The sequence below is a fragment of the Hakea prostrata genome, chromosome 3, assembly GCF_041222555.1.
Source record: "Hakea prostrata isolate BN-2017 chromosome 3, UWA_Hpros_2, whole genome shotgun sequence".
NCBI classification, from domain to species: Eukaryota; Viridiplantae; Streptophyta; class Magnoliopsida; order Proteales; family Proteaceae; genus Hakea; species Hakea prostrata.
Window position 1 is genome coordinate 27,835,094 of NC_142602.1, and position 72,089 is coordinate 27,907,182.

The 72,089-nt window shown below is 38.1% G+C and overlaps 2 protein-coding genes and 1 non-coding gene across 3 annotated transcripts; 2 read left to right on the plus strand and 1 right to left on the minus strand.

Moving 5' to 3' along the window:
- The first annotated feature begins 13,340 nt into the window (after positions 1 to 13,340).
- Positions 13,341 to 40,610, plus strand: BGAL10 (beta-galactosidase 10). Its single transcript, XM_089150169.1, has 19 exons — positions 13,341 to 13,807; positions 13,893 to 13,988; positions 14,086 to 14,198; positions 14,340 to 14,406; positions 14,562 to 14,654; positions 15,854 to 15,997; positions 22,255 to 22,343; positions 25,515 to 25,620; positions 25,701 to 25,788; positions 25,949 to 26,067; positions 32,239 to 32,403; positions 33,213 to 33,391; positions 33,926 to 34,035; positions 35,627 to 35,736; positions 36,615 to 36,722; positions 37,235 to 37,345; positions 37,667 to 37,878; positions 39,264 to 39,600; positions 39,969 to 40,610. Exons 1-19 carry the CDS (start codon positions 13,640 to 13,642, stop codon positions 40,077 to 40,079), a joined length of 2,526 nt encoding a protein of 841 aa, XP_089006295.1. The 5' UTR covers positions 13,341 to 13,639; the 3' UTR covers positions 40,080 to 40,610.
- A 3,353-nt stretch (positions 40,611 to 43,963) lies between these two features.
- OGG1 (8-oxoguanine-DNA glycosylase 1) lies at positions 43,964 to 49,215 on the minus strand. Its single transcript, XM_089150171.1, has 5 exons — positions 48,403 to 49,215; positions 45,358 to 45,568; positions 44,727 to 44,949; positions 44,463 to 44,604; positions 43,964 to 44,374 (listed from the first exon to the last, which is right to left on the minus strand). The coding sequence occupies exons 1-4, from the start codon at positions 49,146 to 49,148 to the stop codon at positions 44,591 to 44,593; spliced, it is 1,194 nt and encodes a 397-aa protein (XP_089006297.1). The 5' UTR covers positions 49,149 to 49,215; the 3' UTR covers positions 43,964 to 44,374; positions 44,463 to 44,590.
- Positions 49,216 to 61,565: 12,350 nt separating this feature from the next.
- LOC149021962 (small nucleolar RNA Z279/snoR105/snoR108) lies at positions 61,566 to 61,669 on the plus strand. Its single transcript, XR_016172670.1, has one exon. It is a non-coding gene; the product is annotated as a small nucleolar RNA Z279/snoR105/snoR108 (small nucleolar RNA).
- Positions 61,670 to 72,089: the final 10,420 nt, after the last annotated feature.

A 72,089-nucleotide genomic window follows, 5' to 3' on the forward strand; every position in this document is an offset into this window, starting at 1 on the left:
ACCGGCACGGTTTTCTTGGGGATAGAACTCATTACACTTCCTGGACGGGTTCTCTCCCAACAAAGATATATTTGTACTTTACTTGATCGGGCTGGTATGGCGGGGGGGAACCCCAAATCACCCCCTTTTTTCCCCCCTTCAACTTTATCAAAGGAGGGTGGTCAAATACTCCCCGATCCCACTCTTTATCGAAGTATTGTTGGAGCTTTACAATATGTGACCTTGACTCGTCCCGATATAGCATTCTCCGTCAACAAATTGTGTCGTTTTTGGCTTCTCCGACGATTTACATTGGGCAGCTCGAAGAGGTTGTTAAGATATCTCAAGGGAACTATACTCTATGGGTTACATCTCACTCCCTCTTCCACTCGTGGTCTCATGGCTTACACGATGCGATTGGGCCGGTTGCCCGATGATCGTAAGTCTCGGGAGGGTTCTTGATATTTTTGGGTGACAATCTCATCTCTTGGCAGTCTCGCAAACAAACCACCGTTGCTCGCTCAAGTACGAAAGTGAATATCGGGCTCTTGCGTTGGCAACTACTAAGTTAACATGGGTGCAATCGCTTCTTCCTGAACTAGGTCTTGCATCCTCTTCTACACCCACTCTTTGGTGCGATAATATCGGTGCTACCTATCTCTCTGCTAACCCGATGTTTCATGCTCATACCAAGCACATTGAAATAGATTTTCACTTTGTTCGTGACAAAGTTGCCAATGGGGGTCTTCATGTTCGCTACTTGTCTACACATGAGCAGCTTGCCGACATTCTTACAAAGGGATTGTCCGTGTCTCGCTTTCAGCAACTTCGTTCCAAACTCAGGCTCCTTTCAGGACCCTTGACTTTGCGGGAGGGTATTAGATAAAATGTCTATTTTACCCATGTCTTTTATGTAATGTTCTTAATTGTAATCACTCATATGATATAAAACAACTCTCTCTCATCAACAATAGATAGAGAAAGATATTTCGTTAAACCTATTCTATTAAGCAAATATTAGATTAACAAAACCCCGAAGTAGAATGCTAGTGGGAATTTTTAATTATCCCCAAGAGAAATTATGGAATTACTTTAATGAGGTGGTTACAATATATGAGGATATATTTTGATAACCGCCATCCCACTCTCTCATAAGTGAGATACGGATTTGTTGAAGACTCTCTAGAAACGCAAAAACTAAAGGGAGAAACTTTGGAACTCCTTTTCTTGATCTTGCTTGATCTCATACTCTTGACCATCCCTCAACAAAGGCATTTGGGTTGTGGATCTATTCTCTTTTCATGAGATTTAGGATTTACCGATGACAGATTGTATGGAGAAACGATTATGTGGATCCTTTTTATTCTTCCACTATATTTTTCTATTTTGGGATTAGTGCATCTATGTAAGATTTTATCATCTTCTTTTGTAGAATAATAAATTTGGAATGTCATGCTATCTCCCATGTTGAACAGAAGAACCAACAAATTCAACACAATTCACCTAACCCCATGAGCAACACAATTCTCACTTCTCAGCTCTACCAAATTGCATAATCCTGGCAGCCTTGTCTTTAAGCAGACCCAACTTTCGGAGCCGAGGCCACCAACAGTAACCAACAAGGAAATATATGATGAATGATAATCCGTCCCTTATTTCTCACCCTAAGCCTAAGCAGGCCCATTTAGCCCTAAGCTTGTGTCAAATACGCATTTGTACAAGGGCCAATGAGAGTCACGGTGGCGTCATCAACATGCGTGTATTTTGTTTTCTATGTAGATTTCCCATGAGATGTATGGGGTGCAAAGCCAGAGCCAACAAGATTTAACATTGAGAGTGACCAAGTACTAATATCTCACACAACCAAATGTGGTTAAAAGCAAGGAATGGAAAGGTAACTAGACTAGATCAAGCCCAAAACTCACAAGTCAAGCTTTCTAACATTTGGTGTAACATGTAAGAACTGATTGATCTGATTCAGAACCGAAGAACAAATAGTGGCCAATTATTCATGTCCCCTTTTTGGCAAATTTAGCTTCTTGTATTGAAAATATAGAAATGAGTAGTTTTAAAAACCCCACACTCCAGCTATAAGTCATTGTAAAAGTGGCATATCATGCTATATTTCAAGAAAAGGATTCGATACACAACATGGTTGTTTATCCATCTCAGCTCTAGCTTGAACCCTCATTCCAAAGAAGATTTGGAGGTTCATTTTTGGAAAAGCTCAGTTGCACCTACATTGCTTTTTTTCTTATGGCAAACATTAGCATCAGGTTTGGCTACGGAAGAAGCAATGTACAAACGCCATTTTAACATTGACCCAGCTTGCATCCGTTGTGGTGTGAATATGCGAGGGTGGCTTGGTTCTCTAGTCTGATGGGTCTACGAACGCCACAAACAGGTCTTTTGACTGCATGGCTGAAGCAACTAACGAGCATGACGATGTAGTGTAGGGATATATTGGAGGTCCATATAGTAGTGTGTTTATATATGTGCTAGTTCTTATGGAAAGCTCACAACGATGAAATATTCCGAAAGAAAGGTTGGAAGCCAGTTGAAGTGGGCAGATTAGCATGGCTTTATGACGAGGGAGCATTAAAGGATGGATTTTAATTTGCGGCAGCAACAGCGGCCTCTGCGATTGCGCCACATGCGCAAACAGGAATCCGACGGCTGTGATTAAAAATATGGGGATGTACGTGTAAATATTAGATTTTTATTTTACAAAATTTAAACTCAATTTTTGAAATTTGCAAATAGAACTCCTATGTTCACCGTCAGAGATGAACTCATCGATTACGTTCACTCAAGCATCTGCAAATCCAGTTTTAAAGGCTCTAAAAATCCAATTTTAAAGGCTTTACGGGGGCGCCGGCCGGCTCCCACCGGGGGGGGGGGCCAGGCGCCCCCCCGCTTTTGCGGGGCGCGCTTTATAGGCCCTAAGAACAAACCCGGGGAGCTAGGCGGCCCGCGGTATTTCGTTAAGGCTTTCATCATATAGATATCAGAAAAATTTAATCCGCTTTTTCATCTCTCTCTTGTTGGTCTTTCTGTTCCAAAAATATATGTACTCTTCTCCTGGTGTTTTGGGTCATTGCTAGTGGTTTCCGTCGTGCACAAGATAGGACAAATGCTAGGAGTCCCTTCGGCATGATATATGTAGTGTGACGGTACATCCTCGTCGGTTTCTCAATGGAGAAAAAAATGGATAATTACTATTGTCCTTAGTACTTTGATTTTATTACTACTTTATCTCTTGTACTTTTCAAAATTATTAATCAAACTTTTAATTTTGTCCATAATTACTAATGCCCCTCTACCGTTAAGTTCGGTTAGTTTATTGATGATGTGACATCAAAAATCCCAAAATAACCTTTCCCAAACAATACAATGAATTTTCTACCCATTATCTTCACAATTAAAAATTTTTTTCTAACTCGAGGGTCCAAGTACTAATACTTCACACAAGAAAAAAGGGTAAGAGGAGAAATTTCAAAATTTCCTAAAGAAAATGGAGGCATGGCCCCCACAGCCCCAATGTAGATCCGCTAATGAGGTGGTACTTTGCATGTTTGCGCCCTTGTTGTAGGTTATGTGCAACTAATTAACGCATTCCTAAAATTTTAAGCGAGAAATCAATACTACTTAGTTGCATGTCCTTTGTATCAGTGTGAAATCACCAGACGTGCAGGATTTGAAAGCACTTTGTATTAGTGTGGAATCAAAAGACGTGCAGGATTTGAAAGCATGAACAGAGTATCAATATACTCGAGATTTTTCATTTCTCTTCCAAGTCTCTGTTACTTCTGAAAATAGATAGATGTTCTTCAACTTCCATTGTTGTGGTTCATCAATCTAAAACGTAAAATAGACGAATACCAAAAAAGAGAGATACAGTGAATCAAAGAGTAAGTGATCTTGAGTACATCCTTAATCATCAAGGCCCCCAGTCCAGTCCACTCCAGTCCACCAGGAGGACCAATTTTGGAGGCAGCACTTCCTTAATCATAAAGGCTCAATAACACTTGCACTTTTCCTTCTAAGAAAAAAGAAAAGAAAAATAACCTTTCTTTTTTTTTCTTTTGCAGGGAGCCAGGGACTATATATTTTATATTTGAATTTTAGATAAGATTTGCGTCAGCTTGTTTGACTCATGTCTGTCTGTTTTATTTTCCAGGGAGCAGAATCCACATGGAAAAGTGGGAAACCACGTGCACCGACGGGAGATTAATTAGTTGGTCCCACCAGCCCACATTAGGTAAGATTTCTTACCTAGGACAGGACTAGGAGATCTCACAAAGAAATCCTCTAAACAATGTTGGTCCATTAAACATTAATGTTATCTTCTCAATGTCTTACAACTTCTACCCTCTTTCTTCCTTTTTTTGGTTTAGTATGAAACTGAAAAGCTTAATTCATAGACTTAAAAAGGAAAATACATACCCAACAAAAAAATGAAAGAAATACAAAAGATAAATACATGAAAACATAAAGTTCGATTCGAATCAGGGAATGAAAAATGATCAAATGTCATACATGCAATAGACAATGTCATCCAGACTAAGGAATGGATCGAGCCAAATCTCTTAGAAAAGTGGTTGTAACAACCACAACAACAATTAAGCACAATGAATACGACGTACGTATCCTCCATAAAAACACCCAAATTGCGACACGCCACAAAGGCGGACATAGACACGCCACAAGGGTAGAAATACAAGCCACAATGGTGGAGAGATAACACGCCTCAAGGGCGGAGAGATAACACGCCTCAATAGCGGACACAACAGCCACAGCGAAGACACACCGACGGCGACCAGCAACACGAGACTCTCGCAGTAGCAAAGCTTCCAAATTCACAGGAGATACTTCCAGCTCCGGCGTAAAACTTTCAAACCTGCGGAATGCACTACCGAATCTCGCATCAACCTGAACTTTTTCTTTTTTTTGTCCTTTCTCTAAACCGTTCACGGGAGAGAGGTAGAGAGGGAGAGAGGGAGGTGAGGGAGTAGAAACTTGCTATTATTCAGACTTAAATACTAGTTTGATACAAATTGATATTCTTAGATCTATCTATTGATGTAATACAACTATCCCTTTGTCAAAACTTAGTATGTATTCGAATCAATGTCAAATCGTTTAATTATCACAAATGATATCCTAATGGGAAGGAGTTATATCTTAACAAGCTCATCATGCCATAGTGATATTGCATTGAAAAAAATTACCATATTTGATATAATGCACCATGGTGGCGTGACACAGTTTAACAAGCTTATCGTGCCATAGTCATATCACATTAGGAAAATTATTATTATCAAGTGTAGTGCACCACCCCAAAGTAACATGGGACAAGCTCAGCTTGTTGTGCCATACTCATATCACATTAGGAAAATTATTGTTGCCAAATGTAGTGCACCACTCAATGAATCAAAGTGGTCTGATGCAGCTCAACAAACTAATCGTGCCATAGTCACACCACATTGGAAAGATTATTATGTCTATTAATGCACTACTTTAATGCACTACATAGTAGATATTAGGATCTGAGGTGTTCGAGCCAGTTAATTTGTGTGCTCAATTAATGTTGAGGTTTTAAATTTGATCTTTATCCTTTACTTTATGGAGACAAGTCGTCAACATTTTAGTTGTTTGGTGCTTCCTATCTTTTTGACCAGTAAATAAACGCCATGTGATTAAGTAAAGTCACACATTGAATTTCGCATATGCATAAAATCACAACTTAAAATCCGTCAATATGAATTTAAAGAGTTTAAATTATGGTTTTATGCATGTACAACATCAGATGATGTGAATTTAAACAATCCTTGTGATCTCCATCCAATAGTCGGAAGAACATAATGGATAAGAAGGCTAGACATAGAGTATCTTGTTGGAGTAACTTTGAGTTTTTCTCAAAACCTTAATCGAATTCTATATAAGGTTATACTATAATATAATACAGTGTTTAAACAAATTGTGCATATCTTACATCAGATTAAACCAAATCTTGAATGCCAAAACCCAGAGTGATGGAGCCTTCTCCTCGTCTTTCTTACTATACCTTTTTCTTGTGGAGATAGAAGAGAACAAAAAAAAACTTAAGTGATTAGAGGGACTCTATTATAGCTATTTATAATAGCAATCCCAAACCCTAATTCACTTCCACAATTGACCGGTTTGCTCCATTTCAAACCTAATGGTAGTGCATTGGCCCGATGTGTTGAGACCTCCATCAATATTAACCCCAATAATTAATTCAAGCCTACATATTATATTAAGATAATCCTAACATATCTATATCCCTATTTTCACAGGGTTTAATGTATCACATGGATGCAGTCTCTCATAGTGCACTAACATGCTTGAATGTGAATCCATACCTATTCTATGAGTGCACCCCAAAGACTTTATTTACTGTCATGCAGGTATTTTTCGCATAGTTCTTAGAAGGCGACAATTGATATTGTTAATGTCTAATGGCAGTGATCTCCTTGTCCTTATAGCTCTCGAAAGACTAACACATGACATTTTAGAGATCCAATGTAACTTCAATCCATTAGATTTTCAAAAATGCCACATGTCACCTATGGAGAACCTTGCCAGACATACCTGGATATAATCAACAAGCAATACTAAAAATGTGGTCTTTCTCAAAATGTTGTTTCTAACACGAATCGTAGAGACAGATTTTCCACATCCAGTCCATTTCCTTGTTAATGAATGATATGTGTGTCCCAACATCACATCAAATGGTTGAAATCCATTTATAAATCACATTAAAAAATTATTATAAAATTTAAAAATAAAAATGATTGATTTACAAATGGATCTTAATCTTTTGAAGTGATGTTGTGACACATTTCACACATCTACAAGGAAATGAGTGGTCCATACTTAGTGTTGGGGTAATCTGGTAATCTTGTATTATTAGTGTTGAACCGAACCGGTTTCTTTTGGTTCATATGGTTCAAGCCTTATTATATTAGGGCTGGGGTTTGGTTCGCACGAGTTATGCAACTCGTTTTTCTGATTTTTGGTTTGCTCTCTGCTACGGGTTCTTGAAGCTTCTTGAGGTTTCGTTCATGGCGTTCGTCTTCGATCTTCTGTACCTATGGTTCTAGTTGGTTGTTGATGATGGAAAGATAGGGCTTCTGATCGTATGAGCAAGGCGATCCTTCGATGGTCTTATGAGAACCGGAGCGGTTGTATTACAGGTTATATGTTCCTTGCTGTTCTTCTTCTTTAGTTTGTAATCACCCAAACCTATAGTGGATTGGATTCACACTCGAGTCCCGGAGAGTAGGCTCGGCCGAACTCCGTCATCATGCGATTGTCTTCTCTGTTTTGATTCGTTTTTACCCTTGTATGATCGGTCCAAAGCGATTAGGGCATGAGGAATTTTGATTTTGCGATCACGTTGGCATCGAGCCATCTCGGTCATGGTCCACGCCGTTTAGGTTTTGTGAAAACAATTAAATCTAAATTGTGAAGATTGTCTATACGGTTAAGGTTGTCTCAGGTTATTCCAAATTTTCTTTAATTTCTTTCGCTGCTGACATTTCTGTTATATGAATGATGATGTTGTTTGTATAATTTCCATTCAAGTTCTGTCATAAGTATTAACGTATGAAATTGATTCTCATCTCATATGATTGGTATGTGATATGACTCTGATTCGGGTTCTATAAATCTCTGTTATATTTTGTCATATAACTGTTTGTTTGCTCTGTTAAGCTGTTTATAACCTGTTGGGTGACAATCTGAGTATAGGTATATGATTCTGATATGATTTTGGCTTTAATTAATCTCATTTAATCTTGAATTTCTCATTATACTATATCTTTGTCTAATTTTTCGTGTTAGTATTGATCTAATACTTGGTATGTATTGATCTGTGGTGTTAACATCTGATTATTAGGCTGCTGTTTTTATAATTTGTATAACCTGAGATTATTCTTTTTTGTGATTAATTAATATTGATTATTTAACACTTTGTTAGAATAATCTTCATTTTTTCAGAAATTGATTAATCGGTATTGTGAATTGGATTCTTATATCGATTAGTGTTTTGGACCGGGTTCAAAGTGGAGCCCGGAAGGGTTTAAGTCTACCGGGGAGGATACACCTCCCGGTGTGGTTAGTGTTATAACCACGGCTCTAGTGAGCTGTGGACTAGGGAGGGACCCTAGTTACCTAAGTTTGGATACTCCTATGGGGAGTTCCGGGGTAGACATTGAGAAGTTCGATGGCCTGGGGACTTTGGGATTTGGAAGAGGAAGGTTCGAGCCTTAATGGCTCAACGAACTCCTAAGATCAATTGATGACCCGGATGCTTTCTTTGAAAGTATTGATCCGGTCTTGAGGACTGAAGTGATGGAGAATGCAATTGGATGCATGCTCGGAACATCACAGATGGGGTCATCGGTGTCTTGATGATGAAGACAACACCCCTATAAAAGTCCGGAACAAGCTTGAGCAGATATACCGAAGAAGAATCTAGGTAACAAAATTTATTTGAAGGAGAGGTTGTATGGGTTTAAGATGGACCCTACAACTACCCTTGACAAGAACCTAGATATATTTAAGAAGCTTATTCAAGACTTAGCCAATACAGTGAAAAGACTAAATTGGAAAATCGGGACTTGTCTATTATCCTATTGAATTCATTACATAATGATTACCTTGTTGTGAAGAACTCAATCAAATATGCATGTCAAAACATTTCCCTAGAACAATTGATTGATGCCTTAAAGAATAGGAGTCCGAACTATTGGCTTCGGTAGACTAAGGGCGTGGGGAAACCTTGTTTGTAGGGCAAGGGCTCTTACAAACAAGGAGACCAAAAGGAAAAGGGAAAGTAATTGAAAGCCATGAGTCTAACAATAAGAATAATAATGGGAACAACAAGTCCGATACAAACCTCAAGAGATGCTTCTTTTGCAAGAAAGTAGGACATTTTAAGAAAAACTGTTTTGCTTATAAGAGAAAAATGAAGGAATTGGAGAATACCCATTCCGATATGCCTGGACCCAAGAATGGTCAAGCCAATGTCTATGAAGACATCAGTGAGGTGCTTACCATTTCGAGGTTAGTAGGCAAGAAGGATGGATTTTAGATTCAGGTTGTACATATCACATGTGTCCACACTTACACCGGTTTACACACTTGTCCGAGTTGAATAATGCCAAAGTTATGATGGGTAATGATGATTTATGTGATGTAGTTGGTATTGGTTCTGTTGAATTTTTAAATCACAATAAATCTGTTTTTACATTACATGATGTTAGATACATACCGACTTAAAGAGAAACTTGATTTCAATTAGTAGCCTTGGCAGTCTTTGGGTTTGTAACTTGTATCTCTGGGGGTAGTCTTTCGTATCTAAGGGATCTCATGTATGTTTAAAGGGCATTTCTCGATCTGGTTTGTATGTTTTTGATGGTAGTACATTCCTTAATAATATCTCCAATACTTGTTGTCCGTCAAGTGAATCAAATATCACTAGTGTGTGGCATGCTAGGCTAGGACACATAAGCAATAAAGGAATGCAAGCTCTAAGTAAACAAGGCCTGTTTGGCAAGGATGTCATTGATAACTTAGAGTTTTGTGAGTCATGTGTCTTAGGTAAGCAAGCACCGGTTAAGCTTTGGAGCTGGGTCTCACTTATCCTGGGATATATCGGAGTATGTACATGCTGATTTGTGGGGACTGCTTGGTCTTGTCTTATGGTAGAAATTCTTATTTCTTATCCCTTGTTGATGACTACTCAAGGAAAGTGTGGATCTTCTTATTGAAGACCAAGGATGAAACTTTGAAAAGTTCAAGTATTGGGTTGCTTTGGTAGAAAACTTGAGTGATAGGAAAGTCAAAACATTAAGGACTGACAATGGATTAGAACTTGTTAATGAAATGTTTAATGGATTTTGTAATGATAAAGGGATTCAAAGGCATAGGACTGTTAAATACACCCCTCAGCAAAATGGTATTGCTTGAAAGAATGAATAGGACAATTTTAAACAAGACTAGATGTATGCTCATCGGTTCGGGGTACCTAAGGGTTTGGGGTGAAGTCACACACATGCTGTTCACCTAATCAATAGGAGTCCCTCCGTTACCTTAGGGTTTAAAACCCCTGAGGAAATGTGGTGGGGTAAACCTCCCGGTCTTAGTTACCTCGGGGTATTTGGGTGTGAATCCTTTGCTCATCGAGTATTGGAAAATTAGAACCCGGGAGTAAAAAGAGCATCTTTCTAGGTTATCCCGAGGGGGTGAAAGGATACAAGCTATGGGATAGGACTGTGCCTGGTGTTAAGACCTTTATTAGTAGGGATGTTCTCTTTAGGGAGAGTGTGTTCCCTTGTCTTTCCATTGACAATACCAACTTGAATCCACTTGATCAAAGAATGACAGACTTCACTCAATTTGATTTAGGGCGGCTGATGTTTTCTTAAGTCCTGCTCGGACTCTTGATTCTAGTATACCAAAAGTACCCTTGACTTCCCCTCAACCTAGCTCTCGTAATAAAGAGTCCGGGTTGTAGTTTCGGAGTGAGAGTGGGCCATTGCCCTCTCCCGATTCTTCTCTGGTGAGGTGGAAGAAGTTCCCGATCCGAGTAGTTACCAATTGGCCGGGGATAGAGTTAGGAGAATGATTAGGCCACCTAGAAGGTTTGTGCCGACTTTGCACATGGACTGATATTTTGTCTCGATATTGGGTTAGAAGAACCTAGTTCCTATGAAGAAGCTTTGGGTTCCAAAGATAAAGATTTATGGGTTCAAGCCATTAATGATGAATTAGATTCATTAAATAAGAACCAGGTTTGGGAATTAGTTCGAAGCCCAAGGATCAAAGGTTATTACCTTGTAAGTGGATATTTAAAATCAAAGATGATGGAATTGATAATTCCAAAAGATATAAGGCCAGACTTGTTGCAAAAGGTTTTGTTCAAAGAGAAGGGGTGGATTATGATGAAATTTTCTCTCCGGTTGCCAAGTATAAGACTATAAGGTTGTTGTTGTCCCTTGTTGCTCGAGAACAAAATGACAATAGAGCAATTGGACGTGAAGCGCCTTTCTTCATGGCAATTTAGAAGAAAGGATATATATGCAACTACCTTTAGGCATCTCGGCAGCTGGAGATGAATCACAAGCTTGCTTGTTGAAGAAATCTCTCTATGGACTTAAACAGGCTCCTAGGCAATGGAATAAACGTTTTGATTCATTTGTGTTGAGTGTAGGGTTTAAGAAAAGTGTTTATGACAGTTGCCTATATTTTCTCATTTCGGATTCTGTTGTGTTATATCTTATACTTTATGTTGATGATATATTGATTGCTTGTGTTGATTCTAGTCTTATTCAAGATGTTAAGAACAAGCTGAAATCGAATTTGAGATGAAGGAACTTGGGACACAGCCAAGAAAATTTTAGGGATTGAGATTCATAGGGATAAGGGGGGGAGGATACTATGTTCATTGGTCAGAGGTTATATTTATTGAAAGTGCTTGAGAAGTTTAACATGCTTGATTGTAAACATGTAAATGTTCCTTTAGCTTCACATTTTAAACTCTCAAATGATCATTGTCCTAAGAATAATTTTGAAAAAGATGAAATGTCAAAGATCCCTTATTCTAGTCTTTTAGGTTCTCTTATGTATCTTATGATATGTACTAGACCTGATATTGCTCATGCTGTTAGTGTATTGAGTAGGTTTATGTCTAACCCCGGTAAAGAACATTGGCTTGCTCTAAGTGGCTTTTAGGTATTTGAAAGGTACTGTTCATAAAGGTCTAGTGTTCAAGTCCACACTGGTGATCTTATTCTTGAAGGATATCTGACTCGATTATGCTAGTAATATAGATAACGAAATCATTATCTTCTTATTTCTTTCGTTATCCGGTAATTGCATCGGTTGGAAGGTGCAACAACAGCCTATAGTTGCTCTGTCCACTCGGAGGGCTTGCTTGTTCTGCATCCGTGTGTTAAAGAAAGTATATGGTTGAATGGTTTGTTATGTGAACTTGGTATTTTGAAGATTAAACTGTTGTCTTTGTTGATAACCGAGTGCTATCTTCTTATGTAAGAATCCTGTTTATCATGATAGAACCAAACATATAGATATTAAATACTTCTTTCTCGGGGATAAAATAACGATGGTTCACTTTTAGTTGAAAAGGTAAGTCGAGCATAATCCTGCAGCCGTGGTACTAAGTCATTGCCTCTTTCTAAATTTTTACATTGTCTTGATTTGTTGGGAATTGGTAATGTTGTCTTTTAGTACATATGTTCCGTAAGTTTTTGAGTTGTATATTACTTGTTTAGATTGTGGTGTGTGTCTTGTGGTTATTTGTTTGTTTATCGGGTTTGCATTTGTTGCGCTTTAGGGGAGATGCTGCCCAAATTTTTATAACTCTTATTCTGTTTATCTCGGTTTGGGATATATGCCTGGTGTGTGCATGTTTGCTCTTCATTGTTGTATGAGTGAGTTATGAGTTATGAGTTATGTTTAGGGTTTTCTCTACCGTGCGGTCTGTTGCATGGTATATCCGCATGGAGTCATTAGTGTTGCATGGTTAGTGTGTCTAGGTATTTTGCATATTCTTTATTTGTTTTGTACTATGTTTTTCTTTTGTCTTGTGTGTGCGGTATACGTGGCGTGCGGTCGCATCCAATTCACTATAGTTAGTTCTTTGGGGATCGATTAAGGGGAGAATGTTGGGGTAATCGTAATCTTGTATTATTAGTGTTGAACCGAACCGGTTTCTTTTGGTTCATATGGTTCAAGCCTTATTATATTAGGGCTGGGGTTTGGTTCGCCGGTTTGCACTCGTTTTTCGATTTTTGGTTTGCTCTCCACGGGTTCTTGAAGCTTCTTGAGGTTTCGTTCATGGCGTTCGCTTCGATCTTCGTACCTATGGTTCTAGTTGGTTGTTGATGATGGAAAGATAGGGCTTCTGATCGTATGAGCAAGGCGATCCTTCGATGGTCTTATGAGAACCAAAGATAGTGTATTACGGGTTATATGTTCCTTGCGTTCTTCTTCTTTAGTTTGTAATCACCCAAACCTATAGTGGATTGGATTCACCTCGAGTCCCGGGGTAGGCTCGCCGAACTCCGTCATCATGCGTTGTCTTCTCTGTTTTGTTCGTTTTACCCTTGTATGTCGGTCCAAACGTTAGGGCATGAGGATTTTGATTTTGCCAACCGGGGGTGTCGGTTCTTTTCACCCCCTTTTTTTTTTTTTTTATTTAAAGAGGAAAAAAAAAATTTTACCAAAAAAAGAAAAAAAAAGAAAAAAAGAAGAGGGAGGGAAGAGGAGAAAAAAGAGAAAAGGCCGCGGGAAAAAAAAAAAGCCCAACCGTGCACTCCACCGTCAAGGTTGCAGAGCATATGGGACCATTTTTCCGCCCAAAGAAGTGTTTTTTACTCCACAGTTCCCTTCATGCTCCGAAACCAAACAAAAAGGTGAAGAGTGAAAGACAGTAGAGAAGCGAGTGGCAAATCTCTGTGTGTCTCTCTCACTGTCTGTGTGCGCTGACATCAACGCGCAAACCTCATTTAATGAGAGTAGATGAGATAAGGTTTCTTGTGAGCTTTTAAATCCAGATTTTTCTGCTTTTTGATGCCACTAAGTTAAGCTTTCTACTCTGAGCTTAACAATGGCGGAAGGGAAATGGAGCTTCTTAGTCTTCTTCTTCTTCAGCTGCTGCTTCTTTGTATCCTGTTTTGGAGCCAATGTTACGTACGACCATCGTTCTCTCATCATTGACGGCGAGCGAAAACTTCTCATTTCTGCTTCCATACATTATCCTCGCAGTGTTCCTGGGGTTAGTTAAATCAGTCCTATTGAATGCTCATTTGGGTTTCTGGTGTTTTTTGTTTTTGGGTAGTAACAAGTGTTGAATGAAATAGATGTGGCCGGGACTCATTCAAACTGCCAAGGAAGGAGGGATTGATGTGATCGAAACTTACGTTTTTTGGAATGGGCACGAGCTTTCTCCTGGCAATGTGAGTTGATTAGCCGATTCCTTGGTTAGGTAGAGAAAATTAATTGAATTGGTAGAGTTGGTTGGGAATTAACTGGTTTTAATTTTGAATCCTGTAGTATTATTTCGGAGGACGCTTCAATCTGGTTGAATTTATAAAGATTGTTCAGAGAGCTGGGATGTATCTGATCTTGCGCATTGGCCCATTTGTTGCTGCAGAGTGGAACTTCGGGTCCGCTTCTCTTGTAGTTTTTGTTTTGATTTTGATACTGAATTGGTTTGGATTCATATTTGGGTTCACTCTTTGTCTCAACTTGTTTCCAATTCCTTGTCTGTGAGTGAAAATTGAACTGTTCGCAATGGTGCATTACAGTGGCGTTCCTGTTTGGTTGCATTATGTGCCCGGTACAGTCTTCCGAACTGACAATGAATCCTTTAAGGTATTGGAAACTTGTCAATTTTCACCCTTGTGTGCTTAACTTTAAATGTGTGTTCTGTCCTATTAAGCTATCTAGAATTAACTTTAAAGCAATGGTTTTGCTTAAGTGACTACATTTCGTTCTTCCTAATTCACTTATCCTTTTATTGTATCCAGAATCACATGCAGAACTTTACAACCTTCATAGTAAATATGATGAAGCAGGAGAAGTTTTTTGCATCACAGGGAGGCCCTATCATCTTGGCGCAGGCAAACATGAATCCTTAAAACTAATTCTGGTTGATGGAATTTTTTGAGTTTTTCTGTTGTTATTTTTTGTTTTTCTGTGTGACCACTGAGCTTGTGGCACCAAACCTGAATTGCCCTCCTGTACACAATAAGGGGTCTTTTCGTCTTATAACATGCAGAAATGGTATCATATGCCCAATTAAAAATGCCATACGATCAATATCTTGTCTTATTTGATCCACTTAGTAATTGTGACCTTGCAGGGTTATACTTAGAAGATCCCTTTTATGCACAACTCTCTCAATTTTGGGGAATATTTCAACAGACACTAGATGATCATAACTTTGAAAGAAAAACAATGATAATACTGTTAAGTGAAATCTGGAAATTCAGATAATACTTTCGTAAACATTGTTTAGTAATTGAGTAGAATGCAAATGGTGAGGGTGAAAGCAGTTGGATTGTGGCTGATCTATCTTCAAGTTTTACTTGAGAAGAATGATTAATTTCAATTCAACACTGAAAGAATAGATGCTCCTTTTGTTCCTGTCTGAAATACCTTTTCTATACTGCTTTTACTTTAGGAATTTTCCACCATACTTTTCCATTGACCCAAATAGAGCATGAGAGCAGGCGTCGGTACTACAGTAAGGTTGTTTTATCGTGACCAAGTAGTCAAGAGTTCAAGTCTGGTACAGCATCATTGTAAAAGCAGGATCAAGGTCTCTGTAGATTAAGACCCCACCCAGACGCCACGGTGGTGGGACCCTTGTTCACTGGGCATGCCCCTTTGGAAACGGATGGAGCGTAAACTGAAATTTATTCCTCCTAGAGAAACTATTCATCTGAGCGAGATTTTTTTACCATATGGAAGTCTCTTACTTTGGATCTTTGAAATTTACATTTAGATATTCTTCAGAAACTCATGTCTCAAATATTTCCTTGCATGTTAATGCATTCTATCCAAATTTTTGTATTTTTAATTTTTTATGAGCTTTTCATGATGTCATGGTCATAAGAAGCAACAGTTCAGGGGAGGCCAGATATCATGGCAAGAATTTTTCCCACTTGTCCTGTGAAATGTTTGTCATAAGTTTATCACTATTTTCGCCTCTTCAACTACTATGCTTGTGATGTTTGGGTAATCTTTGGCTAATCCTAGTATTGTTTGACAGGCTAATGGGTTGAAGTTGCATTAATAATCCTTGCATTTAATGCAGATAGAAAATGAATATGGTGACATTGAAAGGGTTTATGGGGATGGGGCAAAGCCTTATGCAATGTGGGCTGCAAGAATGGCTCTTTCTCAGAATACTGGTGTGCCTTGGATAATGTGCCAGCAATATGATGCTCCTGATCCTGTGGTGAGTCTTTATTTATTTATTCATCTTTTTAAGCTTACACTGAATAAGCTGCACAAGACCATATTTTAATACTAGAAACTAATTCTTTAATGGTGCCTGAGCTTCTTTTTGTATGATATGAATCAAAGTAGTTAAAACATTGCTATATATAGACCAGTATATAGAGGAAAATTGAAAGTAAAGGATCCAACTTGACAAATCTATGCTAAAATTGAAGGGTAAAAGCTGTTCACGCTGCCAGGTTGCACAGATTGTGTCTTCCACTCTCCCTCAAAAAAAAAAAAAAAAAAAAAAAAAAAAAAAAAAAGAGAGAAGAAAGAATCCTAATATAGCCACTAACCTAACTCTCTCTCTCTCTCCTCTCTCTCTCAGTAGTTAAACGTAGCTATAAATAGACCAGTATTTAGAGGAAAGGTGAAAGTAGAGATTCCAGCTTCATAAATCTGTGCTATATAATAGAAGAGTTAAAGCTGGTCAAGTCACCAGGTTGCCCAACCTAGGTCTCTCTCTCCCCCCTTGTCCGGTGAAAAGACCTTTTTAATCCCCTCCTTGAGGTAACCCAATGCACGCATTACCCCCCCCCTCTCTCTCTCTCTCTCTCTGCCGACTGACACACGCATGCCCCCCCCCACACTCAAACACAAAAGTTTTGAGGAATAGGTCAAACTTTCCTGAATCCCATCTTTCGATATTCTACATTTACCGAGGAAATCTTGAGGAAAAGAGAATAAGACTCAATGAAGATCACAAACTATATCTCATCACTTTACATGTTCTGCAAAACCAAAACCTTGTGGAAACTCTGGTTGGTTTCAAGTGAATTTTGGTAGTTAGATTGTCATATTTTGACTGGAAATTTGGGCATCCTAAACGTTTATGGCATTTAAATTTGTTGAAGTTCTGCGACTTCCATTCTTAGCAACAGCTGTTAAGGGCATTTTTGTCCTGGGTTTTCTTTATTAGTTTAGGGCAGCTTCTATTGTTTTATTCTTGTAACTCTGCCGTATTTAGTTCAAGGGCAGAAAGGTCATTGATTATGCTACGCCCCTGAACCTAGCTTAACAGTGGCTATCCCCTCATCCACAACAGTCCTCAATCACTCCCAGGAAAATACAATAGAGAATAGAGTTGACTTAGGATAATAATTATACTAGTCTTTATTAATCACTGAACTCAAGGTCACAAATACTTAAGATCAGAACCAACAGTTGGTTCATTCCTACAGCTACCCGAGAGCAGTAGCTCTCCCACTGCAAGGTCTACCTTGCAATTTCCCTGACTATTCAAAACTGCTTAACTTACTACCCCCCCCCCCCCCCATATTAATGGTAAATAATTTCCTGAATCAGTCCCCTAATCAGATTCATGGAATCCCTTCTTCCAACTCAGTTTTATTTCTATTTTAGGACAACAATCTGATCTGATTTCCTTCCTTTATTGCTGCACATAATATCCCTTGCTGCTCTTCAAATTTTTGTGAGTATACCCTCGTGATACAAGGGGCCTATCAACACTTCCCTCCAACAGTTTCACCTTGTCCTCAATGTGAGAATTTGAAACTGGTAATTTGTCTCATCATGGTCGTCCCACGTTTTCACATGAAGGATCCTTTTCCACTTGATCAAAACTTCCAGCACTGCTTGTGGCAAAAAACAGATGGCTAGTAACTTCTCCGGAATGAGCTGCAATTCCCCGTCTTCTACCAAGCATGAGGGAAGTGGTTGTAAAGTAATATGCTATCTGATCACTTTCTTCAGCTTAGAAACTTGGAACACTGGATGCACATTTGGATCAGCCGGCAAAAGGAGTTGATAGGCAACTATGCGCACTTGCCCTGTGATTAGGCAAGTCCCGTAAAAATGATGGCTGATTTTCTCATTGGGTTGCTTGGCAAGTTTCCTGAAGTGATAAGGCTAGAGTTTAAGAAAGACCTCATCCCCCACTTGATAACTCACTTCCCGTCTATGTGGATCAGCTGAAGCACACATACGGTCCTGGGCCACTGTGAAATTCGACTTGTGGTCATCCAATATGTTAGAAGCCTGCTGTTCCAATACCAGAAAATATGAATTACAACAAGAAACTAAAAGATAACACTGCTTTTGATGGTGCCCTCAGCCAAAGGCTGCTCAAATCCCACATAAACATCCGAAAGCTTCGCTCACACCTTCCCGCTATTTATAACCCACCAACCAACGATAACCCTCTCTCTCTCTCTCCTCCTCCAGGTGGCATCCTCCCAAGGCCCTAACACTACCGGCACCTCAAAATTCACCTTGTTCTCAGGTGAAGGAAAATTAGAAACTTGGTTTTCATATGCTTACCACACAACCATGCCAATTCAGCATTGTTCAGTGAGTTCCAACAGCACGCCCATTTCCAAGTACACAACTTACGTCAAAATTTGTATTGACCAGACTTGCTGAGGATTTTTCGCTCAGAAGGGACTTGGGGATTTACACCAGTCTGCAAATAATTTGCCATCTCACCACAAAGTCAGCAATGGAAGGGGCCTGTTGTCCAGACACTTCAAACAGGCAGTGAAGCTCCCAACTACTAATAGGATAAAACAAGATGAGAGAAGGATCTGATGAGATAACATACCCATGATTTTGATCCGTAAGTTGACAGTTCTCTAAGACCAAACCAACAAAATATGATGGCTTCTACCTTAGGATACCAAAGAGAGCGGCGCGAATGGGGGTATCAACCGCCACATTTAGAAGGGGATCGCGAAAAAGACCAAGAGAAAAGGAAAATTTCAAAAGTTATTCCCGCCTGGAATTCGACATAGGACTATAGGAGTAAGCTATTTCTGTTTGGAATCCATCATCGTGGTAGATATCAAGAGCTTCTTGGTGAATGGAACCCATGGGAATGTCGAAGACCTGTTTCAGCCGTGTCAATCATCAAAGTTTGTAGTACAGAGAAATACCCTACTGATGCTTACATATTTATCATGTTGGTGGTCGAAATCCCCTTCATTTGACCCTATGTTAGTTTTGCCTCTGCAGTGGTCACTGGCATTAGTAAGAAATTGTCAGACCAGCACCGATCGGTGGCTTTCCCTAGCAGAGTCTCCATCCTGTTGGTCGTGGCTATGTCTTACAGCCCTACAATTGACAGATTAGAGGTTGAAGGAGGACTAGTGGCCTCCCAAAAATACCCCTAGTTATGTTGCTTTGCAAGTGGGCGATAGGGTGTTTGGGCCTTGGAATGTGTAGGTGCTAACACTCCATCTGGGTTGGGCCTAGAAATAAACCCTTACTGGCCCATGCTTTGAATTTGTCTTTTTAGCCCATAACACCTAGGTAACTAGACTTTTGAATTTGATCTTGTTGGTCTCCTTAAGGCCCAACGCCTTATTTAAAATTGTTGACCCAGATGCGTTGATTGGACTAGGGTTAGGGGTCCAACCGCTGTCCCCTACCCTTTTTTGTTCCTCTCTTCTTTTGCAATGATAACCCTAATGCTTTCCTTAACTACTGTTGCCTACTCTAGTGTGACCAACTCTTCGTGGGATGTTGGCAACCATTTGTGGGCTGTGGAACTTCTTCTACAATGGAAGCACAATTTGTAGCTTTGGAAAAGGCTGGAAGTGAAGCTGAATGGCTTAGAAACCGGATTGCAAATATACTTGTGTGGCCCAAACCAATATCACCTATTTCACTGCATTGTGATAGTAAAGCAGCTATAGGAAAAAATAGGGTATATAATGGGAAAAGAAGACACATACGTCTTTGACATAATCTTTAAGGCAAAATATTGATGAAAGAACAATTGCTATTGAAATCAAAGAGGAATTTAGCTGATATGTTCACTAAAGCTTTGCCTACAAGAGCTTTTAATGAAGCACCTATGGGAATGGGAGTAAGATCTTTGACATAGGTCATGTGATGGATACCCAACTTGTGTGAAGAGGTTAAATCCTCAATTAGGTTCAAAGGGTAAGCAACGAAGTCACTTGATGATCTATTTGTACTACTATGCCCATTTTGAATAAATATAGTAAAGTAGTACCACCTCTGATCGTTGATAAGATGAGTAACTTACTCTTAATCAAGTGTAACTCACGAAATGTGGGTGTGTGTTAGATATGGTGCACACCTAATGCTAACCTAAACAGATATAGAAGGTGAGGTTGCCTTCCGTTGGAGATCTCCAATGGACAAATTTCCTTAAGTATTTGTGAAACCAATATTTGTGACAAGGCCGATAAAAAATGTCTACTTTTCTTTATAAAGTGTTAGTCAAGATGGTCGACCAGTTGGATATGAATGGTGGAGCAGCCAACTACACTAAAGAGGATAAGTTCAAGAAATCTGACTTCACCGGTGCTCTGTAGCGTGCCTCATCAGATATAGATTTGCCCACATCACCTATTTGTGGGATTTGGTTTTTGTTTTAAGTTTTCTCCTGCTAATAGGCAAAACCACTTGAAATTGAAACCACTTTAAAGCCAAAATTTTGATAAAAAATTCTTTGATGTACACTGCTGTACCCAAATGATGAAAACCAAATTTAAGCTTGAATGATGAATAGTTGAAGTTTTTGTTGAAACCTGCATTTCTAATTAATCAACCACTTTTGTTATTATCTTTGTCTATACTGAAGAATCTCACAAAATTTTGGTGGCTTTGACCATGGTTGTCAAAGTGGCAAGGTGGCAATAAGGCGACCAAAGCGGTTGGGTCAAAATTTGTCAATACAACTATTTTTAAACTACTTTTCAATACAACTACTTTTTACAATAAGCTAAAAATATTCAATAGTTACATTCGTCCAAAAATAACAACCATTCAAGATCATAATTATGAAAAATTATTCAAAAAAAGAACACAAACAAAAGTTCATCTCACCAAACCATGGTTGTCAAAGCGTCCGCCTAGGCATTTACTGATTCATTGATTATTGATGTTGAGTATGGCTTATGCTTCACATTTGGTTGCCAATGGGCATGGGGGTCCCGCTCCCCGGTGAGCTGGTGGGGGTAGCGCCCCCGGAGCAAAAAATAAGTTCTATGTCACTTTGGGCCTTAGAGTTCATTCGCAGATTGGGCGTCAATTAAGCGGTTCAAAACAAAGCGGCTGAAAAACCGCTTTGCTGCCTAGGCGGCCTAGGCAGACGCTTTGACAACCATGGTTTTGACTGAGATTTCTTGGCTCACATTTATAACCTAAAATTTCAAGAATGCCACTTAGTCACATGTATGGATCCCAACAGTGGAGTTAAATTGAGGGGGAGGAGGCTTTTTTTTTTGTTGGGGGGGGGGCGCGCTATGTATAGGAAAGGTGTGACCAGAAATCGAATTGCTTCATGAAAGGAAACTAACCAATTCTCAACTTTGTGCAAGAGTGTATGATCTTCCAGGGCTGAATTAAGAATAAAAACTGGAAAAGGAAGTAATAGGACATGATGATGAAGAAGGGGTTAACCAAATCAAGTTCAGTTTCAAGTAGTTGGATCCTATAAGTCTCGACCATGATTAGAAAAAATGAAAAGCTACTCATCATGTAAGGATGATTGCGAAATATCTTTATTGTATTTGCTGAAAGAAGGATGGACTGTCAATTGTAAAAGAACTTCAATAGAGAGAACAAGGAGAACAAATAGGTAGCGTTGAATAATCTGTATTTAAGTTGGTATGCTATTGCTCAATTATATTTTCAGTATCGGAGTATGGATGTCTTTAATGTGATGGACAAACTGGTTTACCTCATTTCTTCAACTATATGGAACCAAGCCAAATCAGTGGTGTACAGAAACCTGTTGTTAATTGAGGGTGCCCATAGCCCTAGCTACCTAATATGTGAGGTTGATATCTCACCCGTCATATCTTGATTGAGCTAAAAAGTGCCGTCATCTTCAATAGCTCATCTCTATGCTTTGGATTGTTATGTACTTGAGTGTAAGATCAGCATTGTTACATACTTACATGTGTAGCTTTGAAGGACATTAGTGTTCATTAATGTTCTTTAGTGCTGTTAAATTCCTTACCTATTTGAAGATGAGAATTGTGCTACACTCTTTCAAAAGAAATTTTAACTTTCTAGTATCTACATAGAGTCTTCCATGTGGTAGTGGTTGTGTTGAAACCCACCATAAATATTTCCCATCATAATACTAAGAGTTCTTTTCCAAAATTTTTGGGTATAAATTCACTGTGTACACATTTGCTTTTAATAGATGAGATTTAGAGAAGTGTGTCAACTTTGCATCAATTTTATAGCATGACCCTTACCATGTTACATTTGCAGATCAATACTTGTAACTCTTTTTACTGTGAGTCATTCACACCCAACTCTCCCAACAAGCCAAAAATCTGGACTGAGAATTGGCCTGGATGGTAATGGTTTTCCCTTTATATTTTCAATGTTAACAAGTTAGTCTTGTTTGATGGATTGTTTCTATTGTTTCTTTGTCTTTTATATTTTTAATATCACTAACTCTTGTTTGTTGAGTTATACATGACTCCCGTAACAGGCATTAGCCAGAAAAAGTGGTGGGGCTAAAAGAAAAAGGCAGAAAACAAATGCATAAGACTGCAAATCTAATAAATCATGGCACTGGTACTGATATGTATGCAGCCTGGAGAAGAGACAAATAGGAAAAGAAAATTGGAAGGACATAAAAAGGAGATAAAAAGGAGAAATAGAATAACTAATAGGATAACTTCTCTCCTGAAGAAACTTATTCTCATGGCTTTATGGATGAACCCTGACCTTGTTTCTCAAGACTTACAATGTAAGGATCAAGCTTATTCAGCTCTAGACTCATTTCATTAGGCTGCTGAGGGGGTAGCTGTTTCACGAGTTCTACATTGTTTTGTTATGAGTTCCATTATAACTCCTTCCACGTACTCAAGAACATAGTTATTAGGGTGTCACCTCGGTATCCAAGCTCCTTGGTCTGCTTGGGACCGTAATCTGGTGCCTCTTTGGTACTGTGTTGCTTTTTTATGATGCCATGGTTGCCTTGCAGTGCTCAAGAACTATTGCCTTGCAGTGCTCAAGAACTAACTCCTTAACCGCTGTCACCAACCTAGGATGACCAACACTTATTCCTTAGCTACCCAACATGATGATAAAACCCTAATAATATTTCCCAAGAATTCGTACAAGAATGCAAGAAATAACAAGATAACACTGGTTTCTATGGTGCCACTCACCCCCACACCTCACAGTGGTGTCCCAACAACTCTCATAAAACATTCCATATCCTCTCCACTCACTTGTCCCTCCTTTTATAACCCTCAATTATCCCTCTATTTATAATTTCAAATAACCCTCATTCCACATGGCCTCTCATCCTAGGGTCCTAACACTACTGGCCCCTCGAAAATCACCTTGTCCTCAAGGTGATGGAATTGTTGAAGTTTAGTCGTGTGATGGTGCCGCATAACCGTAGTAAATCAAAATCATCCTCCCAGGCTGAATAATACACCCACTGCTCAAAATCAGACTTGGAGCTTTTTTTTTTTTGGCCTGCAACAAAATTAATACCCATCACACCGCTGCATCTCAAGGAGCCTGCGTGCAGCTGTTGGAAGACGATGGATTTTCCTCAGTCGCTGCAGCCCCAACGTTGTTGCCTCCCTTTCTATTCTGAAGTTCAGTGGTTGAAGACGATGGTTCCCCAACTTGTTGGTTCGGTTGGACCATTTTCTGGCAAGTTCTTGGTTCAGGCTTGGTTTGGATTTGGGTTTTGACCCGTTTGAGTTATTTGGGTTTAAAGTAATGTTGAAAAGGCTTGGATTTTGGGTATACGAAATGGGCCAGGCCCATGAGTGATGATGAAAAGGAGTAAGGTCCAAATACTTAAACCCATGGGTGAAGAGTAATGGGCTGATCGTTGGTTTGATTGTAGGGATTGGGTTTTGGTTATGAAACTGTAATGGGCCCAAAATAATTCTATTAAATGGGCTAGACATGAACACTTAAAATCATGAGTTAACAAATATGGGTTGGATATTGAGTGAATGAAATATGATGGGCTGGGGATTAATGGAATGGGCTGGGCCCAAGGGGGTTTCTTAGGAAAACGTACGGCCCAATCTTTGAACTTAGATCTCTTGGGCTCTAAATCTGATTCTAAGCATACCTGAATTGGGCCCGAATTAGAAGCTCCTTGGTCCTTAATGTTTGAACCAAACTGATTGACCGGTTTGGGTTGAGCCGAACCAACCTAAAAAACCCTAAAACTCCACCGTCTCTTCCTTTCCTGCGAATAGAATTTTTGGCCGCTTGCAACTTGCCGTCGATTGTACCTGGCCTCCTTCTATGCTTCTTCACTTCACTGCATCTCGATTTTATAGCAGAATATTGCTCCACTCTGGTCCGGTAGGTATCTTCACTCAATCCTATCTTCATCTTTTTGCTCCACGTTTGGTGATGCGTGACTTCCGTAGCCGGGCGTACTTCATCCTTCATTCAATACTTCTCAACCTGGTTCTTGTCTATCTCCAAATTTGATGTCGGTTGTCTCCCGTCGCTAAACTCACACCTCAGGGCTTCTTTGAATCCCGTCCAAAAAAATGCCGTCCAATTCTTGTGATAGATCCAGTCAAGTGCCTCTCCTTTCAGATGTTGGATCGCTACCCCCAACCATTGCTCTTCCTCGATCTGGTTCTCCCAGCATAAGAGAAGAACCTCTAAAATCCATCTCTGAACTCCTCCTTCACCAGAAAACGAAGGCAGTGCCATCACCTCCCTGGATCATTATAGCTCTGATGCCAATTGATAAAACCCTAATAATATTTCCCAAGAATTCGTACAAGAATGCAAGAAATAACAAGATAACACTGGTTTCTATGGTGCCAGTCACCCCCACACCTCACAGTGGTGTCCCAACAACTCTCATAAAACATTCCATATCCTCTCCACTCACTTGTCCCTCCTTTTATAACCCTCAATTATCCCTCTATTTATAATTTCAAATAACCCTAACTAACCCTCATTCCACATGGCCTCTCATCCTAGGGTCCTAACACATGACATTGGAAATAATCTGTCAGAAAACTAACTAACCATAATCTGACATGCAGTCATTCCTACGAGTACATGACTGACCAAGCTTGGTGTGGTACATGTAACAGTGCACGTCATTCATATTCGGTGAAAAGTGGCTATAATTGTGACTTTCCTTGTTCTTTGTATTTTATAATGCTTTAAATCTAATGTTTTACCATCCCTTATCCCTCAAGGACCGGTTTTATTAATTCGAGAATTCAAATCCAAATTGGTGAGCAGATTACCAAATTGGCAGGTGACTCTGCATCATATGTTAAACAGTCTAGTATTTAGTAGAATTTTTGATATATTATGCTAAAGTGAACTGTGGTGGTCGGCCGAGTTTCGGTATTGACCACATAATGAAGCCAATATTCCATTTTATTATTGAACAAAAGCATTCTTAAATTTTATTGCATTTGACTTTTGCCTGCTACTAAAATCAACAATTATATGAGTCTGGCATTATTTTGGTTAAAGATGATTATAATGTTATTCTATGCTCTCAGGTTTAAAACATTTGGGTCCAGAGATCCTCACAGACCACCTGAAGATGTTGCTTTCTCTGTTGCTCGTTTTTTTCAGAAAGGCGGTTGTGTGCAAAATTATTACATGGTAGTCTGAGATTCATATATTTTTATGCTAATGATTGTGGCATTACTTTATTGTCTGAAGCATGTTTTCTTTACCATTAGTATCATGGGGGAACAAACTTCGATCGCACTGCAGGGGGACCTTTTATTACCACGAGTTATGATTACGATGCACCAATTGATGAGTATGGTGGGTTCTTGACTTATCTTGCAGTAACTGCTAATTTCTATATCCAATATTCATCTGAAATCTTCCAACACTGTTATACTGTAGGAAGTGTAAATAAATACTTCCTTTTTTTGTTTCTTCAATTTTCTACTTTACTAATTCTTTCAAATCTGAACTCCAGGATTAGCTAGGCTTCCAAAATGGGGACACCTTAAGGAGCTTCATAAGGCTATAAAATTATGTGAGCACGCACTGCTACATAATGAGCCCACCCTACTGTCTCTAGGTCCTTTACAAGAGGTGATTTCCTTTCAAGTTTTTTTAGTTGGGACCTGCTAGGATGTTCAAAGTATGCTTGTAGTAAGTATTGGAAAGTGAAATATTACTTTGACAGATTAACTTCACCTTCTTATTTATTGTTATCAACAATATAATTTGAAAATAAAATATCATATTTTCCCCTCCAAAAACATGGAAGAAATTGGCTGTGGTGTTTCTTTAGTAGACAAAGCATGACAAGTTGTTGAATGAAATTTATAGGTAAATTATCGTATGGTTTAAGTTCTTTGTAGTGATTTCTTACTTGGCCTGGCTCCATCTCCATGGTATGACTGGCCTTGGCTTCCAAAGCCAACAATAGGTATGTTGAATTATTCATGCAAAGCCTAAACTATTAAGTGGATAGAGCTAACTAGTGCATGAAGCATGCAAAGTCCCAAGCTTAATCAATGTGAGGTTATTGTTCCATGCTCCCCATGTTTTGTGGCTGGCAATGCATGTGGAACTTGTGGTTCCCTCATTACTGCATTCTGGATGTGGATGTATTATTAAGAGACATTGTTGGTTTTTGCTCAGATGCCATGTTGAATTGTGCAACCCAAAAGCTTAAGCTTTTGAGTGGAGGGATCTAACTAGTATATGAAAGCATCCAGAGTCCTGAACTTACCTGGTGTCAATTATTCCCAAACTGTACATACTCTGTACCATATGCATCATATACATTGCATATAGGGCTGACACTATGGGGTTCGGGGCTTGGTATGCTTACCCTTTCAAGGTTTTAGGCGACAGCAGACACTTAAGGCACACGCAGAACTCTCAACTACACATCCATCCACATATCCAGTCTTTTGATTTTTAATTAGTTCTTATTTCTTGGTATATTTAATAGTGATATCATGTGACCAAGTGTAAGCCATGTGTTTGCTGAGTGGCCAAAAAATTGTTGAAGCAAATCTGCATTATTATTTTCGTATAACTAACAAACTTAAGATTAAAATAATTTGCAACACATACCTATGGTACAAAAAGCATACAAAATTCTTTCGTTCAGGTGGTTGTAGAAGTCGCAACATATTCACATGTGTAAATTGTTTGATGCTTGTGTACTTGTCCATTTCTTAACCCAATATTAACTAGTCCCTGGACTGCCTTGATTTCCCATGCTATGTTTAGTTGTTGCCTTGACAAATGAGAACACTGGCTATTATATGAAAACTTAAGAACAAAACTAATTACTTTTTTGTACAAGCATTTCCGGACATCAAAATCATTTTATCCATGTTCATGGTCCCACCTTATTGGTATTGGTTGATAGAGAATCACAGTGGATTTATCACTGAGTTATGAAATGCCATGTTTCTTAAATATTATCTGATTTCTTCTTGTTTTATTTTTTTCATTTCAGAAGTAAGTCGTGTACCTCTCTTTCCTAATTTTTTTTTGGGGGGGGGGGGGGGGGAAAAGAGAAGAAAGTGGTGCAGCTGGTTGACTCCAGCCTATTCTTGAAATAAACAACTTGCGTTCACTCCCTTTGCAAAAAAGATCAATACACCATGTTAGCGTGCGGCCTATGGGGGGGGGGGGGGGGAAAAGAGAAGAAAGTGGTGCAGCTGGTTGACTCCAGCCTATTCTTGAAATAAACAACTTGCGTTCACTCCCTTTGCAAAAAAGATCAATACACCATGTTAGCGTGCGGCCTATGCGAGCCGTACCTAACTTGTTCACCAACTAACTTATTCCCCAAGTTATGGACTCTTGGTTATGAGTTGTAATTAGGGTTACTTCCCTCTATAAATAGGAGATTGAAAAATAAAATAAAGGCATTTAAGTCTGCTCACATTGATTTTAGGCTCTTCTCCTCTCTCATGATTTCTCTTTTTCATTATCTTAGTTTTTGTTTTGTTTCATGGAATCAGAGCAATGTTAAACAGATTAAGCACCCCAACCTCCATTCTTCTTCTTCCCACTGCCATTTTCTTCTCTTTCTCAAAACCCTCTTTAATCTGACCGAACCCTAGTTCCTCAGTCTTTACTGCAGCTTCAAGCTGCAACTTTATTACCCTATACGAGAGATGCGATAGACAAGATCTCTGGATTCTAAACCTTAATATACTACTTCTTGGATTGCTGAACTACTTTTACTATGACGGATTCAACAAAACAAGATTCGCTTCAGTAAACTCAATGGAGTTGGAAACTACCTACTGTGGGCAGGCTGTCCAAGCTTTTATATAGGCCAAGGGGAAATCAAAGCATCTAAAGGACTCTTTACTTGTACTTGATTCAAAAGATACTACTTCAGTTATAAACTATGAACGTGGATCAAGGATGATAGCACCATTTAGATATGGCTTTAGAGCAGCATTGAACTGTCAATCGCTGCGACAGTTATGTTTCATTCTGCTGCAAAGGCAGTATGGGAGGATTTGAAGGAGACTTTTTCCTAGGAGGAGAATATCACTCGTATCTATGACCTTCTACGCTCAGTTGTTTAATTTCAAGCAGAATGGAAATACTCTTCCAGAATATTATAGTTCATTCAAAGGAGTTGTTGAGGAATTATATGTTTTTTTTTTTTTTGGATGAATAATTAATTAAATAAAGACGAAAGCAAATACAAAGGAGGATCCAAATGACCAGGATCATAGAGGAGAATGGAATTGGGAGTTGAGAGAGGAATTATATGTTCGTTAGCCAGCAACCACAAATGCTACTGAATTGAAGAAACAGAAAACATAATTTCTGGTTGCTAAATCCTTGCAGGATTAGATCCAGAATATGCTACAATGAAGGGTACTATTCTAGCGGGAGAATTGGTTCCATCCCTCGCTAGAAATTTTTTCCAACCTTCAGCGATTGGCAGTACCAAAGACTCTAGGTAATACTTTTGAACATTCGGCCAGGGTAGAAGGTAGAGGCCGTGGCTCAATTTCCTCTGCTTGAGGCTGAGGGTCCTCTTGCGGCAGGGGGCATAGTCGATTTAATTTTGTGGATCGCAATTCTAGGTTTTGTACTCATTGTGGAAAAACAAATAATATTGAGGAAACATGCTGGATCAAACATGGAAAACCTGAGTGGATTGATTTGTTGGCTAATGCGGCTTCTATTGATATGGTTAAATCTGTTGGTATGACATCTACTTCAACCAGGGTGTGCAATCAACTACCCCCACCCACTGCTACTCTCACTAATACAAGTACTACCGCTGTTATTGCCTTAACTAATACTGGAGTGATGGTATACTCATTGCCTCTTACCTTATGAATAGGATGCCCAATATGATCTTTGGTTTTAAATGTCCTAATGGGATTCTCCAGGGAGCCCCTTTCTTTGTTATTCCTCAAAAGGTCTATGGATGTGTGTGTTATGCTAGAATCACGTCCCACCAAAGTAAGTTGGTTCCCCACAGCCTGCGCTGCATATTTCTGGGGTATTTTGCTACTCAGAAGGCATACAAATGTTATTATCCTCTTTTAAGGAAATCTCTTGTGTCCATGGATGTAATTTTTAATGAGTCTTACCTTACTATATGCCTCCAAGGGGAGAGTTTTAGAGGAGAGGCATTCTTTCCAACTCTTCCAACTCTAGACCTTTCCATCATACAGAGACTCTCACACACCACCACATGAGTTTCCAAACTAGGGGGAGACTTCGGGTAGTATTTATGAGGACTCTAATTCTCCCCCTCCATTTTCTAAACCATGTGAAGAACTTGGTCAGGGGGAGACCACTCCTGTGAGTCACACTATTGAGATCTTTCAAAACAAGATTGAGCAGAATAAGGAGGTGTAGACTTATCGAAGGAAGAATTACAATCGACCAAAGCAAGTGGAGAAAGGTGACATGTTACCACTTCCCTCCGTTGCCCCAAAATTAGATGTTACTATTTCCCTTGAGGTATCTTCTTCTGATCTTCCTATTGCTATTAGAAAATGAGTTTGATCTTGTACTCAACATCCCATAGCTAAATATGTTTCTTATGACTCTTTGTTTGACTTTTACCTTGCTTTTATATCCTTTCTATCATTTGTTTCTGTTCCTAAAAGTTGGTAGGAAACCTATGCTGATAAGAGATAGAAGGTAGCCTAGGGTAGAGGAAATGCAGGCAATGAAGAAAAATGATACTTGGGAGTTGGTTACACTTCCTCTAGAAAAAAAAACCATGGCCTGTAAATGGGTGTTTGTGGGTAAACAAAATATGGATGGAACGATCAACAGGTTGAAGGCTGTTTGCGTAGACCTATGGGATTGATTATGAGAAGACTTATGCCATTGTTGTGAAACTGAACATTGTTAGAGTTCGGTTATCTGTAGTTATGAATAAAGACTTGGAACTTGCACTAACTAGATGTAAAGAATACCTTCTTGCATAGGGAGTTGAAGGAAAAAGTTTATATGGAGATCTCACATAGTTTCTCTGATGGCAATACAGGGAAAGTTTATCAGTTGAAGATGTCAATTTATGGGTTGAAACAATTCCTAGATGCTGGTTTGGATGCCTTTAAAGGCAGTGATCTCTGTTGGGTACAAACAAAGCAAAGTTGATCATACACTATTTGTCAAAAAGTTAGGTACCAATATCACACTTCTCATTGTTTATAAGAAAGATATTGTCGTCACAAGGAATGATAGTGAGGAAATACAAAGGTTAAAGTACCTTTTTGGCAAAGAGTTTGAGATTAAAGATCTAGGGAAGTTACAATACTTCCTAGGGATTGAGGTGGTTTGATTAAAGAAGGGTATATACCTATCCTAGAGGAAGTATGTCCTAGATTTATTATCAGAAGTGGGAATGTTGGAGTGTAAAGTAGTTGATACCCCTATTGAGGCTAGAGATAAACTTAAGGAGAAGGAAGGAGAGCCAGTGGACAAAGGAAGATGTTAAAGGGTGGCAGTAAAGCTTATTTACTTGTCCCACACCAAGCCAGACATTGCTTATGTTGTGGTGATAGTGAGCCAGTTCATGCATGTTCCATATTCAGCTCATATGAAGGCTGTTACCAGAATACTGCAGTATTTGAAGGGAACTCCTGGAAAAGAAATACTTTTGTCACCCAATGATAATCTAAGGGTAGAAGCATGCACACTGATGCAGACTGGGCTAGGTCTCCTGACATGAAGTCAATCTCAGGTTACTGTACCTTTATTGGAGGTAATCTAGTTATTTGGAGGATTAAAAAATATAGTGTAGTAGTTTTATCCAGTACAGAAACTGAATATAGAGCTTTGGTTCGTGGATTTTGTGAGCTGTTATGGTTGAAAGGTCTGGCAGTAGATGTTGGAGTCCAAGTTCCAAACCCTATAATGCTATATTGTGACAACGATACTGCCATTAATATTGAAAATAATCCTGTGCAACATGATCGAACCAAGCACATTGAAATTGATAGGTTTTTTGTCAAAAGGAAAGTTGGAACAAGGCCTCATCTGCATGCCTTTTGTGAGGTTTGAAGACCAAGTGGCTGATATTTTCACTAAGGGTTTGAAGGAAGGAGATTTTCTTCCTATTATAGGCAAGTTAGGTATGACTAATATTTATGCCTCAACTTGAGGGGGAGTGTTATTCTACTAGGAGTTCAATTCTATTAGAGTTCTAGTTCATGTAATTTTCTATTTCTTGTTATCCAAGTAATGGTATTTATGTAATAGTGCTCTTTCCACTTTATTATAAATAAAGGGCTTGGGATCTCATTGATCTATAAAAGCCATTCTACCACAACCTATTCTCTCAACCGGATTTATTAGAAATAAACTGCTAGTGCGGTAGAAGGGTTTACGTAACTATCACGTGGGTGCTCTCCACTTTCTTCTTCCTTTATACTAGTTATCAAGATTTGGCACTCTCCCATGGCCTACATCTCAAAATTTTCGTCTAAAGAAAGCCATGTTCTCTCTAGGTGGTTTACATGCTCATTAACTCTTGGTGTCTGCTTCTTACATTAGGAAGAAAAACATTGTGCTTTATTCTCGTGCAGAACTGAATATTTATTCTTATCGCATGTTGCCTATGATATTCTCCATTTTTCATTTTTGAAAGTAGTTCTTTTCCTTATTTTAATGAATTTTTCTTCTTCTTTTCACAATGGTGATCATAGAATTTAATTAACAATAGAACACCCATCTAATTATGCCTTTAACATTTCTCTTGTTGATTTGTTTCCATATTAGCTGAATTCTCATTGTTTATAGGCCAGTGTATATGCTGATTCATCAGGAGAATGTGCTGCTTTTCTTGCTAATATGGATGAAGAAAATGACAAGGTTGTTAGTTTTCGTAACATGTCATATAATGTTCCAGCTTGGTCTGTTAGTATCTTGCCAGATTGCAAAAATGAAGCATTTAATACTGCTAAGGTATGTTCTCTTTTAACATGCCTCTTATATTCTCTGTGATTGTAACTGTCATTTTTCTTGAAGCAATTTATCCTGGATGGTGATGCTATAAGTAGGTAGTAGGTAGTAAAACCATTAATCTTGTGTGCTGTATTACATCTGTAGGCAGTGAATACATTAAAATGACCTTACGAAAATATGTCATTGTTTACCTTGAGGTGTTGTTTATATCTGATACAGAAAACAACTCACAAAAATCTGACAAAAGGGTGTCCTCCTCCACTCTTTATTGTGAAAAAGGTTTCCTGAATAGACAGTGCTGGAGGCTATTCCTGTTTCCCCTAAGCAGTCCATGAACCCATAATGCATGGAGGCTTCCTCCATCTTCTTTCAATTCCCTCTATTCTCCAATCTTCATATCCTCTTATCAAATTTAACTTTAAAACAACATTCAGAGCAGCTTTTCAACATGTGGAGTCAGATTGCTCTGAAAACTAATCCACAGAAAGAGATTGATTGATTTTTTTTTTTGGGGGGGGGGTGGTGGTGGTTAGAACCCATGACAAGATTATGACATGGATAACATGTCCTTGATTGGATGCCAAATGTCACTTGTTTTCATGAAAAGATAAGGTCTTGCCTTTGCTACTGGGAGTTGTAATTTTGCTGCAACTGCTTCTTGGTATCTCCAAGCTTCACCTAGTATCATTACCCATTATATTAGAAGGATCTAACTGATGAAGGTATCTTGAAGATTGTGCATGTGTTTTCTGCACTGTGGGTTCTAATCATATCACTATATGTATCTCAAATGTTAAAATTTGCAACAGGTTCGATCTCAATCTGCTGCTGTTGAAATGGTTCCAGAGAAATGGAACCCAAGTTTGCAGTGGGACTTGTTTGTGGAGAAGGCAGGGATCTGGGGAGAAGCTGACTTCATAAAAAATGAACTTGTAGATCACCTAAATACCACAAAGGATACTACTGATTATTTGTGGTATACAACAAGGTTTGTCTTTTTCTGTATATTCTTAGGCATATAACAGTTTGATCCATTGAAGCCACGTCTTTACTTGGTTGGAAAACTCTAGAAAATGATCGTGCCACTATTCTGAGGAATGGTGATGGTTCTAGTGAAAATTTATGGAAATATGCTATACATGCAAGCCAAGTGTCGATGAGTGGGGGCAAAAATTTAGCCTGTGGTTGGAGACTAAATCTATGGATGCTGATCCTGATAGACCAGTCCCTGATTTCACAGCTATTAGCTGGCATTGGTGAGTATCTGCTTGGATTGTGCAATCTCACAGATCTAATCTGTACCTTAAAACCCTGGGTGGGATTGATTGTCACATTTTATTAATGTCACCCTTAGGCGCCATGAGCTGGATCTTAACTAGGTCCAGTCTTCCACATGAAGTAAAACTAATATAGAGTGTACATTTACTTTGAGGCTTTTTAGATATTAAATAAGTAAAAGAAATACAAATCAATCATCTTTGCTTTATGAGGACCAGTTTTACAATGTCTCATCAAATGACAGCCTGGACGTTGATGAAAATGAAGAGTTTCTAAAGAATGGGAGCAGTCCACTTCTAATAGTTTCCTCAAAGGGTCATGCAGTTCATGTTTTCATAAATCAGGAACTTCAAGGTTATCATCTATTCCTTTTCTACTTCTGTATCATTGAACAACTTCATTTTTATACTGTTGTTATGCATTTCAGTACTGCTGGCTGGATCTGCATTCCAAACTGACAATAAAAATTCTCTGTCATACTTTCTCACATTGAAGGAAGTAAATTGTGATTGTTTTACATGATTCAGCATAAATTATCCAACTCGATTTATTTTGCTTCTTAGATATATTCTAGAAGCAATGCTGAAGATAACTCCCTAATAATAGACTTGTCCAAACATAAGGAGGTCCCTCACCAAGGAATAATGGGAGTTATACAATGACTTATTAAAGTAACTTAGCTAAATGACATAATAGAAACTGCTATCTAGCCTAGGATTACAATTAAAAAAACAACTTAAAGGATCCCCCAATATCTGGTTTGGGTGAACCAGAAAACACCCAGCCCAATGGGATAGCCTGGCCCATAAGCTAGTTAAGCATACTGTGGCCTAGTAAGTGGTCTGGGCCTGGTTTATTTGGCTTGTACACATGTATTTCTTGCCTAAGAAACTTGTCCACATTAGTTCCCCTACCAGGTGTGCCCCAGTCTATATGGTGCCTCAAATAAAAATTAAGATCAGCAACATCAAAATAAATTTTAATTTTCTTGTCTGCTAGGAGATATAATATGTAGGCATTAGGCATTAGGTCCAATTTATTTCAGCACTTTGAAAGGACCCATCTTCCAAGGATTTTAGTCCCAGTACCAGATATGAACTGTTCTAGTTCACCTCGAACCATAACCATTTCACCTACTTAGAACTCAACAAAATGATGATCTCAGTCAGAGGCTGGCTTCTTGCTATCAATGTTAATGACTATGCAGCAATGGACATCTGTTGTACTTCTGTGATGTGCTAATTAAGTTCATCTACCTCAATGCCAATGTACATGTGAGGAGGTAATAGTACCAATCAGTTGGTTCTCTAGGGTTGAGACTGCACATAGTTTCAAGGATTTGTGACCCATGGTGCAGCTCATGAAGCTGTTGTAAGTGAACTTTGCAGTATTAAGGCTCGAAGGCCAAGTTATGTAAGGCTAATTTACAACTAAACTAACCCAAGAGTCGCAGGGCTTGTTTTTTCTATGTCCTACATTTCTTCTACTAATTCACGATGGCACAGTAATGATGTACTTACCTCGTCGATTTGACCCTTCTATTTGCTTATGGAGAGGTAGAAAGCGTTAGTTACAAAACATTGTACAACCATCGGAAAAAGTCAAAGAGAAATGTAGAGCACCAAGTAATTCTTCTATGAAATCTAAGTAATGAGGTTATCACTTACCACATCTGCTTTGGCTGTAACTCTTGTTTTATTGTTAATTTGTTATGCCTTTCTAGTAATTTATCTGCTGATCTTATTCTGGAAAATATCCATTAATTAGTTCTTATAAAACTACCATTCCTTCTTGTACATGATATTTTTCTTTCCTAGAAGCATTCATTCTTGGCACATCTTATCTGTGTTTGTATTCTTGTGACAATGAGTGTGCATCTCTCCATCATTTGTATCTCTGTCACTCCTAAACCCCTAAATTTGATTTAATAATTTCATTTATGCAGTTAGTACCTCTGGAAATGGTCTGGATTCAACCTTTGAATTTGAAAGTCCCATTTCTCTCAAGGCAGGGAAGAATGAAATTGCTTTTCTAAGCATGACCGTTGGGTTACAAGTAAGATACTGAATTTATCCAGCCACACTTTGTGAAACAATGACCTACTTAGTGATGAGACACTTTCAAAAGTTCAGTGTCAAACAAAACCAATACTTCTGTTTTCTATATGAGTTTATACTTCAGACCAGGTGCTGTTTACAATGTTTAAGGCTAACAGATGTTGCTTCATTTCTTGTGGTACCCAAAAGTCTTACTAAGAAAAAAAAAAAAACAGGTACATTATTTTTAAAATAGGAAGGTCTTTAAAATTTTTTAAAGATAAAAGTATGACCCTATACATATTTTATACTGATCCTAAAGGTCAAATACAAAATTATAGATTTATTAAAATTGGAAGACGGATTTTCCTTCTTGCTATTATTTTCTCATTTTCTTAAGATGTGATTTAGTTCAAATTGGAAGTTTAAACATGTCGTAGTTCTAATGTGTGTTTGACACTGAGACATTACATTGTCCTTGTTACCTAGACAAGGGCAAGAATATGGTTATTGATGTATATGGTAACTAAGTTTTAAGAGTAATTTATTGAAGAAATAAAATCCAGAAGGACAATTTAGGCAGTTGAGGTCAAAATTTTTGTTGGTAGCAAATGTTAGACATTAAAATGGGGATTAGGAAAATATTTTTAAAATTAAAATCTAGAAGTGTAAAACTTTTTTGTACATAACCTTACCAAGTAAAATCTTTCGTAAGTGCCTTAGATCAAGGAATTGTCTAATGGTTTATGACCTTCAACACCCCTGCTTTATATAGGGCTTGGTGTCATAGGCCATTACAGCTGAATTCAGATCATATTGTCTTTGTTCTGTAGTAGTTCAAGTTCCTTGGTTATCTATGTGATGGTTTATTGACTCTTCTGTGATTGTAATTTGAAGAATGGTGGACCATTTTACGACTGGGTAGGAGCTGGACTTACCAGCGTACAGATTGAAGGTTTTAAAAGTGGAACCCTTAACTTGTCTTCAAATTCTTGGGTTTACAAGGTAATTTCTGTTCCTTAACTTAAACTCATTCACTTGCTTCCTCATGACTTCTATATGACTTGGTCTGTTAACCATTGAGACTTCGATCTAGTTTCTGATGGACTAGCTGGTTTGTCTTTCTGTCTGCATTACTTTGACAAGGCTAAAATATAATAAGTGTGGGGCATTTTGGAGCTTGAATGACAAACTAAAGTTTTGAATTTGGTGTGCCTGCTTATTCATGGGCACTATGATGGAGGTCATTGCTTTGTTCTCAGTATCTAAATTTCTTTGAGAATGATCAACAACTTAACAAACAGGGTCAAATAGTGAAAAACAATTATGTGGTCAACTCATTTAGTTTGAAGTTGCCTTGGTTGTGTTGGATATGATTATAAAAAATAGTTCATTTACTGCATTCATTCTTGTACAAAAATCATTGCTACTTCTGTGCATCATGAGAGCTACTTAAAAGTTAAAAAGTAAAATTTTACCCTTTTATTTCATTTATTTATTTTTCCTTTTGACTGCAGATTGGATTGGAAGGGGAGCACCAGAATATATACAAGGAAGATGGGATGAACAATGTGAAGTGGGTATCAACCTCAAGGCTGCCAAAGAATCAACCTCTCACATGGTACAAGGTATACTTTTGTCATTACTTCGCAAAACATAAACAAATAGAGGAAAGTCTGGACATGAAATTTTTGGAGAGTTCATGCTTTCTTGAGAGGCTAGAAATTCGTAAGCGGGCATGTTTAGGATACCCAATATGACTTCGGTAGAACTTTTGATTTTTGTATTCCTAGTGAGTTCTGCTGTCGTATGCCTAAATTCAAGGACAGATCTTGATTTCATGATCACTTGCCTGTTGTATGTACTAGGCTTATGATCTCTTTCTGAATTAATTTTTTGTTCACTTTAGCTGTTTTCTTCAGAAAATAATGGTTTGTAATATTTTGCAGGCAATTGTGGATCCTCCTCCTGGAGATGAACCTGTTGGGTTAGATATGTTGCATATGGGGAAAGGGTTGGCTTGGCTGAATGGTGAAGCAATCGGAAGATATTGGCCTAGACCTAGCTCTATACATGATGAATGCCCTCATCAATGCAATTACAGAGGAAAATTCATGCCTAACAAATGCAGCACTGGCTGTGGAGAACCAACTCAAAGATGGTAAACAGAAAGAAAATAGAATTGCTTATCTGTTATATCCCTTTTCTCTTTGGCACAACTTGAAGTCTATCTTCTTGCATATGCCCAATGCACTTTGCTAGAATGAAATTTCACCACAACTAGGAGCACTTACAGAATTATTCCATAGGGTTAATTTGACAGATCAAAGAACACAACAATAAATTTTAGGAGGTTCAAATAGAGTGCCTAAAGCTGTATCTGTTATTGAAGAACTTTTTGATTGCTTTTCTCTCCCATGTGTCACTCTTGTCTGCTCCACTCTTTACAAAAGATGTTTAACACAATTAATGGCCATAGCTATCCTTATATAGGCTTGGGAGCAGGAATCATTCTTGAATCAGGTTAACTTGACCTCCCATGGTAAGGCCCCATCACGTATTGGCCCAATCTACACTTTACACAACAACAGGGTTAATACAAGCCATTAACCGATTATGAAGGTTACTCCCAGTTAAGTCTCTTTTTAACCAACCTTTCCAATCTACACATGTCCGCTAATTGGAATCCTCACAATGACTGGATTTTTATTGGTGAAGCTTGATCTCTACTTGATACAAGTACTGGTGATTCTTCCCTCTAATAGGGGTGGGGGAATGGGGGGAGGGATTTTTTACTTTGGGGGATTAGGTTTCCTCTATATTTTACCACTTAGATGCTGTATCGTTATCATTAAAATGGTGGAAGATCAACGTATTGGCCAGCCATGTATTTAGCCTACGTTGTTGAACCATGTAAATCGTTTTGTGTTGATCTCCTTCAATTTTTTGTAGCTCCATTGCATGTAATTCCTAACATGAATGTTAGCCCGTACATGGTGAAAACCTTACATATAGTTCTTCATTTCAATTCTCGAAGCTATAGACATTAAACAAATAATTTGAAAAGGAAATAGCTAGTTCAGACTTAGTCTTTTCTGTTTTCTCTCTGTTAGTTGATGTTGATACTTGGCATGTTGCTACTTGGGTCAGTAACACTGTAATTACAGTATAGAGGTGAATCTGGTTACCTTTTAGATAAACATTAGAGGTAGACAGTATGTGATCCTCTTCAATTGTTGTGGTTAGAAAACAGGAAGGATACTTGGGCCAACTTAAGGGATCTTCTGGGATATTGTTGAAAACGTTTAGTTTCAAAGCATTATAGCAGTCCAAAAGATGATCAAAACATTTGTTGAGCAATTTTTTATTTTGCAGCTAAAGATCTTTCTTTTGATTGATCAGCTCTCGAAAGACAATCAGAACATTTGTTGAGCAATTTCTGTCTTTGCAGCTAAAGATCTTTGTTCTGATTGACCAGCCCTGGCATGTTCTCTCTGTCGTGTACTTCTTTGACATTCTTAAAATTTGCTATGACATCTGGGGCAGGTACCATGTCCCGCGATCTTGGTTTCGGCCATCTGGAAACATTCTAGTGATCTTTGAGGAGAAAGGTGGAAATCCAAAGGAGATCAAGTTCTCAAGACGGCGTGTAACCAGCATATGTGCTAGTGTTTCAGAGGACTATCCTACTGTGGATCTTGAGTCTTGGCAAAAAAGTTCCATGGAAAATATTGAAGCCAAGGCAACTCTACATATTAGATGTCCCAATAATGGTAGCATCTCTTCTATAAAATTTGTAAGCTTTGGGACTCCTACCGGGACATGTGGATCTTACAGCAAAGGCGAGTGTCATGATCCTACATCTGCTACTGTGGTTGAGAAGGTAAGGAAGATATACACATATGACCGGTTAGTCAAAATGGTTCTGGCTCAATCTTTGCAGTCGTATTCTTTTACTTTGAACAAATCGAGTATTTGAACATGCATAGTTCTATGTCTCAGTTTTGGACCTGGTTCCAGTCAGGCAGAAAACCAAGTTGCACCGTGTCTGTTTCTCATCACAAAACTCAGACCAACCTCTGACATTATAAGTGCAAAACTATGCTTGGCCATGCCTTTTTCTATGCTGAAAGTAGAAAACTATTTACTAGCAAGGAAAAGGGGGGAGCAAAGTAGAAAATTACCTGCTTGTAGGATTTTGCTTTTCACATGGATCATTCATTGTTGAATCTGTTTTTGTTGTCATTGCAGATCTGCCTGAATAAAACTGAGTGTGCCATAGAGCTATCTGAAGATAATTTCAGTAAGGATTTATGCCCAAGCCTGACCAAGAAACTTGTTGTTGAAGCAGTTTGTCATTGAGATTTCTTCCTGGCAGCCCAGATATTTTGGATGTGGGGCAATCTCATACATCACATTATAGACATTTCATCGGCAAATTTTTGTAGGAAGCATTGAGCATTGGTTATTATTGTTCACCAATGTTTAGAACATTGAGGAAGCCACGAAACCACCAGAATCTCTGTTTTTAGCCTCTGTTACCATCTCAGACAAGCTGCAAAATGAAAGCTTTCTGAGTAGAGTGTCTTCTGTTTTGAATATTCGAATTCTAATAAGAAATGTATTCCATATTATTATCATATTCTTTTTGCATGGAGGTGTATTTTTGTAGGCACAAGTTCATTTTGTGAACTTCTATCATTATAGGAATTGTCTGTGTGAACTGGGGAAGAGTCGTTGATCTGAGTTGAAGTTCATGAATACCAGCTATGCAACATAATATAAATGACATGCTTATCATGGTTGTCAAGGTGTCGATTATAAGTGTCTAGGCAGATTTGGGTAAGTTAAATATAGCCACCTTATTGGTATTAAATGTTAAAAAATGGGCATATGAAACAAAACAGAAAATAATAAGTTTGCACTTTCAGGCATGTTACAATGTCACTTTCCTTGAGACTATATTTGCCTTGCAGACAGGTTACAATGAATAGTCTCATACGATATAAGAAAGCCCAACTCTAAGTTGAAAGTTGAATAAGATTTTGTTATAGACCGACACATGTGAACACAAAGTGTTTATTGAGGAAAATTACCAGCTCGTGTTGTGAATCAAGGTGTCTATTGGAAAAGAGGTACCTATTGTGTAAGTTCATGACTCTAAATGGATAGGTACCTTGCATCCACTTGGATATGTCTTTTGGCATTGTTTTTTAATAAGTGCACTTTTTATATATATGGGATGGAGACATTACATATGTGGTCAGCAAGGGTTGATCCATGACCTCTTCACTAAGGAATGTTGGTCTTACCAATCGAGCAAACATGCATTGGCACATCAAGACATTGTTAGGGCCATTAAATTCCAATGTCTACAGTGTCTTGTATATCTCTCCCGAACTCCAAAAACTTGTTTCATTCATCAAAATAAACATGACTTAAAGGACTGTTGGATCTATGTGGGCTAAATTGTGCTTTTGAGACACATTGATAGAGCTCGTCAATTGTTCTAACGAGGATTGTACCTGATACTAGAAAGCTGATGGTTGATGTGATTTGTCTCCACTTGAACACCCAACAAGATGGTAGGAAGCATCTTCTAGGCAAATATGCTTAAGGTCAATGTATCTTTTGATATGTCCTGAGTATTAAATGCGGAGATATGCAAGTCCTTGGATAAGACAAATGTGGGATCTTCCCAAGGTCTTCACTCCTCGGTGGATGTTCCCAGATTGGTACACTTCCCTTTATCCTGGCGTTTGATGGTACAAGGCTCTTCCTCAACCCAGGTCTTCAAGAAACTCATTTGGTTTGTTGAGTGATCAGTTTGGCCGATTGGCCTAGGCAGTTTTTCCCGAGATGATGGACTTGGTGCAATTTGGCAGAACAATATTCAATGAAATTAAATATATTCCATGATAACATCATTTCATCCCAAGAGATTTTTCATTTTATGAGGAAAACAAGAGGGAAAATGGGATTTGTGGCTTTTAAACTAGATATGTCAAAAGCATATGATAGGGTTGATTGGGGAGTCATAATCAAGTTATTCCAGTTCTAGGGTTCGACCAAAAGTGGTATAGTTGTATTGAATCTGTAGTCTCATCTACTTCCTTCTCTGTTAAGTTCAATGGCAGCCCTTCCCTTTCGGTTCTTTGGATTTCAAGGTCTGTGCCAAGGTTTTCTTTAGTAGAAATGTTTCACATTATGACAGATAAAACATCCTGTCTATGTTCAGCAACAAGGAAATGAAAAAAGATGCAATCTATTTGGGAACGAATCTTTTTCATGGACGAGAAAAAAATGAAAGCACTGCAGTTTATACTTAACAAAATGAGGAAGAAGATGACATATTGGAAAGCAACCAACTTGTTTGTTGGCAGGGGGTTCTAATGCAGTTAGTTCTTCAATCCCAATCTCTTTATCACATGCTGTTTTAGATTTTCAATCACTTTTGGCAGGAAAATTGATTCCCTTTGTCAAAAATTCTCACTTGGAAACCCTCCGAAGAAAAGACAGCTTACACTGATTCTTTGGAATCAATGCTGCCTGCCTAAAGAACATGGGGGACTTGGTTAAAAAAAAATTGAAGGATGTCAACATAACATTATTTATAAATCAGAGATAGAGAATACTCACAAATCCCGAGGAACTTTGGGTACAAACATTCAAGGCAAAATATTTTCCCAATACAACACCTTTTGACTTAAAGGTTCAATCAAGAAAGGGATTCTAGACATGGAATAGCATTTGTAGCAACCTCCCTTTGCTGGAAAAAATGGTAGCAAGGAAAGTGGGCAATGGAAGGAAACATCATTTTGATTTGATCCATAGGTACAACCGAATAGAGTCTAACAAGAGTACACTTGGATTTGGGAACCACACAATTACAAATTGTGGCAAAGAAATGCTACTGTGGCACAAGTAGCATCTTCTTACAACCACTTGATCAGGGAGTACCTTCCCAATCAAAGCCTCTTGTTCCTTACTTTTCCTACATCTTTAAATCTTTCCTATGAATCAGACTTCTAACAATCTCTTATTTCAAGCAATGAAAGTTTTTCAGTCAAATTGGTAGGACAAACTATGTTAAAAATAAGAATGGCATCACGAGACAACACCCCAAAGCCATGGTGGAAGTTTTTTTTTTTGAAAATTACCCCTACACCCTAAATTTAGAACTTTCTTTTGGCATCTCTTGAATGCAAGACTTCCGGCAATACTTGCTCACTGGACAACATCATCTGGCAACTATGAATTATGTGGAAATCATGAAGAGTCATATTGGTATACTTTCATTTCATGTGATTGGATTAAGAGAATTTGGACAGCAAAATGCAAACAAAGGGACTTACATGCTAATCCATCCTACACTTGTGCACATCTTTCCTCTCAATTTCTACTCTTGATAAAACTTCGAAATGGTTGTTGATCTTTGTGTTTATAGTTACATGTGACCATGTATGGCAAGAACACAACCATAAAGCTTTTAATAAAGAGGCACCCAACCCATTAAAAGTCTTGCACAACATCTCTTTATGGAGTAGTAACCTAAATCTCACTCCAAAAAGCGAAAGAAAAATGGTCAACTTTAAGGAATGGATCAGGAAGTAAAAGCTTTGGCCTGCTCATATCCGAGCTCATTGATGGAATTACTTACCTAATGCATAAGCCATATCCACATATGCGGTTTGGGGAGGGAAACAGTATAAATTTTGTTACCCAGCTTGATGGAGAAGCTTCTCACTGAATAGGTTGCAATGAAACCGCCCTTGTTTTATGTTTTGAGAACATCCTTTTAAACGCCATACCAGAAGCACCAGATTTCTACCACTATTGGGTATGAGTGGTTGACTGGAGAAGGTGCGAAACAGAAAAGAAGAAAATAAAAATAGAGTAACTAAACAAGGCAGAAGCGAGACAAGAGCGTAGGACTAAATTAGATCCCAAATCTGCAAATGAAAGTCCAGTTCTGCCATAACCCTGACTCACTCATAGGTTCAGCTAAATTGTTTTAGGCTCTCACACACCCAGAAAGTCAAAGAGCCTACTTTAGAAGGAATAACAAACTACCCATTAAAGTGTAGTATTGCTATCCCTGTGGAGCCTTGGAATGAAGCAGCAGCAACCCATGACATTTGTGTGTCTCAATAATAGTCTCTTCATTCCTTCCCCCCCCCTCCACCCCGGGTTGGGGGCCGCAGGGAGGTTGGGGGTGGGGGAAGTTCTTCACATAATGCATGTAGAAATCCTGGTTCGAAGTGGGGGATTACAATTACAAGTTATTTCAAGCAGCAGGGAAGGATGAAAAGAAAAAGAAGAAGAAACAAGGGTCATGGATTGGTTTTCCGTAGACCAAGAGTGAAGTATGGAAGCAATTTGATTATTGTCCCCATTATACAGTTAAAGTACAAACTAAAAAGGTGGAACAGGTTTCAGAATGGAACCTAATTGGCAGTGTTTAATGTCATACATTGAGAAAAAGTTAAATCACATCCTTGAGAATCATACACATGAATGAATGTCTAACATACCCAACAGCTTGATGAACAATGCTTAAATGATCAAATTCCTAAATGTAGTTCTGTGACAATGGAAACAAGGTCAGGGCTGTATGTGACCAACTAAGCAGCACCATTAATTCTTTCTCTGCATATCTGCAAAAGTATTTATAAAGTTTATGTAGAAGAGTAAAAAGTGAACTAAATGTATCAAGAGAGTAAAATAGAGGGTTATAAGACAGACCTTGGAGAGCCCATGTCTGGAAAATCAACTTCCAACCAGCGAAGTGGATGCAAACATAAACCAAGTTTCATCCATACTTAATTTCAACAAGTTAGGCTTTTTGAACTGACCACTACACTGACCTCCATTTATGGATCTTCCCCTTCAAATATGGATGCATGAAAAAGAATAAAAGATTAATTAAAAAGAAGGAAATTATCTAAGAATACCATTCAAACTAAAAACTACAAAGCAATAGTACTGTTCACCGGTTTGAACTACTACCTGTCTCCTCACTGTTGCTCTTAGCAGATCTGGCTTCCTTCGCAGTCCAGCAATGTGATGGCAGTAATGCCTTTTGAGAAGGCAATTCAGCAATAAAAAGCAGAGTTTGTGCCCAACCAGCATATTTCCCGAATTTGCTCACAAATGCATCTGCCACCCGAGTAAAGTGCTTAGGTGTTAGACGAACTCCTGCAAGCTCTGGAATAAAATAACGAGTAGCAATCTGTATTTGGACAACAACGACATAACCATTTGTGCATCAAAATGTGCTGAAGATCATAAATAATGAATCTAACAATTAGCAGGCAGCATTCACAACAAACAAGAGCCCATCAAAAAGGTTCTAGCTTGGATCTCTCTACTAGATTCCGTATTTATTGCACTCTGTTCTAACCCTCTCCCCCCAGCCCCACCGAGCAGTCACTTACGAAGCACAAAACATGCCAAACAGTGTTTTAGATACTTCACCCAACATGAGCCAAATGAACGGGTATGGATTTTTTTTTTTTTTTAGAGGTGGGGGGGGGGGGGTTAGGAGGGGAGTCTTTGGAAGCCATTTAAAATGTAAATGAACACATTCACACAAATGTGTTGTCAAATGTTTCAATAGAAAGAAACAAGATATCAATACCTGCCAAACATGTGTATCAACAGGAATAGCATGATGCTGGTCAAGAGAGAACAGAGCAATGCAGGCAGCGACCTTTGGACCAACTCCAGGTAAAGTTGAAAGGGCATCGATTGTTTCATGCAGATCTAATTTACGAAGAGAAGCAAGCCAGTCCACACCCCCACCAGGTTTTGATTGCAAAGCTTTAACTGAGCCAACAACATATTTAGCCCTATGCAGAACGTAAGATTAAAATCATAGAATGGCTATTCACAATCAAGATAAGAAACTAGTAGCTCAGCAAAATTAAGTTTAAAGTGGCGGAGGGAAAGAAACATATAAACCCCCCAATTTGACACAGTGAACCATGACTGAATACATTGACAAACAATAAAAATATAATTCCTGCTAACACCAAACAAGAGCTTTTTCAAGAAAAAATGGTGAAACCCCAAAAGCTGAACAAACATAAAATATGTTTATGCTAGTATGCTCTAGAGAGCCAAGACAGATTCTATACCACTATGCAAGGAGTAGAATATATAAACAAGGCTGCCAAAATAACCTGGAAAACAAACACCAAGTACATTTTAAGGTCATTACTTGAGAAATAAAAGGGTAAATAAAATACAGTGTAAAGTTTCTCTTTTCATTTGTCTCTTTTCTGGTCTATTCTATTTTATACATCTAGCACTCCTCTTTGTTGAAATTTTATTCAGAACAACTTATGTTTAGCAGGCTTCGTCTGGATATAATGTTTGGTCCACTCAAGTCAGAAATCAAATAGCCTTTTCAACTAGAAGACCTAAAATCAGAAAGGTTGGACAACCAACACATCATGCAGGTAAAATGGTGACCCCTTTTTTTCTTTTTTGAGTCAACAAGTTATCATTATCAAAACCCCAACGGGGAGGAAACAAGAAGAGGACCATACAAGCAGTGGGAGCCCGAGGCTGAGAGACCCCAGATCCTGTTCCTTAGGATGTAAATTTTTTTTTTTTTTGGGGGGGGGGGGGGGGGGAGGAGGTAACATTTCAAGTCTAGGACATCAAAGCAAATGTTTTTTCAAATCAAAACCAAAGACCTAGAGTTGGAGATCCATCTCGTTAGGTTGCACTACCACATTACTTTTTGTTTTTCCGCTTTTAATTTATTAAAGTGATTTATTTGTTTTTCTTTCTTCTTTATTTTTGGGTAAGTTGATTACTTGCCCACAACTTTGAATAGATGCTCATCTTGTAGGGAATTTTAGCACCAGAGAAACTTACCATCAGTACTTGCCAAGCTTTAGGAAGGGAAAAAGAGAAGAGAAAGAAGGTGGGTTGAAGTCAAGTGCAACCACGTGTTGGCCCTTCCCCTCCACAAGACGTGAATACCCAATCAGATTCCATATATCTCAGTTTCACAATCGCTTCATTTGGGCATGCCCTCCTAGACTGTTATTGTGTTTTTGGATTTATATATTTTATATTGCTGCTAGACCCTTATGCTTTTATTAAAGATATCATCTCTGGTACTGCCTTCGAACCTTCAAACGCAGTATTACAGTAACAAGTGGGTCAAGTTAAGCGCTGCCAGCTGTTGGGCCTTCCTCTCCACAACATGTCACCTCACAATCGGTTCCCATGTTTCTCAGTTTCATATTTGCTTCATTTGTGCATGCCTAGCTATTTTTGCATGAGAGGGAGATATGCTTGTGGTAGGATCAGTAGGGTTTACAATTAGCTTTGATAAAAGGTAACCCCTGTGGTTGGACAAGCTTCTATATTTGACACAAGGAGCTGGATTTCTATGATATCAAGCATGAGGCCCCAAGTGGCTCTAGATGTTGGCAAAAAGTGTTGGTTGGATGCTTTGAATGGCAATTATAGGCTAGTCAACCACGCCCTCAATGTTCTGTTGTGAGCATAAAAGTCCACCATCATCATGATCAAATATTTATCTCAGTTAAATGGGGCCAGCTTCGCGGATCATTGCTCCCCAATCAGCTCTATTCCAGGTCATACAAGATTTAAGGCTTAAACTAAGCATTCTTTCCACATCACTTATATGGTTATTTTAAGCCTCCCTCGGCTTTTCAGATTCCCTCAACTTAGTAATCCCTCTGAACTGGGGCATCTGAAGGCCTTTGTTGGACATAGCCATGCCACCCCAAACAACTTTCTCTAGGATCAAAATGACTACCGGATTAGCTTTGACACGGTCATTCCAGACTTTACTATTCCTAATTTACTGATAAATCCATTTCAACATCCTCAGCTCCACAACACATGGTTTATTAAATGACACTTCTTACAGCCCAATATTCTGCTACATACATCACAATTGGTTGAATGAAAATCATACAAAATATTCATCCAAGCTTTAAAGGAATACGTAACTCTTCACTTCTTCCACCTCATTATGGAAATAATCCACAAACACCCCATGCCTTTCATGAATTCTTACATTAAATTGATGAAATCTTGGATTACTACCATTAGAGGATGGGCCTTGGTACAATGGTAATGCTGCTCCAAAGTGAACAAGTCACAGTTTCAAGTATGGAAACGGCCTATATGTGAAAGCAAGGGTAAGGCTGTGTACGTTATGATCCTTACCCAAGGCCTGGAGTGGCAGGAGTCTTGTGAACTAGGTACACCTTTTAGTTGAGATTATTATCATTATTCAACTACATAGTGACATGCCGAAGCTCCCAAGTTTGCAACTAAATGCACTCTCATTTGGTGGTCAATGTTTAGACCAGTTTCCACGTCTTCTAAATTTATGTTAATTAACATACTAAAATAAAATATTATGAGTGAGAAGACAAATGCAGGGACTCTAGCCCATAAATTCAGTCATAGCAATTCACAGGAAACAGCCTACAGGTAGCAGCATGCGAAAAGGTTTTGCAAATTATTTCAGTTCTGGACATAATGCAACTGCAACACTTGTGTACTACAAACACGACCTTAGTAGTTCAACAATCAGAAATCAACAAAATGCCAAATCAAAGAACTTAATTCTCAAAAAATTCAACTCAAACAGAATGTGGTTACTGGCTAAAAGAATGAGAACCCCAACCTGTAACCAAATCCCGAGTCACGAAGCTCTTCCTCCGACACGAGTGACAATCGTTCCAAGGACGGGAACTCGTGGAATTCAAACCCATCTACAGTTCCCAAATAACTGCCCAACGAAGAAATGAAATCCACCATTCGTGTAATTCTCCCGATATTATTGTTCGATGAACAGAGAAACTGAATGAGGCACTCAACTGGGTCTTGCCTGAGAACACGAGCACCACCCAAATGTGGTGCTAGGTCAGCAAACCTTGAATCTGAAGCCGAGAAAACCTTCCACAAGTCACCAAGTGAGATACCCACATTGAGAAAATCAAAAAGGGCAGTCTTCGCATCAACTTCATCGGTAGTAGTTCGGTGAAGGAAGTAAGCAACATCGCCATTACCATCGTCAAGCTGCCTCAGGGAAAAGAGGTGGCTCTTCACGACACCTGTATACTGAAAAGGGCCTGTTTGCTTCCATCTGAAGGTCTGGCCTGTGGGGAAAGTGAGAGGCAAGAAGAGCTCAGATTTTCCGAGTTTAAGCTTTTCCCATTTAAGGTTTGTGGTTTGTTTCTCTCTTGGGGTTATTAGGGTTTCTTTAGAAGAGGAATTGTTGCTGACGGAGAAGATTGGAGTGAGTTTTCTCTTGGCTTTCTTGAAGGAAATTGCTTTCTTTGATTCAATAGTTTTTGGTGTCGGAGGTGTTTTTGATGGACTCTGTGGTTTCAGTTCGGAAAGTTGAGTTTTTGGTCGTTGCCTCTTCATGCTTGGCAGAGCTACGAGAAGCGCGGCGTAGAACAAGCTTCCGCGTCATAAACCAGGAAGAGAGACAGTATTTTCTCTGATAGGAGTGCTAGTTGTTTTCAGTCATCCGATCAGAATTACATCGTATATTCCATCTAAACGTCTCACAAACGTTCATTTATTTATGTTCTTCCACATGAAGATTTATTGGGGGTGCCAACCAAAGTTGTCCTAGTGGTAAAACCAACACTTTAGTGAAGAGACCGTGGATTTGACACTCACCAAGACATATGTAATATCTCCATCCCTATGCTAATATAAAAAGCGTCTTTGTACCGAAAAAATGATTCACTCGAGGCTGGGGCAAAGCCCTGCCCACCTTATATTTAAATTATATGTAATAATTATCCTCCGAGGATGTAGTGTAGGTGTATGTAATTGGCCCGGGCAAACCTTAGTTCCCAAAGGAAGAAAAAAGAAAAAAAAGATTCACTCTCAACTCTCGTGTTCTTGTGAAACACGGTCACAAGGCAAGGTTTAAGGTATCCCACGATGCGATATGATACTAGCCCATACATATTCCTATTGGAAATAAACCGATACGATACATATTGATATGTTTCTATACTGGACTACACTAAACTACATTGATCATACTCGATTCAAGATAATACGTCTCTTAAAATCACCTGATCGATACGATACTCAATATGGTTATTTTAAACCTTGTCAATAAGTTCATCTTATGACTTTCATTTATGGTGATCACTTTGCTTCTGATCGTACCAGCCTTTGGAATGAGTTGATTCAATTTTTATTTTCTTTTTTCTTTCTCTGAAAGAATGTGAAAGAAGAGGTCTCCTTCTAACAAGAATTGGTGGGTGCCTAGTGCGACCATGACATACTTTCCCTTTAAGAAACTGACTCCTAGCAGTAGATCTAGATGATCTTAAATGGACAGGTTGCTTCTTCACTCGGAGTAACAAAGGAGTTGGAGAGGGCCATATTGAATCCAAAATTGATAGAGTTCTCATTAACGAGGCTTGGAGGACAACTTTCTCGTATTCCTTTGCTTGTTTCCTTAACCCTGACATCTCATATTTGCTATTGCTGCTAATCTCCCCCATGTTTACCGCTGATTGAGGGCTTAAGCAAGGCTGTCCAATGTCCCCCATGGTTTTCAATTTGGAGCTTCAGATGCTTTTTGATTCCATTTTGACATTGGTGCCTCCTTCACCATGTTCTCTCCTGATATTCTCCCTCCTGATTCATGGAAGTCTTGCCATCAACCCCTCTTAGCTTGCAAATGGAGAATATTTTTCTGTAAATCTTGTGACCAAGAATCCCATCAAAATCAAACTCTTCCCTACGTTGGTCCTCCATCATTCTTTATTAGGTTCTCACCTTCCAAGAAAAGATCTTCTCATAGGATTTGACATCCTTAGCAAATTGTCATCACTTCGTTGGGGACAATCAGGTCTTACTTACAAAAAACAGTTTCTGCCATGGACTACAATTTCACGCTTTTTTTCGCTCTCCCTCTTTGTGAAATCCAGCCCAAACCTAGCTAGGACACCCTATCTGTTTTGGGTAAAGAAAGGTTAGTTTAAATGTTACACCTTGAAGTTGGACCTTGATAACAGTGTTGCTACCCTTTGAAAGCCTTAGGAAGTCATGTCAAACCTTTCCTTAGGGTAAATCCAAGGTCCCGAAGTGAAGGAAAAAGTCTTTGTGGGCCCTCTCTATAGAAGACATGGTGTGTGACCTGAAACCCATGGATATTGTTGATGGTGCTCCATACTTGGAAGCATTATCAGTGTTTAGTGAGAAATTGCGCATCAAAGAGGGGCGAATTATTTGAAGTACCTAATGAACTCCCGTGCTCAATCCGAAGGTATTTCTGGAAATTAGACTTCTTGATTGACTTGTAGGAGAAAACCCCACTCAATTTGACCATGTATGGCCCTCCGAATCCTTGTTTGAACCATGCTGTTTTGATTGGTCGACTCCTTGGTCGACTGGGCCGGTCGACCAAGCACTCGACCAATGGTTTGCTAAATCCGAGAAAATGCAATTTTAGGGTTTTTCACTTTTATTTAAACCCTACTTCGTGTTTCTTTGTTACGGCTGCCTCCTAAACACTTTTTGAACGTGAGAAGACCTCTCTGAAACTCTCTCTGAGTGATTCGAACGATTCCTCTGCAGATCTGAAGCTTCTCATCTCTGATCTGCCAATTCAAGGTTAGTAATCACTTCGACATTACGAATTTCTTTTCTTTGATCTTGTTCTTGATTGAGATCAGGAAGAAGATGCTGCATTCTTGCAACCATTCCTTCGTGATCTCCTTCATTTCTTTGAGATCTATGATCATCGTTATGATCTTAACCCTAGCCTGTTTATTTTCTTGAAACCCTGACCTTGTATGATCTTTTTGGAAACCTTTGGTACCTTCCATTCGAGGGAAACCTCATGGGAAATGTTTCTATTAATCTAAACTTGGTTTTCTATGATTTTCTTGTTATAATTGGCCAAGCATTCATTCCCTCTCATTCCGTGATCATAACCTTTTCATGGGAGCCATAAAGGTTGAAATCCTAATTTCTTGGGTCAAATCAAGAACCCATCTTTTGACCATGACTTGATGTTTTTATCTTCCTAAATGATTCTAATCCATCCCAGGAAGTTCTCCTTCGAATTTTGGATCAATCCGACTTCAAACAAAGAAGTTATGACCAAATCAGTTTTTACTTTTCCGTCTTGACTCGATTGGTCGACTGGACCACTCGACCAAGCACTCGACCAAAGGAGTCAGTAGCTTCATTTTTCGCCCGATTTGATTTGTTTGCTCTCTAATCTTTTAGGCATCTTTCCTAATGTTGTATCTATGCTTGTTAGGAGTCTATTTGCTAAGTTTGGTGACTCTCTCTCTTTGATCTTTGGATTATCTTCGGTGATAATCAAGGTAAGGACAATTATTTCATAATAACATAGATCGCATACTCTCTAGTTTCTACTTTATGAAACTATAAGTTTGTTTACTGTTCTTGTACTTTATACTTCTGATATACTACTGTAAGTACAGTAGCACTTGTTTATGTATTCTTTTTCATTATTCAAGCTTATATGAAATGTTTATTACTGCTTGATCGGATTATGCTTTTACATTCTCTTTTATATGATGAATTGTTGGTTGTGTATGTCATGACTGATCTGAGAATGTGTTTGATTAGGTATGGTTTGGGATTGGGAAGTGTCCTTTTGACACTTCTGTCCTTGGACATCGGAGGGAATAGTATGGGATGTTCTCCGAAGATGCCCATCAACGCTTTCCGAATCATTAGTTGTCATACATAGGGCTGTCTAGTAGTGTTTGGCTAGGATGTCCCCGTTATATCAAACCCGAATCGGAAGGATATTGAGACCGGACGACCCGTGGTAGCAATGTGATTTACGGGCGCTCAAGATAGGTAACCAACCCGTGAGAGGACGGGAATCATATTGTGGGGGCCATTTATTGGAGGGTTGCATATGGATAGACTTGGGCTCATGGGTGCTCAAGACCGGTAACCAACCCGTGAGAGGACATGAGAGCTTCCCTTTTACCATATGTGAATAACCAATAGGGTTGATGAGTCCGTATTTGAGAAAGTCGGATACGTTGATTCTAGTGTGAAGGATATCGGAAAGGATCCCGAGAGGGGAGGAATGGACGTATCTGGATCTGAGTAGATGACTTGCATTGGGCTAGGCTTTACCCTGACATGCGCCAATACTTAGACCAATGGTGATGTGAGAGAGCGCCAATACTTAACCCCCAGCCATGGAATGTCCCGAGGGATGCCGGACCCACTACCAAAAGGCGTTGTGTGACTGACCTACCCAAAGAAGTACAATGCTATGACTTAAAGCATGTTTGCCAATGGAGACCATCATACATAGAGTTTAGATGCATACATACATTAACTATTTCATATTGCATTGCATTTTGTTATGTTCTGCCGCATGTTATTTATGTTGTTATGAGTTAACTTGCCTTACTGGGTTTTTTCGAAACTCACTCCTTTTGTACCATATCTTTTGTTAGACTTTTCTACAGGTTCGGATTACTTTGACGGTACTAATGAGGAAGCATAAGGTGAAGAAGATGAAGAAGAGCCGACTGAAAATGTGGATTAGATTTCTCTTGTTTCTTCTAGACTTATCTATTACTTTACTTGTATTAGCTTAGAGCTTTACTTAGATTTCGATCTACCTTCCGCATATGTTGTGGAGTATATTTCCGCTATACTCTACAGTTGTCTTTGTTTGGTATCTTTTTATTCCGCACTCTGATATTCTTAGTGATCCTTCTGAGATCCTTTCTTGAATTTCATTATTTACTTATTAGAATACAATGATTTGTTCTTGCTTTTGATTATGTTATTGTGCGAAATGGATATGATCGTTCCTAAACTTGATCTTTTGGGCCGTGGATCACTCCCCCGGATAACCCAGATAGGGTATAGGCTGGGTGTATTTGGGTGGGATGTGACACTCTTAGCAAATTGTCATCACTTTCTCATCAAGAGGGAGAGTGAGAAAAAGGCGTGGAATTGTAGTCCATGGCAGAAACTATTTTTTTGTAAGTAAGACCTGATTGTCCCCAACAAAGTGATGACAATTTGCTAAGGATGTTGAATCCTATGAGAAGATCTTTTCCTAGAAGATGAGAACCTAATAAAGTATGATGAATGACCAGTGTAGGGAAGAGTTTGATTTTGATGGGATTCTTGGTCACAAGATTTACAGAAAAAGATTCCCGATTTGCAGCTAAGAGGGGTTGATGGCAAGACTTCCATGAATCAGGAGGGAGAATATCAGGAGAGACCATGGTGAAGGAGGCACCAATGTCAAAATATGCAATCACCTTGATTGGTCTTATCCATGCTGATTCTTGAATGGTTATAGGGGCTAAGGGGAGAATAGCATAAGCTGACTTTACAGGTTGATTTGGATTGAGAAGGGAGAGAAAGTAGGTCATCAGGTGAAGTTACCTGGTACATGAGACCACTATCTTCATCAGAAGTAGAAGATTGTTGTTTTGAGAGATCCTTTGGTAGATCTATCATGAAGAGTGTTGCTTCATCATTATCATCATCACAAAGGCTATAGAGTGATTCAACAGAAGGAACTGATGAGCCATTTGAATAAGCTCTTCTTTCTTTTGCTTGAGATCTTTTCTAGGGCAATTTTTTAGGCAAAATGATCTTTCTGACCACAAACATAACATTTATCTGAAGTTTTTCCCCAAAACTTCTTTCGTTGGAGGAACTTCCAATTCCTGTGGGAGTTTCGTCTGAAAGCATATATGTCCTTGAATTTTTTTGTACGAACCTTCTGATGCTTAGGGGAGTTTGAGATCACTTTCTTGAAGTGGGATTTTTTCTTAGTAGGACACATACAATTTGAATCTTTGCACTTGATCACTAGTCTCTTGATCTCCAAAGAGATCTGGAGAGAGATGTATTGACCCTAAATCATGAGTATGACTTACTATAAATCAAGACAAATCTGAATGCGAAGAATGCTAAACTCCCTAGTCATTTGCAGGCCTTTTAGCTGGCTATCAACTCCATAATTAATATCTGATCGGCATCCAACGCACCTGCGACTACAAAAATAACTTAGCTTCTAAAATTTCTTACAATAAATCCATAGCCGCCAAGACATTGCCGAATGAACCCATTTCAATTAACACCCAACCAACCAATGTCGGGAGGTTCCTACTTCATAGATTTTGGGTTGGAGAGAGTGAAAACGATCCTCCAACTTTCAAAGAACTCTCTATTGGGTTAGTTATCCAACACTGAAGTAGGATGTTGAGGAAAAATATGTACCATGGGTCAGATTTGACTCGTCGAACGATGAAGTTTACGCATTTTGCTTCAATACCGTGCATTTAATGCACAAGACTATTCAATGGACCATTGGATCGAGATCTGGTAGAAATTTTGACTGAAATCTGGATCCAACGATCGAGTGTTCCGCTGAATGTCTCCTATACATTAATGCGCATGACACAAGCAAGGTCCAAAGTTTACGCTGCTGTGCAAGTTTTAGAAAATTCAGGTATTGCGCTCACGCCATGACCAATAAATAGCACAACAGAAATAGAGAGAAGGGCTGAACCTGGGTTTTTAAATCGTCACCTTTGAAATGGTCAACTACCCTCTGCAGCTCCTCTATCGAAGAATTCTTTGGGTGGTATAGAAACCCACTCAAGGAAAGAACCAAACTCCATATTTGACAAAAAGATGGCACTACAACTGATTCCAAGAAGCAATTCAAGCCTTGGGTGGCAGCCTTTCTTTCTAAGGCACAAAGCCAATTAATAAAAATTGACCAAATCACCTTCGCCCATGGGAATCCTTTTAATCTCCTCCACCAACCAAAAATATCTAGATCGAACAGATCAAGGGACCAATTAAATTCCATCATCGCCACAAAGTCGTTGCATGCGATCATCATGCTTCCTTCTTATGGCATCTACAATTCCGGTATGAGAACTTTTCAGAATGCCTCCATCGAGCCAGGGATCATGCCAAAGCTGGATCATGCCAAAGCTGTATCTTTGACATTTTTTTTTGGGTATAAAGGGACTTTATTAAGCTGGGGATGGGGATTTTAATATGTCTTAATTAGAGTTGAACCCACGACCTCTTCACTAAGAGGTGTTGGTTTCAACCACTAGAACATCTCTGCGTTGGATATCTTTAATATCTTTTACTTAATATTTAATGCATTTGTGGGCAAAATCACGGCATTGAAGGATGGCTCTAAATGTTGTTGAGCATCTAGGTGGAGTTGCTCTTCAACCAATAGTGATGAATAAATGAGACCCAACATGAAGACTTACCGGAGGCAATAGCCGCAATACTCCATAAATGTCTTGATAATGCAGGCTGCAGCCTTGTTCCAATCTACTAGACTCCGCAAACCAAATCCACCTTCAGCTTAATTTGGTGTGACAAATGAGCTCCCAAGAAACCTTATGAGAGCCAGTTTATTCACTTCCACTTCTCCAAAGGATTCTTGCCATGCTACTTACTCTCAAGGTGATTGATGACTACCTTAGGGACAGAGAGAGAACATTCAACCAACAGCTCACCATACTCATCAACACAGACTTGATCAAGGTCAACCTTCTCGCATAAATAAATAAATAAATAAATAAATAAATAAATATATATATATATATATATATATATATATATATATATATATATATATATATATATATATATATATATATATATATATATATATATATATATAAGACTTTGTTTTTCCAAGAATTAAGTTTTTGCTCCACCTTGTACAAGAGAGGGGTAAAATCGTGACTGCTAAGAGATTTGCAAGAAATAGGAACCTAAATATTTCACTGGGAAGGACTCGTGAGAGAAACCAACGTCATTGTCAAATACCATTTTCACAGTCGGGCTACAATTAGCGAAGAAAATATTAGATTTCTTATTATTAATGGTAAGTCTAGAAAGCCAGAAGAAATATTCAAAAAGATGGTATAGTGCCTCCGCATTTTTCAAGTTGGCCTCTCCAAATAGAGATCGGTCATCATCAAAGCAAACTGAGGTAATATCTCGCTCTTTGCAATAAGGATGGTAATCAAAGGATCTTTCCTAGGCAGCCACTATGAGGGAATTTGAGAACACCTGGAGAGCTATGTATGAAAATGGCTGGAGACATGGGGTAAAGAGATAACTCCACTGGACAGAAACGAGCGGGAAATTTAAGCTTACTCAAAAGGGTAAAGAGATAACTCCACTGGAGAGGGTCATAAAATTTCCACAGATCAAACATTGCCGTAAACCCTGGAGTCCGTTTGTCCAATTGATAGTCATGTAACAACTCTTTGCCAAGGAGAATGTTGCCAATTATCTACTTGCCTTCAATGAATGCCACCTAGTTTTGACCACCAATTTAAGGCAATTATATAGCAAGTAACTTGGCGACAAACCTCTATAAGCACCTTGACACTGCAATAGGTTTGAAGTCCCCAAAAGAAGTTTGAACTTGACCTTTCAATATCAAAGTCAACCAGGAGAGCTTAAGAGTGTCTAGCACACAGAGCGTATTGAAAAAAATTTCGATGGTTGTACACACCTCATAACCAATAACAGACCAAGCTTTTTTTTAAGAACAATGCTCCAAAACCATCTATATTAGGAGAGCCACCATGATCTACTGCAAATACAACAACTATTATTTCTCGCAGAGAATGGACGGATTAGTAATCTTCCCTCCTCCCAACTTAGAGACATGTCAATAGGGAGGTCAAAGTTAGGGCATATCATGGGGGGCAAACCACCAAAGTCATTCTTGAAGAAGTTATAAGATTCCCCATGTTATCATAAATGGCAGATACCCAATTCTTTAATCTACAAGTAGCGATAGATCCGTGAAACGGTGTTTTTGTCGCCCTCTTTCGCCACTTTATCCGAGATTGTTGGCACAAAGCACTTTCCCTGGCATTAAGAAGGTAGTTATAGGTTTTTATAATGGACTTATCTTGCTGTATTAGAACACTAGAATCACCAAATTGCAACATGTCATTTTGAGTTTGCTTTAGGGCCCCTTCAACTATTACTATCTAAGCATCAAGATCATGATAGACCGTTCTAATCCAGCTTTCAATCTATCTTTGAGGATTCAATGCTTAGCCATAAGAGCCAAAAGAGGGACTCCATCTACCTACTGCTACCAAACATCATGTACCCACGCAAGAAATCCGACTTTGTTTTTTCGAGAATTAAGTTTTTGTTCCATCTTGTGTAAGAACTACAACAGAGTATACAATATACTTAATATTGAACTCCAAAACCAAACTAATCATGTTCTTTGTTCAATCATGTGGAAGACAAAATAAGGTACTTATCTCTAGCCATGGAGACTTGTTTTGGGAAGTCGTTTGCAAGTTTCCTCTCCAAGAAGATCGTCTTCTTCGACGTCAAAGAAATCCATTTCTTCTAGTTTTTCCTTAGCAACTGAATGATGGAGAAACAAAGAATTTTCTTGCTAATAAACTGGGGACCAGAGTTCACAGAAAATTGCCATAATGTTTTCTTCTCAGAATACAGGTTCAGATGAGCCCTGTAGAAACGGTGTTCTCATCAAACACCTCCAAGTAACCGCCAAACAATTATCAAGGCGGTTACTTTGAATTAAGATGTAATTACCAATAATGTTTAGGCCACATCATAATTTTAGTTATTTAAATAAATAAAATCTAACATTCTCCCACTTAGCCCAAACAACATCACATGTTAATTCTTAATGTTTAAACAAAACAATAGAATTTTATGAATCATAGTGGTAGACACATTTGACTGAGGCGGTACCTTCCATGTATCACAATACAACCTTTCTTTTCCTACATAAACCCAACTTATGAAGAAACCTCAAATGTTGATTCCTGGTCCAACAACATGTTTGTTATCTCAACAGAAATGTATACAATGGAAATGAAAAACAAACTACATAACAGTCATTACATCAAAATGTGTAATAATTTCCTTTCATGAAGATAAATCTTCCCGAAGTGCCAATCGGACAACATGATCCACAAAAGCTCTAGGTGGCAAGCCCTTTGTCAACGGATTAACAATCATTTGCTCAGTCCATATATGTTTTATGAGCACTTCCTTAGCTTTAATGTGTTCTCTTGTTGCTAAGTACTTAACGTCTATATGTTTATTTCAACTTCCACTCTTATCATTCTTAGCAAAGAACACTGCAGCAATATTATCACATTATAACTTCATTGGCCTAGAGATAGACTCAACAACTCTAAGCCCGAAAATGAAGTTTCTCAACCATGTTCCCTGCAACCAAGGTTCGCTTAGCACTTTTCCAAGATATGATCCCACCAGCTAGCATAAAGACATAGTCAGATGTTGATTTACGAGAATCAACACAAGCCGTAAAATCTGAGTCCTAATATCCAATAACTTCTAAAGTATCAAAATACATATATGTAAGCATCAACTCATTCCTTGAAGGTACCTTATGACCTTCTTTGTAGCTCTCCAATGATCCAGGCTGGGATTACTCTAATATCTCCCTAACATTCCAACGATGAAAGCAATATCTGGTCTTGTACAGACCTGTGCATACATCAAGCTTCCCACTGCAGAAGGCATACTGAATGTTGGCCATTTGATCCTTTTCAATTTTCAACTTTGGACACTGGTTCAAATGGAACCTATCACCCTTAACAATTGGTGCAACACTTGATGAACAATTTTTCATCTCAAATCTCTCAATAATTTTGTTTATATAGACTTCTTGAGATAGTCCTAGAACACGTCCGAACCTATCCCTTTGGATCTTAATTCCAATGACATAAGATGCCTCACCCATATAAATTGCTCTAGGGTTCTTTCTTCCCCAAATGATGCATGCCCATGGGTGGTATGAACATGGTTTTTTATTGAACTGAATTTTAGGATACATACTTGGACTGAATTTTTTTTATTTAGATAGTGCAATTGGCTGTTTTTTTGTTTTTTTTTATTTAACAGATTTCTTTCTTGTTCTTCTTCTTAGGCGCTCACAGTCCAGAAGGACGTAATTTTTGACTTCCAAAAGTTCTTAGAAAGAGCTTTGGATGACGACTTTCACGTGGTGGTTGGTATGAGGTACCTTCTAAGAAACAAGATCAACTCTCTGGTGATATATACACAGGATCCATGTGTTTATCTTACTAGGCTTTAAACCCTTTGATTGTTTTTCAGCCTCTGGGTTTGGACTTTTGCTGTATGTTTCTGGTTCTTCCACGAACATAGTAATAGCTATACATTGTTTCTATGCTAAAGCATTTCTGTTTTCACATTTATAAACCAATCAAAACTTAAAGTCTGCTTTTTTTATGCAACAAAATGCAGGGTGCTACATTTATTTCTGGCTACCCTTCATTCCTTTAGTGGTAAGCTACCAAAAATATTCTCATTTTTTTTGGAACAAAATTGGGGCAGTGGTAAGAACAGCTTTCCAAGGGGTTCAAATATTTATTCATAATATGATTTTCTTCTTTTTATTTATAAATCATCTCTACATATATATAACGTGTGTTCTTATTTGCAGGTTAGGAAGAAAGAAGTGCGACATTTATATCGCCCAAGTGCTAAATTTGTGTCTTTTTTCTTCTTCTTCTCTTATTGGAGTTTAGATTAACAATGTAACATCAATGAGAGTACTACATGTAGCTTTTGTAGATTTGTACATAAGTTGACTTGATTAACAGGGGCGGAACTAGGATTCAATAGTGGGGGGGCCGAATAGTAAAAGTTCAGATTGGGGAAGCACCAATGCTTTTCCTACATATATTTTGTGAGCCCACATATATTTGACAAAAATAGATAAATTATTAATAATGGTATTTTTTTCTTTCAAGAAGGTAAATTAAAGCATCAGTTAAAAAAAATACACATGACTTTAACCCTAAAAAAATTGTAAACTAAAAAAAAAAAAGAAATTTAGGTAAGAATGCAAACCAATGGTAGTTAGTTACCTTACAATTATAGACATTTTATTTACAATATAAAATCAAATAATAAAAATTGCAAAAGAAATACAAAAACAAAGAATATAGAATCAAATAAAGAATAACATAAAAAATAAGTAAAAGAAAAAAAAATTGAAAAAGAGAAAGAGAACCTAATTGTGCAGAAGATTTTTTCCCAAATTTTCCTTAATCCGCATTAATAGAATAAATAAAAAGGAAGAAACAGAAGAGAATAAATATGGATTAAGGAGTTAATTTTCATTAGAAATGACATTTTGAATATTTAATAATATATTTTTTTCAAATATTTCCCTTAACCCACGTTTATAGAAGGAGAATATATAGGAAGAAAAGATGTGAGAGAGAAGAGAGAGGAGAATTAATAGGAATTGAAGAGTTAGTTTCCATTAAAAATGGCATTTTGAATATTTAATAATAATTTTTTTTCAAAAATTTCCCTTAACCCACGTTTATAGAAGGAGAATAAATAGGAAGAAAAGATGTGAGAGAGAAGAGAGGGAGAATAAATAGGGATTGATGATTTATTTTTTAAATAGAGATGACATTATACCCATTATTTTACCTTTAAAATTTGTTTTCAAATTGGGGGGCCAAATAGTGATATTTCACATGTGAGAAGAGAAAAAAGCTAGAAAAAATGAAGAAAATTAATATAAAAAATGAAAAAACTAAGGAAATAGTAAAAAAATAAAAAATCCAGGGGCCATGGCTCTCCGGCCCCTTAGTGGGTCCGCCCCTGAAGGGAATTAGATATTAAATAGTCCCACATCGATGGCGGAAAAAGGATCGATGCACCCCAGCTTTACAAAAGGGTGTGGAAGAGTTTCAACCAAAACATGATCCTTCAGGTAGAAACGGGATGTGATGAGTGGTCATGACACGCAATTCTATTGCGTGAGGGGTGCTCGCTCCAAGCCTGGTTACGACATAGGGGCACCCAAAAGTTACCAATCTGATCCCAATTTAATACAGTTGAAACCGTTCTAGCACGTGATTAATATGTATTGTATTTATTTTTCTTAAATTGTGTTCTTTGAATAATTTTAATTTTTTTTGAATTTTCTTTTTATTCATGTATTTGTATTGTCTTTCAGGAATAAATGTAATAAAAGCAGATATAGGGTTTTTTTTTTTTTTTTTAAAGAAACAACCTAATTGGCGGCGGTAAACAAAAAACCGCCACTAATTAAGAGGAAATTATAAATGAATTTACAAAATAGGATACTAAATTTGAATACAATTAGTGGTGGTTTCATATGAACCACCACTAAATAATACGTATTTCATGGCGGTTTAGTAGATTACTGCCACTAAAAGGACGTAAATAGTGGCGGTTTTTAAGCATACCACCACTAAAAACGACACAATTTGTGGCGGTTTTTCAGTTACCGCCACTAAATAGGCTTAGTTCATACCCCTCCCCATACCACTATTTGCACGTTACATGCGTCGCACATTTCTTGGCATAACCTGTATCGAACTAGAACATAAAATTTATGCATAATCATAGCATGACAAAGTGTCAATACTAGAGAGTTGAAACAAGCACAACATGTTGGATTATTTTTAATATAATAAAATATGTTTCATTTTATTGGATTTGTAAGTGTGGAAAACTTTCCTTAATGTATTTTAGGAAAGTGTATTATTATATAGTCCCACATTGGAAACCGAGGTGTCGAAATCCAGGTTAATTAATAGGTACCACCTATACCACCTATTAACTTTAATTTATAATAATGAGACACGCCAGTGTGTGTGCAGTGTATGAGTGAGGACGGTATACCATTCGAGCACGCACGCGCAATGTGGGCTATGGGCGTTTGTAGCACTTAGCACGCTTGCATTGCTTCGAGCAAATCTGATCTGAACCGTGTGTTATGATCTAGGGCAATGGAAGTAGATCCATAAATATAGTTTTGATGGTTCAATATGGACCGTTAGATCATGCGGCCGAACAATCCAACGGCTCATATCTGAACGTCAGCATTCGTATCCCTACAGAGAGGTGCATCCATACGAACAGAGTCATGAACTGTTTAGTAGAGGCACCTCAATGCCTATAAATCCGTCTAGCTTCACAACAACAGAAGAAGAGAGAAAATCCCAAAGTCTTCTCTATTCTTGAGTTTTGCGAGTGCTTAGCAAAACTTGAGAGATTCAACTCGAAGTTGGGCTTCTTTGTATCCTAGGAGACGGTTTGCGGTGCCTCATAGCACCTTGATGTGAGGGCGAATTACTTCTTAAGGAAAGCGACATTGTAACACGCCTAGAAGTTCCAGCTCAAATACTGTGACCCCTTTTCCGTTTCTTTAACAATCTTAAGACGTAATTTCTTTTCTGAGATGGCACAGTCACTGAAGCAACTTGCGATGGACATCATCAAGTTGGATTGTTTTGATGGAACTAACTTCAAGCGTTGGCAGAAGAAGATGCATTTCCTGTTGAGTCAATTAAGTGTGGTGTATGTACTGACGACACCCAAACCAGAAGATAAGGAGAATGAAACAGTCGCAGAGACACGAAACAGGCAGAAGTGGGAGACTGATGATTACTGCTGCAAAGGTCATATTTGCAATTCTCTGTCTGACACTCAGTTCGACATGCACCATGAGAAGCAGTCTGCAAAAGAAATATGGGATGCTTTGCAGAACACCTATCTAGTGGAAGATGTGACAAGCAAGAAGTTCCTTGCAAGTAAGTTCTTTCGATACACTATGGTAGATAATAGAAAAGTGATGGAACAGTTTTTTGAAATAAATCAAATCCTCAATCAATTTTCCCAACATGGTATGAAAATGGATGAAAGCATTGTTGTCTCAGCCATTTTAGACAAGCTGCCTCCCTCCTGGAAAGACTATAGGAAAAGTTTGAAGCACAAGGAAGATGTCACTCTTGCAGAACTAGAGAGTGATATGCAGATTGAAGAAGAGGACAAAATCTGTGATGGAACTGATACCTCTAAAGTTCTTGTAGTGGAGGAAGGCAAAGACCCTAAAGAGAAGAAAGATTCTGACAAAGGTAAAATGAAGAGGAAGGGGAGCTCAAGTTCTAATTCCAACAAGAAGCAGAAGTTTGATCCGAAGAAAAAGGGTCCCTGTTATCACTGTGGCAAAATGGGTCATATCAAGAAGGAATGTCGGCTTCTGAAAAAGAAGTCAGATAAATCAGATGACAAGAACAACCATAAGGAGAACCTAGTGGCTATGATTTTTGAAGCTAATGTTCTTAGTGTTGATACTTCCTGGTGGGTTGACTCTGGTGCTACCAGACATGTCTGTAATGATAGAAGTTTCTTTTTTGAGTATAAGTCAGAAGAAGATGGGAGTATTCTCTACATGGGAAACACATCCACTACTACAGTGAAAGGAAAAGGGAAAGTGAAACTTGAGTTCACTTCTGGAAAAACCCTCACTCTGACATATGTTTACCATGTCCAAGAAGTTAGGAAGAACGTTGTGTCTACAAGTCTTTTAAGTAAATTTGGGTTCAAACTTGTATTTGAGTCAGATAAATTTATTCTGACCAAGAGTGGTTTCTTTGTGGGGAAATGATATATGTATGAGGGTATGTTTAAGTTAAATATTGTTCCTATTTCAATGAATAAAGTGAATAATTCTGCTTACATGCTTGGTTCGTTTTCTTTATGGCACGGTCATTTAGGACATGTGAATTTTCGTAAAATGAATGATATGGTTAAACTAGACTTGCTTCCTAAAGTTAACCATGATGTAGATAATTGCCTACATAACGTGCATGCTGACTAAGATTACTAGGAAGCCTTTTCCTAATGTGAATAGAGATTCTAACATTCTAGATTTGGTACATAGTGACGTTTGTGATCTCCACAATACCCCTACTCGAGGAGGAAAGAAATATTTTGTAACATTTATTGATGATTGTTCCAAATTCTGTTATGTATATCTCTTGAATACCAAAGATGAAGTTTTGAAATATTTTAAAATATTTAAAAGTGAGAATTTTTGTAAGACAGCCATCAAATGTCTTAGAAATGATAGGGGTGGGGAATACTATGACCCTGTATACTTTGAAACTGTGGGCATAATACATGAGGTTACAGCACCTTATTCTCCTCAGCAAAATGGCGTGGCAGAAAGGAAAAATAAGACTTTAATGGAAATGGTGAATTCTATGATGTTCTATTCTGGTTTAAGTAGTGGTTTCTGGGGTGAAGCGTTATTAACAGCCTGCCATATACTAAACAGAGTTCCTTTCAAGAAGAGCCCAAAGACCCCATATGAACTTTGGAAGAAGCGAAAACCAAATTTGGTGTACCTTAGGATTGGGGTTGTAGAGCTACTGTGAAAATTCTAGAACCAAAAAGGAAGAAACTAGGTGAAAGAGGTGTTGAGTGCATTTTCTTAGGGTATAGGTTCATAGTTGATCACTATTATTGAGTCAAGAGATGCCATTTTTGATGAAACCAGATTCTCTTCTATCACTAGGACCACTAGTTCTTTAACTGTGAGAGATATAATGAAGAGTCTCAAACACCTAGTGTAGAACCAAGGAGAAACAAAAGGCAAAGGACTGAAAAATCTTTTGGCCCAGATTTCTTTATGTATCTAGTTGAAGGTACTAGAGAAACTCAGAGTAATCAAACCTTATTGTTTTTAAATGTAGAGACAGATCCTAAAACATATGAGGAAGCTATGAAGTCACAGGATGCTGCTTTCTGGAAAGAGGCCATAAATGATGAAATGAACTCCATCATAGGAAATAATACTTGGAAATTAGTTGATTTACCCCTTGGATCTAAAACAATAGGGTGTAAGTGGATTTTCAAAAGGAAATTAAGGGTTGATGGAACCATTGATAAATTTAAGGCAAGGTTAGTGGCAAAATGTTTCACACAAAAGGAGGGCATAGATTATTTTGATACTTGTGCTCCAGTGGCTAGGATTGCTATTGTTAGAGTTTTAGTTGCATTGGCATCTATATATAAATTTTTCATTCGCCAAATGGATGTCAAAACAACATTTCTAAATGGTGAATTAGATGAATAAATTTATATGCAACAACCTGAAGGGTTTGTTGTGAAGGGATAGGAGCATAAAGCCTGTAAGTTAGTGAAATCACTATATGGACTCAAACAAGCACCAAAACAGTGGCATGAGAAATTTGACAGAGTAATTTTGTCGAATGGGTTTAAAATACATGAGTTCGACAAATGTGTGTATAGCAAGTCTTCTGGAGGAAAAGGTGTGATAATTTGTTTATATGTTGATGACATGCTTATATTTGGTACTGATTTAGAACAAGTAGAAATTACTAAAAAGTATTTGTCTGCTAGTTTTGATATGAAAGATATGGGTGAAGCTGATGTCATTTTGGGCATTAGAATAGTCAAAAATGATGATGGGTTAATGCTGACACAATCTCATTACATTGAGAAAGTTTTAAAAAAATTCAACCACTTAGATTGTTCACCTGTTAGTACACCTTTTGACTCCAGTGTCAAGTTAGTACCAAATGATGGAAGAGCTATGTCTCAAACAGACTATGCTAGTGCTATTGGTTGTCTAATGTATGCAATGACCAGTACAAGACCAGATATAGCATATGCTGTAGGAAAACTTAGTAGGTACACTAGTAACCCTAGTAACCTACACTGGAAAGCTGTCTTTAGGATTTTTAGATACCTAAAGGGAACAACTAGTTATGGCTTAAGATACAATGGGTATCCTACTGTTCTTGAAGGGTTCACAGATGCTAGTTGGATAACAGACAGCGAAGACCACTCATCCACAAGTGGTTGGATATTCACTCTTAGTGGGGGTGCAATATTTTGGGGTTCAAAGAAGCAAACCTGTATTGTTGATTCTACTATGGCAGCAGAGTTCATGGCGTTAGCTTCTGGTAGTAAAGAAGCAGAATGGCTTAGGAATTTATTGATAGAAATTCCAATATGGCCAAAACCCATGCCACCAATATCACTTCATTGTGATAGTGAAGCAACCTTGGCTAGAGCCTATAGCCAAATTTACAATTGAAAGTCAAGACATATTGGACTTTGACATAGTTTAGTAAGGCAGTTGATAGTTGATGGAGTAATTACCATCGATTTTGTAAGATCAAGTCAAAATTTGGCAGATCCATTGACAAAAGGTCTTACAAGGGATTTGGTCAAAAATACTGCAAGAGGGATGGGTCTTAAGCCCATTTCCTAAGATCACCAACAGAGGAAACTCGTCTCAATACTTGAGATATCAAATTTGAGTTCAATGAGTAAAGTACTCTGTATGGAGTGGTCTGCAAGCACTATATACCATCCCATAAAGGAGTGCTTGGTTCCTATAATGTAGATGAAGGGAGGCTGAGCTATATGCTCTTAATAGATCTATAACAGTTCTTGTTGAGGTGTTTATTACATGACACTTCTGATAGATCTACCTAAGTGAGTGCATGAAGTGAGGCTGCTTCTATTGAGTTTGGGCTTAGACTCTAAGGCACTCATGATACCGGGATAGAGACACATGGCCGTATCAGTGTCTGTTTTTGGAGAGTATTCGGAGAAGAATTCAAGTGTGTGAGATAAGTTCAGCTTGTCATCATAGAATTATCAGTTCAAAGACTTGTCTACTGTATACTTCTGATTAGCTTTGATGGATTTCACTAAGTGGAGGTTCAAGTCTTAGTACACCTACCATTTAAGCATTTGGTTCCCAGTTGTTGTTGTGTACTTATTTCCATTATATTGACAATAGTGCAGGAATGTTGGATTATTTTTAATTTAATAAAATATGTTTCATTTTATTGGATTTGTAAGTGCGGAAAACTTTCCTTAATGTATTTTAGGAAAGTGTATTATTATATAGTCCCACATTGGAAACCGAGGTGTCGGAATCCAGGTTAATTAATAGGTACCACCTATTAACTTTAATTTATAATAATGAGACACGCCAGTGTGTGTGCAGTGTATGAGTGATGACGGTATACCGTGTGTTATAATCAACAGTAGATCTAGGGCGATGGAAGTAGATCCATAAATATAGTTTTGATGGTTCGTTAGATCGTGCGGCCGAACGATCCGACGGCTCATATTTGAACGTCAGCATTCGTATCCCTACAGAGAGGTGCACCCATACGAACAGAGTCATGAACTATTCAGTAGAGGCACCTCAATGCCTATAAATCCGTCTAGCTTCACAACAGCAGAAGAAGAGAAAAAATCCCGAAGTCTTCTCTGTTCTTGAGTTTTGCGAGTGTTTAGCAAAACTTGAGAGATTCAACTCGAAGTTGGGCTTCTTTGTATCCTGGGAGACGGTTCGCAGTACCTCATAGCACCTTGACATGAGGGCGAATTACGTCTTAAGGAAAGCAACGTTGTAACACGCCTAGAAGTTCCAGCTCAAATACTGTGACCCCTTTTCCGTTTCTTTAACACAACATGCATATGAAAATAACGCCTCTTGTGCATGAAACAACTCCATGATGTATCAAAACATCAAAATAAATACTTACCCATTTTTTTAAAAAGAATAAAGTAATACAAGAATGTGAAAATAGAATGTGAAAATAGGCAAGACTTTGAGCAAAAGTCAATGTAAACTTCAAAAAACATGCTATAAGTGACATCCAAACACAAAACCTGAGTCAATGAAGCCCCAAATATCATAATAACACACTTGGGATCTAATTTCTACCAAGCAAGAATCAACACACATGCTCACAAAGCTCCAAATAAGGTCTATTATATATCATAGGATACATAAAAGAACAAAAAACAACTAGAGAAAGAAAATTTAAACTATTTAACTTTGAATGATAATAATTATGACAATGACCATTGAAAGTTCAACAAATGAACAGCTAAATGAATTTTAACTGAATTAGAATAAGTAATTAAACTTTCAGTGATCCTTGTCAAATGAAACTGTGACAAATATGTATAGATCTCTCCCCCAAATCATGTACATAGATATAAAAAAAACATCTAGGATTCCCTAGCAGGTCCAAGTACACTTATTCCAAGTTTTAAATTTTAATTTGCATCATATAGTAAATTTCAAATGAAAATATGCAATCAACATTTAATCCACGTAAACCAGTAAACACAAAGGCATATAATAAGAAATGATAGACCAGAGGCAAGTTTTAAACTCAGATTTGCAAGACACATTACTAACACATAGAAGACAAGTCGTATATGCCAAAACCTAGGAGGTAAGCAAGAGACCAAAGGAATTCTATAAGATACAAGACATATCTCCCTCCAAAACCTAGGAGGTAAGCAAGAGACCAAAGGAATTCTATAAGAAACAAGACATATCTCCCTCCCTGCTGCTAGCAGAGAAAAACTTCTTTCTGAATTATTGTAGGAAAGACAATAAAGATCTAAAGTTGCCTGAGAAAATGGACATTCTTATCTAAAATAGAATTTCCCTGTTTAATGGAAAACCATTTGCTACCAATGGGGAATTGCTTCTCATCTCAAATGGAGGTGATTGGATTTGCACCAATGGAAACCATAAATTTCATACCAAATAGAGGTATATGATAGATCTTTTGCCTTTGACTTTTAGTTTTAGATAGTGAATAGGGCTCTATCCTAATTTGAACGAGTCACACATACACCCTAGTACAGGTTCCTCGGCGCTAAGGACATCCCCGAAGCGCAGGGGATTTCGTGACATTTTTTATGGGCTGTCTTGTGTTTTTAATAAGTTGTTTAATAGTTGGCATGCTGAATTGTACATTGTTTCTGTACGAACCCATAGTAGCAAATACTAACGGAGTAAAATCTCCTCGATCCATTACTTCCATTGAGTCTGGAATGCCCAAAACCTTAAGACCACTTAACCCTGGAGCAACTGAAGATAGTAACACCCTTATAGTCTTACATTTAACAACAAGTGAAAATGTAAAATAATCAATCCCTTCTCTCAAAACAAATCCTAAGGTACCCACTCCCAACTCTATCACTGAACTTAAGGATGTATGGAAGACTAGTGCAGGCCTAGCCATCAAATCTGGGAGCCAAACCTAGTGACCTTAAGGCCTTGGTCTTAGCTAGATCTCTGCACTGGTTTATCCGTAACTCTAATTCAATCGTTACCTTAAATATGGAAACCGACCAGTTTGCCTCTATCAAATTCATCATTGCTACCAGAAAAATGTTCTCTCGTAGCCTATAATCTCTTACTATGTAAATCTTCTTACAATTGGAGATAACCAAGGCTAGTGTGGCATCACATTACGATTGGTGTGTTTAGAATATTTAAATCTGATTAAATAGATTATAAACAGATAGAGATTAGATAGTTGACTCACCCTAAAAATTGATCGACTTTTTTGTATTTTTTTAACTTATGTTAAAGACCTAGGGTAAATATGTTTTATCATATTTAGAACTAATGGCATTAGGCATAAGGGCATTCGTAATGAAATAAATTTTAAGAAGCGTAAATGTAATTATTTGTCAATACAAGGGTTGTAAATGTAAATTGCTCGATGAATTATAATAAGAATAGCAAATTCTATACACGTCAAGTAGGATCGTCTACTGTATTTACTATTTATGTTCTTAGAAAAATTTTCTATTACAAAACATAAATCTAGAGAGCAATAGCATGCTCCACAAAACATAAATCTATACCAAAACCCAGAACAGTGAAACAAGCACAACATGGCATATGAAAAACATGCACAAGAGTTGATAAAAAAAATTGACAGCAAATCCCCTAAAAGATGCAACATATGAAAAACATAATAAATGGAAAAAAATAACTCCTGGACTTCACTATAGCCAATAATAGAAAGAGAAAAAAAAAATAAAAAAAATACACTACTCCATGATGTATCAAAACATCAAAATAAATACTTACCCATTTTTAAAAAAAGAATAAAGTAATACAAGAATGTGAAAATAGGCAGACTTTGAGCAAAAGTCAATGTAAACTTCAAAAGACATGCTATAAGTGACATCCAAACACAAAACCTGAGTCAACAAAGCCCCAAATATCATAATAACACACTTGGGATCTAATTTCTACCAAGCAAGAATCAACACACATGCTCACAAAGCTCCAAATAAGGTCTATTATATATCACATGATACATAAAAGAACAAAAAACAACTAGAGAAAGAAAATTTAAACTATTTAACTTTAAATGATATTAATTATGACAATGACCATTGAAAGTTCAACAAATGAACAGCTAAACGAATTTTAACTGAATTAGAATAAGTAATTAAACTTTCAGTGATCCTTGTCAAATGAAACTGTGACAAATATGTATAGATCTCTCCCCCAAATCATGTACATAGATATAAAAAAAAAAACATCTAGGATTCCCTAGCAGGTCCAAGTACACTTATTCCAAGTTTTAAATTTTAATTTGCATGATATAGTAAATTTCAAATGAAAATATGCAACCAACATTTAATCCACATAAACTAGTAAACACAAAGGCACATAATAAGAAATGATAGACCAGAGGCAAGTTTTAAACTCAGATATGCAAGACACATTAATAATACATAGAAGACAAGTCGTATATGCCAAAACCTAGGAGGTAAGCAAGAGACCAAAGGAATTCTATAAGAAACAAGACATATCACAGAGAAAAACTTCCTTCTAAATAATTGTAAGAAAGACAATAATTAAAGTTGCCTGAGAAAATGATGGCCATTCTTAATCTTAAATAGAATTTCCCCGCTTAATAGATAACCATTGCTACCAATGGGGAATTGCTTCTCATCTCAAATGGAGGTGATTGGATTTTTGAAGAAGCATACAGAATGCATTGTTTCATGTCTTTTATTAAAGCGCACTTAAAACTTCTTATTTTAATTATTTTTTGATATTTTATCGCTGTGTATCATATAGAATTAATGTATCCTAAAATATGGTTGTCCGTACATATAATTAACTCTTAAGGAATATCTTGTTCTAGCATTGAAAACGAACTCCTCCAACTTCCTTTTTACGTTCCTGTCTTCTTTTTTAGCAAATAAAATGTTGAAAGTTTAGTATTATTGCTTCGTTTGTTTGATGTCTTTCTATTCAAATTTTATGAAATAGGACCTCTCTTTGTGAGAGAGAATGTATGAGTTTAGTAAATGTCTACGTAGGTGAGTGTTGTGAATAAATCTCCTTAGACCCGGTTCATGCTGATCTAATCGGAATCGACCAACAGTACCGGTCAATTAAGGGGTCAACCCGAAGGCCATGCAAGGATCTAATCCTAGCCATCGGATCTAAATCACTCAATCAACAGTCACTAGTGACTCGAGTCGAAAGAAAAAATCTATAAATAGTATTGCAATGCACATGATTAAGGGGGACATTCACATTCATTCACTAGAACCTGCACTTTTCCTGCTTTTAGACACTCAAGAACACTAGAGCGACTC

Excerpts from the sequence above, each read along its gene's own strand:
- BGAL10 (XM_089150169.1), top strand. The coding sequence starts at position 13,640 with ATGGCGGAAGGGAAATGGAGCTTCTTAGTCTTCTTCTTCTTCAGCTGC. Across the intron at positions 13,989-14,085 it reads ACGAGCTTTCTCCTGGCAAT|TATTATTTCGGAGGACGCTT; the intron begins GTGAGTTGATTA and ends TGAATCCTGTAG. Across the intron at positions 34,036-35,626 it reads CATAAATCAGGAACTTCAAG|TTAGTACCTCTGGAAATGGT; the intron begins GTTATCATCTAT and ends TCATTTATGCAG.
- OGG1 (XM_089150171.1), bottom strand. The coding sequence starts at position 49,148 with ATGAAGAGGCAACGACCAAAAACTCAACTTTCCGAACTGAAACCACAG. Across the intron at positions 45,569-48,402 it reads GACTCGGGATTTGGTTACAG|GGCTAAATATGTTGTTGGCT; the intron begins GTTGGGGTTCTC and ends CGTTCTGCATAG. Across the intron at positions 44,950-45,357 it reads TTGATACACATGTTTGGCAG|ATTGCTACTCGTTATTTTAT; the intron begins GTATTGATATCT and ends GTCCAAATACAG.